At 37.0% G+C, this 72,089-nt stretch overlaps 2 non-coding genes across 2 annotated transcripts; one reads left to right on the forward strand and one right to left on the reverse strand.

The window, feature by feature from the left end:
• Positions 1-13,262: 13,262 nt before the first annotated feature.
• Positions 13,263-13,369, reverse strand: LOC127132946 (small nucleolar RNA R71). The gene has a single exon (XR_007806949.1). It is a non-coding gene; the product is annotated as a small nucleolar RNA R71 (small nucleolar RNA).
• Positions 13,370-45,735: 32,366 nt separating this feature from the next.
• LOC127134222 (small nucleolar RNA R71) lies at positions 45,736-45,841 on the forward strand. The gene has a single exon (XR_007807976.1). It is a non-coding gene; the product is annotated as a small nucleolar RNA R71 (small nucleolar RNA).
• The last annotated feature ends 26,248 nt before the right edge of the window (positions 45,842-72,089 follow it).

Here is a 72,089-nt window from a genome sequence, read left to right on the forward strand (position 1 = left end):
TCTCTCTAGCTTGTTCCTAGATTGACTCATCTTGTTATTTCCCTTGCACTTCCCTGTGGTTCAGATGACCAATTGCTCAGTAAACAGTAATTGTTCATTCTCTCCCTAGTGGATGTTGTGGTTTACTACCTAGTAACCGGTAGTTGTAAACCCCATTTTGTCCCCTTGCGGAGTTAACCCTTGATTTTGTTCATCCTAACCGATGACGGTTACTCTCTTCTGTGGTTTTCTACCAAGTAACCAATAGATGTAATCCCCTCTCTGTTGGTTATCTCTAACTAATATTCAGTATTGATATCCCTTCATTTTTTGGAGTATACCACCCAGTAACCAGTGATATATCTCCTGGATCATTGCTTTTTATCAATGTATCCCCAACGAGTTATCTTTCATTTACCCTTATTTGGTAATGATTGTTTCTCCCCTTGACTGGTCATCATTCTATACTCAGTAGTCGGTATCCCGATGTCCTTTCTTTTCGGTCGGTTTATCCTTTATTAACCCAGTAACCGGTTGTGGATAATCTTCCATGCGAGTATATTATCTATGTTCTGACGGTAATAGATAATATATCTCATGCGCCCTTCTGTCGAAGACTTTTTCTTTCCAAGTTGAGTAAGATTTGTATTTCCTTATGGAATCGAATATCCATCCTATAATCGAGTTGCTTTTCCAACCCTCCTTTCGGATGATGAGTGTCTTGGAAATATTCCCCAATTCACGCCTGGTTGGTCACCTATTATATGCCCAGTAACCGGTATCCCTGGTGTTCCTTCCTTCTGCTCCCTATTATGACTTTTCGTCCCCTGCGGAGTCAGATTTTTCTGAGTGGAAATATACCATTTTAGGTCTTCCTCAGATGTTTTGGATGATTGATATCTCTCACCCTTATATCGGTCTTAGATATTCATTCTCCCCGAGCGTGTTGCTCTCTCACCCTTATACTGGTGTCTTGATCACATGTCTCTTTGAGCTTATTACCCTGTAACCGGTAATACCTCATTTGTTTCTTCCTCAGCTGGGTCCTTTATAGATATCCCCGCCTGAGCCCCTTAGAGGATTTTCCCCATCCGAGGCCGGATTTTTATCCGAGGTATCCTTCGTGGATAGTTTGTTGTATTGGCATATTCCCCAATACACGCATCTTTACGTCAGCTCGAGTCTTTCGATTGATTTATTTTCATGGAATCCCTTCGTGTCTCTCAGCAAGTTTCAAATTATGATCTGCTCACACATTTTATTCCCTTTTATTCCAGTAAAGTCCCTAGAGTCTTTGTTCCATTTATGAGTGTATTGCTCATATGGATTTTCAGTTTCTCCTGATTTCTTTTTCTTTGTGGACATATATCCCCACAGAGTATTAACTTTTGCATACACACATTTGCATCATGAGGTCTCTTAGGGACCAAAATTCATCTCTTTGTTATTATTTAAGCCCATTCTACCTCGTCGAGACGAAGATTTTAACCTTCATATCTCCGGCTAGAATGACCTTAAATAGGGGCATCTTTAAGACCCTAATTTTGACCCTAAGATCCCTCATGGCATCTTGGCTCCTTATCCCTTGGGTTGGGACTTATGTGAATGGTTTGAGACCACCAAGCAAGCTTGAATTGTATATTATTGCTTTTTTTATTTTTGTTTACTAACCAAAAGCACAAAAATATGTCACTAACTTGTTTTGTTTTGAAGCTTGAGCAGTCATGTGATTCAAGGCTCCTAGGAGGCCCCTATGCTCAAAGAAGGGCCAGATGAAAGTGAAAGCAAGAATAACAATGGTTCACAAATATCTCAATCATCATATATGACTCCCAAGTATCTCAATTTGTCAATTTGATCAAGATAAACCAAAGGGCTTGAGGATTGTTTCCCAAGGAAACCCTAATTCAGATGTGCATTGACTGTGCCTTGCTCATGAAGCAACCTCAACCCATGATCAAATACAATCAAGGGAAGTTCTTTCATTCATAATTTTATGCATATATGAACTCATGTGAGTGTCCTAAATCATTAATTCATTAAGATTTGAAGTTTGGACTTGAGAAGTTGATCAGTCAAATCATTTGACTATTTTGAAATCCACTTAGACCTAAATTTTAATTTGTTTGTCATATGAAGATGACCCCAAGAGAAAAACTGTTCTTAGGAACCATATGAACAACTTTCATGTTCATCAAAAATCCATTTGAAACATGGAAAGTCATCACTCATTTCAAAACATTATAGATCATTTTGACTAAAACCCTAATTTTGAGTAAACTTCCCAAGAACCTAACTCTCTCATTTTTCATGATTTTGAGGTGGTACCAAGTTCATTAGAAACTTTAAGATGTCTACTTCAATTGTTATGTTGGACAAAATTTCATAATCCTAAATGAAATACATGTGATAATACAAAACATTATAGGTCACTTTGGACCAAAGTCATTGAAATATGAAAAATTCCAACTTCAAGTGCCCATAAATTTCTCATCAAAACTCCAAATTATGCAAACTTTAAGTCCAAATTGATTTTCTTGAAAGTATCTACAACTTGGATGTTGAAGGTTTTGTCATTTGAGGCTTGCATCACTGAGACAGAAGGGATTGAAGTTGGTCCATTTTGGCAAAATTTCCATGTACATGTTTTGCACATTGAACTTCATGGTCTGTTTTCATTATTTCCCAAAACCAAATGTATTTTTGTTCAACATAACATTTGTTCCTCATGTCAAGACCTTTCCAACCATTACCCACATGCCCATGTTTCAATTTGGAACATGGCACTTTCGAAGAGGTGAAGTTTTGTGTTCATTTAAGGAAACCATGTTGAATCTTTGTGCAACAACTGATTCCATCAAATTTGCACGTCCAACTTCATTTGGCTGATGTTTAGCTTGCATTTTCAATTTCATTTAGGCCTCCCATGCGCCTATACAGGCCCATGCATGGAGGACCCAACTTCACATGCACACGAGTTTCTTCATGCCTTGCATCAGCCTTGCCTGTAAATAGAGTGCTTCATTCTCTTCAAACTTCAACCTAAAGGCGCCTGAAGTTCTGCACAAGTGAAATCCCAACCTCGATTAAAAGGAATTCTGAGTTTTCTTTTTTTCAATTTTCAACTTCATTGGTTGATCTTTGAACTTCAATTCCTGAACCTTGCTTCCTTGCCATCTTAAGAATAAGCTGCATCAAAGAATTGGAGTTGATCAAGTGTTTGAAAGCTGCACTTCAAAGGTTGTTAATCAAACTGTTTTGATTCGAAACTCCATGAATATTAATTATTTCTTGTGTTTTATGGTACCTCTGAAGTCCTCATGTGAGAGGCAATTGGTCTGTGCATTTAATTTTATGAATTGAGCAAACTCAGATTGAACGCCTCATTTTTCTATCTCAGATTTCTCCTTCTATGAGAGTCTAGAGTAGAGACTAAGGTTACAGGGTTGATGTACATCACCCCAGCTTTCTAATGATGTATGGATGGGGCATTATGGTGAACGTTTGAAAACCTGCAATTTTTGGCCGGAACGGTGAGTCTCACCGGAGAAGACGGTGGTTTCCACCACCGTACCCACGTGGACGAGTTCATGGCCATTGGATCTGTTACTTCTAATATAATCTGGACCCTTGAGTGTTATGACTTTTTTAAATGAAACGCGTTTCTCTTTTGATCAGGCCTACCATGAGCGCGCGCTTATCAGCCACTTGATACGCCACGTCAATTAATGAAACAAGATCATACGCTCCCTAATATTTGTTAATTTCTGAATTTCATTTTATTTTCTTTAATTCCTTTTTATTTTAAAAATTCATAACTTCTTTATTTGGAATCACAAAAATATGGGACCAATTGCAAAAAAATTCTCTTAAAATCTAGTTTCTAAAAACGATTTTTAATTATTTTTGTGATTCCGTTTAATATTTTTTTGTGAATTTTCTATTTTCTGGTTATTTTTAATTCATTTTAAATGCTTTCCAATATTCAAAAATGCCAAAAATATTTTCTTAACATCTTTGAATGATGATGAATCTATCAAAAATATTCTCATCAATTTCTTAATTGATTTGAGATTTTAGTTCAATTATGTTATATTTTCTTCATTTTTAATTGTTTAAAATTAGTTTCTGTTTTCAAAAAATGATGAAATTTTTTGTCAAACCTTGTTTGACCATGTTGAACTTATGATGATCCAATTGGGCTTTTCCAAGTTGATTTGAATTGGATTTGAAGTTTGACCTTTATTTGTTTATTTTAATTCAAGTATTATTTTAATTCCAAAAAATACCAAAAATATTTTCATTGTTTCTTGACTTCTAAGCTTCATCTCACTTTTGTTTACCATTGATTGATGTTGATTCCATTCATGTTTGATCAATGTGTGTTGGTTATGTCATTTGAATTTCAATTATGTACATTCCATTTCTTCATCTTTTTCTTCTTTTTTCTTTTTGACCAATGAGTTAATGATTGGTGGTTAGCCTTGACATATGAGAGGCTTAACCTTCTTTGATTCAAGTCAAATTCATCTTGATCAAAGATCAAATGAATTGGTTTGCATTAGAGATAAGTTGCTTCTTGGTCAAGCAAAAAACCTAAATCCATACAAGGTCATTCTTCTTTTCTTTTGGCATGGAAAGTTGTAGGAGCTTGGCTTACTAGTCATGATCTCTAACTTGTGTTTAACTTCCTATAGTTTTATTGACCGACCTCAGATAGGTGTGACTACTACATTAGTCCACTTACGATTGCTTAACATAGCGCTAAATTGCCTTACTTTGTGACTACTTTTCATTTGTAAATACAACTCACTCAATTGTTTTGTGGTTCCAATGACCATGTGTGTTAAAGCTTTTCATAAACATTAGCTATTAGGTTTGAGTTATCCTAGAGGTTGATATAATACTCACCTATATCCTTAGTGATGGATTATAAGTCTTCCATGCTTATTATAGGGTTAACCCCTCACTAGCATGTTGAAGCTCTCCTCACATGGTGGATTTGTGGTTTTAGGTTGAGTTTTCTCCCTTTGATAACAAAAGACCTTAAGGCTTTTGACCAATCAATTCACCAACTTCTTTTGAGATTTTTAGCCCGAACTACGAGGTTTTGATCCTACTTTTTTAAGATGGTACGTAGGCAATGGGTTTATCCATTCAAACACAAAATTGTAAATAATTTGCATATTCTACTCTCATCTCCCCAATCATGTTTGCACAAATATTTTCACAAATACCAACCTACCTTGCAACATTTATAAAAATGGCTCCCTTAGAGTACTAAGGATGTTTAGGGTACTTAAAACCTTCCCATTGCATAATCAACCCCCTTACCCAGATCTCTGACATTTTTATTAGTTTTTGATTTGATAAAACTTCTTGGTTTTTGTTCGCTTTCTAACCTTTCCTTTGGATAAATAGAAGTGCGGTGGCGACTCGAATTGTATGATTTACTTATGATTTAGTCAATAAATTTAAAGGTAACGAATACCCTTCTACCGGGATCCCTCCCAAAACAAACCCAATTAAAGAGGGTTAAGGAGGATGCCAATGTGTGATCCCAATGCTAGTGCATATGATGAAATTGAATGAGGGATCTTAGGGTCAAAATTGGGGTCTTACACAAGGCCAAGGAAATTTGACGTGACCTCTTAAGTATGACCCAACTTTTTGGTAGATACCTAGTATGAGATAGACGCAGTAGATAATGATATTACATGAAGGATGGAAATATTAAAAAGGATTGACTTCCAACGTGTCTCTTAGAACTGCTTCTCAACAAAGATCTCTTGCACAAGTTACCTTCCAACGACTTTTTCCCCTTCTAAATAAAGGAGTTGAATATTTGAAGGAAGGTCACCACTCAACAACCAACGAATTATCACCTAGAACAGGATGGAACATAACTTTGAGCTAAAGTTTTTATGACAGTTTATTGCACAAGTTCATAAGATTTCTTATCTTTGTATATCTTAGAAATCTTAAGTGGTTAAGAATCTTTGTGGTTGTTGTATATACTTATGATTTTACATTAAGTATAGTTGCTATATATTCTCATAAACTATTTGTTTAGAGTATAGGAATTGTCTTTCTAAATTGCTTAAGCAGTTGAAGTCTCTTGCCTGCGTTGTTAAGAAAAATAAGTATATTTATTGTTCACTTGAGTAGAAGTTTCTTTCTAGTGTGATTGAGTAGTTGAAGTCTCTTTCTAGTTGGCTTGAGCAAAGTGTAATCAATTTGATTATAGTGAAAATATCTTGTTGGATAAGGGAACTGGACTACTCTCTGTTTGATTATAGTTCATGACCATTGAGCTATTGGTTAGCTCAACATCAATAAAACTAGAGTCGCCATCGTACTTTTATTGTTTCCAAAGGAAAAGGGAAAATTATGAACAAAACCCAAAGATAAGAAGTTTTCAAATCAAAACTAATAAAATGTCAGAGATTACAAGTAAGGGGGTTGGTTACACAGACAGAATGTATTAGCATCCAAAGTGTCCTAGGTACTCCTAGGGAGCCCCCTTTGTGTGCAACTGTTTTAGTTGAAAAAGATGTTTGCTAAAAAATAGAATGAAAGGATGAGAAAATAATTCATTATTTATATTTTTGTATGTTTGACAAGACCTTTGGTCTTATGCCTACGTACCAACATAAAAATGAGGGATCAAAACCTTATAGTTCGTGGTAAAAATTTCAAAGATGGGTGGATTGGTTTTAACAAAAGCTTAAATATCTTTTGTTATCAAAGGGGGAATACTCAACCAAACATCCACTGATAATGAGGACTTTACACCATTTAAGAGGGAGGGTTCCAACTTGGATTCAATCAATAAGTATGCCACTAACCCCTAATAAATGGAAAGACTTATAATCAATATATCATGAAATGGGAGAATTATATCTCAACCAAAGATAACTCAAATCTAAATGCTCTCTTTTGAAAAGTTTTTAAAAGAAAAAGGCACAAATTGGCCAAAAGGATTAGATGAGGTTGTTAGTTCTTTTTGTGTTTTGAAATTAAAGTCAATGTGATTAGGTTTATTTAAAAGTTTGATTTAAGAAAAATGTTTTGAAAATCAATGGCATAAGGCCAATGTTTCTACTCATTAAAACAAGTCTAAGTTTGAAAATAAGAAACAAAGAAGTTTTTGAAAATGAGGGAGAGAATTTGAAATTAAAGAAGGTGGAGGAGATGAAGGGACTATCCTAGACAAGATTTAAAAGTGTAGAGTTTAAAAGATCTAACAAATGGGAAGCATCCATAAGACAAGAATATCAGATAGAAACCCATTTCCTTTGGACTTTCAAGCAAGCAACAAGCATAATCATCCAAGCAATTAATATGAAGACCAATGTTATCAAATAAAGATAACCAAGACATCCAAGCAAACACTCCAAAGAAATAATTTTTCAATGTCATTTAAATGTATAAGATGAAATATCTATTGAAACAACTCAAAGAGAAAGCAACAGATAAAAACAATAAGATCAAAATAACAACTTAAGCATAGAGACAAATATGTATCAGATAAATAAAGGAGAGTCTCAAGATTGCATTAGATGAATGGTATTGGCCAAGATAAAGTCTCAGATTAATGGCATTGGCCAAGAATATCCAAAGTAGAAGGATGTTGCCTACTCTAAGTCTAAGTATCAATATCAAGTCATAGACAGAGGTCCAATAGTCCACCAACATATTTTTATGGTTTTTATTTTTATTAAGTGTTTTAAGGTCCTAAGACCACAAATAAAACAAAATCACAAGCACAAATATAATACAAGCACAAAATATGGCTCAAGTGAGCAAAGTGAAGATGACTGAACCATAAACAAATTGCATGAATGTAAATGACAACGAATGATAAAGTTCATGAATTTAAATTGCATTAAGGTAAATGACATTAAAAATAAAGAAATATAAAGAAATGTTAGGGAAGAAGAAAAAAAATTTAAGTCATTTTTTCGAGAACACTTAACCATCCACTCATAAGCATGAAGATATGAACCTAGACATCAATCATGAGAAGGGCGCCAACTAGGATAAATCAACAAGTATGCCACTAGCTCTCACAAATGGAAAATAGGTTAGATCTTCACAGAATACCATGAGGAATGAGAGACTTAAAATCTCACTTACAAAAATGTTATGCCTTTTAGGACAAATTTAGCTCTATGTTAAGCAATCGTAATTGGACTTATGTAGAAGTCATAACTATCTGAGGCCGGGAAATAATAATATTGGTGTTAATGCATGCTAGAGACAAAGCGCATGTATGTGCCGCAGTCAAAGCGCATGTACAAAAGGTAATCAAGATCAAAGTCTGGGATTATAACGTGGACATGGGATCAAACGGCTTGAACAATGCCAATGCACCACCGGAGCCCTAGCTCCGGTCGTCTTCTCTGGCCATGTCACCAGACTGGTCAGGATCAAATTGTCACCCAAATTAATGGATGATACACTATTTTGAATAGAATATCACGAGGATCTCGAATATGACCTCCAATTTCTCCAACTCTCACTCTATAAGAAGATATGTGGAGTTGAAAATTGAGGTTCCATGATTGAGTTGCTTCGATTAAACCTCAAAGAAACTCAATCTCAATGCCTACATTGGTAGGACTTCAGCCAACCAAAAATTAAGCAGAAATGTTAAGAAATTAGTGAGAATTGAAGAAGGAAAGTTTGAGAAAATTCACCTTCAGTTGGTGACTTTTGAGCTAGATCTCAATGTAATTACACTTGGCCTTGCTTCCTCTTGCTTGTAGGAGATGATTGAGATGAAAAAGGATGTGAACCCTTGTATTTATAGTTCACAAACATAATTTGAACTAGAAGCTCGATTTTAAAGAAATCTTCAAGGTGTTCTTTCAATGGTGGCTATGGGATTGCTAGGTAAAGCTTGGGCAATGGTCCTTTCCAATTTAGAGGCAATGGAGCTCATTATATAGGCAATGCAAAATTCGTGCACAATTGATGTCAATATCATAACATGAAGCCATGCAAAGGTGTGTGAGAATTGAGTTCAAAAATTGCGAAAACAAACAATCCAAAGGAACTAGGCCCAAGTCCCTCAAATTTAATCCAAATGGAATGATCTTGGATGTTTTGGAAAACTAGCATGAAGGGGAACAACTTTTATGTTGGAACATTTTCCATTTCAAGCTTGGAACTTGATGAATTCTGACCTTGAAGTTTGATGAATTCTGACCTCGAAGTTGAAGTCGAATGACCCTTTTTTCCACCTTGAATAACTATTTCTATGAGCTTCAAATGAATTTGGTTTCTTATAAAAAGTAGTAGCTATTTCAATTATCTTAAATATGGTCACAAATTTGACACCATTTGGATCTATCATGATGGAGTTATGGATTTTAGAAGTTAAGGAAAATTGATTGTTCAATGATGATGGCCAAAATGGACCTATAATGTTTCCTCATGGCACATGACCTTGCAAGTGAAATTTCACCTTTATCAAAGAAGAAAAGTTGGAGAAAACATTGTTAATTTAATTCTGAAACTGGGATCATCTCCATATCGTAAAAAATGAGGAAGTTATGGTTCTTGGAAGTTGACCTTCTACCTAGGGCACAAACAAAATGACCTATAATCTTTCACCATAAAAATTGACTTTACAAGCAAAATTAGCTCTTGATGCCAACATAAAGGTTGTTTGCAGTGTCATAAAGAGTAACATTAACTTGTAATCATTTCATATGACAAAAGTTGTAGGAAATAGGGTCTAGGAAACCCTAGATTTGACCAGTTGACTTTTTTGGTCAACCTCCTTGAACCAACTTGCAAACTTGAAATTCTTTGGCTCTTTGGGGCTCATGGAGAATGATATATGCTTATGATGAAGTTAAATGAAGTTTACGATAATATCTTTGACCAAATTTTGAAGAAACATACTGAGGAAGGCACACAAGATACCTAGATGAATTAGGGCTTCCTTGACAAACAAGCTTCAAACTCTTGATGAATTCTTGATCAAAATGACAAATAAGGAACATAGGGATCCATATATGATGCTTAGAACCAATATCTACCTTTTCTTGCTTGATTCCTTACATAACACACTACAATAGGGATCCATATCCGAGGATGTGAATGTTAAAATATTTGTATCAACACGGTAGAATGGACTTAAATAACAACACCAAGAAACAAATTTTGGTTCCTAAGAGACCTCATGATGCATATGGTATGAATGCAAAAATAATATTTATAGGAAATATATTGCCACAAAGAAAAAGAATTCTGGAGAGACTGAAAGTCCACAGGAGCACAGTGCATTCTATAAGGAAAACTCATTGAGGAGATAAAGAATTTGGGGATGAAAGTTATGCATAGGCCAAGCTACAACTTATAAGACTGCTGGAGACACGAGGGGATTTCAATGAAAATATATTAATGGAAAGACTCAAACTGGGGGGAAAAAGAATCTGCATGCATCCGGATAAAACCAACACAGCAAAAAACACCCATCGGGGAAACATAAATTAGAACGAATCTTAAATACCCCAACCCAAAAGGAAATTTTATTTCACAAAAAAATACGAATCTAGATTCAACGGAGGAAGAATAACTTCAACGCAAGAGTAAAAAGAGGTATATTATCTACCACCTGTTATTGGGTAGGGATATAATACACTCGGGCAGAAGGACATCTGTTACCGGTTAGGGTAAACATATCAAGGATGACTCTTTGAAGAAAAATGAGGAATGTTCAATATCGGTAACTGGGTAAGAATATCCTACTGGGGAAAAATTAAGAACAATAGGATTTACGACTATCTGCAGGGATAGAAGACCGGAGGAAGAATATCCATTACAAGTTAGGGTAAACATATCAAGGACAGACTTGTCGAGAAGAATATTCGTTACGGGTTAAGATAAACATATTGAGGATAAACTCACAAAGAAATAGGTTTTACATCTATCGGTTACTTGGTAGAAGACCAAAGAGACATTATCTGTCACCGGTTAAGGTGAACATTGATAACACTGAAATTTACCGTATTTTCGACTTCGATTTCACATGCATTCTGGTTGTTTTATTGTTATTTTGTTGTGTTATTGCTATGTTTTCCTTTGTTTTCAGGTTTTTACTTTAATCGGAGCCCCGATCGAGAAAAGGAGTGAAAAAGAGCTAAAAACCCTAAAATTCAGCAATTTGTACTTGTGGCCTACCCCATGGCTGGCCCCATAGACCTTGCCATGACGTGTCCAAGCTCAACTACCCTCAATTGCCACGTTCCCCACTACTTCCACTAAGGCGCCTCAGATTGGCCTTGTGGCGGGCGCCACAAGAGGAAAAGTTTTCCCTCCCATTTTCAAGTTGAAGGGCATCCTTGTCATTTTCATCTTTTTACTTGCTTATAAATAGAAACTCGAAATCACTTTTACAATCATCCAAACTTAGAACAAAGGCAAACTCAGAGAAACTTTGTTTCACTTAGGCATATATTCAATATTTTAAAGTGGTAATCGCTTCGCATTGGAGTGTTACCAGAATTGTGTAATCAAGTCTGTGATAGAGTCTGTAATCGAGTTTCGAGCACTTTGGAAGGAAGTTAATCCTGCCGCCATTTTCATTTCCGCTTTGCAATTTATTCAACCCTCCGATTGGAGCAGGTTTTTATTACTTGTCTTTATCTTATTTATTTCCTCGCACTCGCTTTACTTTCGTTTATTTCCTCGCACTCGCTTTAAATTATTTATTTCCTCGCACTCGCTTTACTTTTGTTTATTTCCTCGCACTCGCTTTACTTTTGTTTATTTCCTCGCATCCACTTTAAATTATTTATTTCTTCGCACTCGCTTTAAATTATTTATTTCCTCGCACTCGCTTTACTTTTATTTACTTTCCGCACTCGCACTACTTTTATTTAAATTCCACACTCGCACTACTTTTATTTAAATTAATGCACTTATACTTTACCATGTCTAACTAAATTTATAAGGTTAGAATGTAAGGATCGTAATTGAACCGATAATCCGTACAGTTGTTCGTAGAAACACTTAAGGGCTATTTTAACTTCAACTTAAGTTTTCCCGCACTTAATTTCCGTTGGGTAAGATCGAAAGCCGTCCAACGTCTTTTTAAACTTAATTGTTTTTAACTATTTCAAAAACAGCGAAAGCGCTTTGTTTAGTTCATTAGGAGTTTTTAACTTAAAAAGAAAAGAGATTTTAAAACTATTTTCGGACGCGTTTATAAGTTTAGAGTCTGGTTCGGGAGAACCTCTTTTGGTTAAGAAATCCAGGTTATAATACTTTTCAACTTAGTCAAGATACTATATTTCTTAAAAATAGGTTTACTACTCTAACGCAATGCGCACCTTTTTATAAGTGACAATAAGAGGGTTTGATTAGAGAGTACAACTCGGTTCTGAATACGCGAAAGCGACAGTTTCAATTAGTTATTTTCAAAGTAGGAAACACTGCCCATAAGTAGCTCTATTAGCAAGTACATGGATTATTAATTGATTACGTGAATTAGATTCGACCCTGTCTTTATTAATTAATCTTTATTCAACACTTTACTTTTCATTGCACACTCCAAAAACACCTATTTCGATTGCCTTTGATAAACACCATAACAATAGATAACGATAGATTGACACTTGGTCTCTGTGGATTCGACAATCTTTTATATTACTCTGACGCGTTCGTATACTTGCGAAACACCGCATCAAGTTTTTGGCGCCGTTGCCAGGGACCAATTTCGTCAAATTTCATTTCCCTGTTGTTATATCGTTTAGACTTAGGCTATTTCCCGCCGGTCAATGCGAAGAACTCGTAGCACTGGAAGTTTAAGCTTAGTATACCCTCTGGTGGAACCTGAACGTTACGCTCGCGCACGTTTGTTCTTTCATAGGATTAAGAGAGCTATTGCCAAAGATCAAAACCAAAGACCTCTTAAAGATTTCGCTCAACCATCAAACGAAGAATTTAGTTCTAGTATAGTAAACCCAACCATCCCAGCTAATAATTTTGAACTTAAACCATCCCTGTTGCAACTAGTGCAACAGAGACAATTCGCAGGTCTCGCTACTGAGAACCCAAACCAACATTTAAAAATATTTCTTCAATTAGCAGACACTTTTAAAACCAATGGAGCTTCTCCTGAGGCAATACGTTTAAGATTATTTCCTTTTTCCCTCAGAGATAAAGCCCTATCATGGTTAGATTCCCTTCCACCCAATTCCATTACGACTTGGGATAACCTTAGAAGAGTTTTTCTTGCTAGATATTTTCCCCCAAGTAAAACCGCCGTTCTCCGAAACCATATAACTAGATTTACCCAAAACCAAGGAGAATCGTTGTTCGAAGCTTGGGAGAGATATAAAGAGTTGTTACGAGCATGCCCACATCATGGTTTAGAGAATTGGTTAATCATTCAAACCTTCTATAATGGACTTCACTATAACACGAAGATGACCATCGACGCTGCCGTAGGCGGTGTTCTGATGAACAAACCTTATCCTGAAGCTAGTGCCCTCATCGAAGATATGGCTCAAAACCATCAATCATGGGGAGTCGAACGAGCGACAGTAGAGAAGAAGGAAGCCCAAGGAAGAGTGCATGAACTAAGCTCTATAGACATGATGCAAGCTAAAATGGACGTATTAGCCCTCAAAGTCGAGCATATGTGCATAAACCCGAATACTGTAGCCGCAGTTTCATTGGATTGTGAGATATGTGGAACCAAAGGACACCAATCTGCAAAATGCAGTCTATTAAATGAAACCCACTATGAGCAAGTGAACTACACCCAAGGGAACCCATACTCGAATACCTATAACCCTGGATGGAGGAATCACCCGAACTTCTCCTATAAAAACAATAACCCTATCCAAAATAATACACCTCCGAGACCTAGTTATCAAGCCCCAAGATCAAATCAACCTATGCAACCTGTGCCACCAAAGCCGAGCCTTGAGAAAATTATGGAAAATTTTATCAGCGCTCAAACCCAACAAAACAAGGAGTTCATGAACCAAAACATTCATGTTAACGAATTGATTACTCAGTTAGGAACCAAGGTTGACCATATAGTTACTCATACTAAGATGCTTGAAACCCAGATCTCTCAGGTAGCTTTAAACCAAGCCCCTTAGACTACACCTGGAGGACAATTCCCTGGACAACCTCAACAAAATCCAAGAGGACAAGCCAATGCCATTACCCTACAAAGTGGGAACGCTTATGATGAGCCACCAAACCCTAGATTGAGTGAACCCGAAACTTCTAAGGAATGTATCAAACCCATGAACGAAGTAAAGGAACCAGAGGAACCTGAAAACCAGGAAGGTCGAGAAAAAGGAGGAGAACCTAAAGATAAAACTTACATACCACCCCCGCCATACAAACCACCTATACCATATCCGCATAGACTCAAACAAACCCAGATCAAAAAACAGTATCAAAATTTTATTAAAGTTATAGAAAAACTTCATGTAGAAATCCCTTTCACAGAAGCCATCACCCAAATAACTTCTTATGCAAAGTTTATCAAAGACATCCTTACCAACAAACGTAGACTTGACGATCCGAAGCCTTTGGAATGTAATGCTATTTCCGAGGACAAATTAGCAAAGAAAGATAAAGATCCTGGAAATTTCTCCATTCCTCGCCTTTTGGGTAATCATGTCATCGAAAGAGCTTTTCTAGACTTAGGAGCTAGTGTGAGCTTAATGCCTTTAGCAGTTTGTGAGAGGTTAAACTTAGGAGAATTACAGCCCACTAAGATGTCACTTCAGTTAGCCGATAGATCTGTTAAATATCCGATAGGCATTTTAGAAGATGTTCCTGTTAGGATAGGTCAGTTATTTATCCCTACTGATTTTGTTGTCATGGACATCAAAGAGGACAATGATATACTAATCCTTCTAAGTAGACCATTCTTATCGACTGCATGGGCTATAATAGATGTCAAGAAAGGAAAGTTGACATTTGAGGTAGGTGACGAGAAAATAGAATTTATACTTTCGAAATTTCTTATGGCACCTGTGATGGGAGACTCGTGTTATGCCTTAGATATCATTGATGAATGTGTTAGAGAATTAGAACAAAAAGAAATTATAAAAACAATTAAGTTACCACCAACTCTCATAAGGGAAGATGATGACTTTAAGAAACCCTACATCGATGATAACCTTTACGAATGTTTATCCCTTACTCCAGATCCCATGCCATGCCCTAAGAAACCAACCTTAGAACTTAAGGAACTGCCTAAGAACCTGAGATATGAGTTCCTCGATGAAGAGACGAACCGTCCAGTTATAGTTAGTGCTACCTTGAGCCAAGAGGAAACGAACCAACTTTTAGACGTTTTACGAAGATATCCCTCACCCTTAGGATATATTATCTCTGACCTGAAAGGTATAAGCCCATCCGTATGCATGCATCGGATTTCGCTCGAAGAAGATTCAAAACCCTCCAAAGAACATCAGAGAAGAATAAACCCTATAATGAGTGATGTCGTTAAAAAGGAAGTTCTTAAGTTACTTGAGGCAGGTATCATCTACCAGATCTCGGATAGTAAGTGGGTGAGCCCTATGCATGTAGTACCTAAAAAGGGAGGCATCACAGTCGTGCAAAATGATAAAGCCGAACATGTAGCAAAACGTTTAGAAGGAGGATGGCGGATGTGTATAGATTATAGAAAATTAAATAAAGCAACTAGGAAGGATCATTTCCCTTTACCATTTATAGACCAAATGTTGGAGCGTCTAGCCAGACACTCTTACTTCTGTTATATAGATGGATACTCTGGATTCTTCCAAATACCTATCCACCCAGAAGATCAAGAAAAAACTACCTTTACATGCCCTTATGGAACTTTTGCCTACAGACGAATGCCATTCGGCCTCTGTAATGCCCCAGCTACTTTCCAATGCTGCATGATGTTAATATTTGCAGATTACCTAGATGGTATCATGGAAGTGTTTATGGATGATTTCTCGGTTTGCGGATTTGATTTCCACAATTGTCTTGCTAACCTTGAGAAAATCCTGGAGAGATGCGTGGAGGTGAACCTCGTGCTAAACTGGGAAAAATGTCATTTCATGGTAACCGAAGGGATAGCTTTAGGACATATAGTTTCTGAAAAAGGTATAGAGGTAGATAAAGCTAAAATAGAAGTTATAGAAAACCTAAAACCACCAAAAACCATCAGAGAAGTCTGAAGCTTTCTTGGACACGTTGGATTGTACCGGCGTTTTATTAAGGACTTCTCCAAAATAACCAAACCTTTAACTGGACTTTTAATGAAAGATGCTGAATTCATTTTTGATGAAAAATGTAATGACGTATTTAATCTTTTAAAGCAAGCATTGATCTCAGCACCCATTATGAAACCACCTGATTGGTTAGAACCTTTTGAGATAATGTGCGATGCTAGTGATTATGCAGTTGGAGCCGTTCTAGGACAAAGGAAAGATAAAACATTACATGCCATTTATTATGCCAGTAGAACCCTAGATGCTGCCCAGCTTAACTACGCAACAACTGAAAAAGAATTACTCGCTGTAGTTTTCGCTATAGACAAATTTAGATCTTATCTAGTAGGAGCAAAAATTATAGTTTACACCGATCATGCTGCCACTCGTTACATATTAAGTAAAAAAGATGCCAAGCCCAGGTTACTCCGATGGATTCTATTACTACAAGAGTTTGATTTATATATAAGAGATAAAAAAGGCACTGAAAATGTAGTAGCCGATCACCTTTTTAGGCTAGAACATCTAAAACCAGAACTAGTACCCATAAATGATGATTTCGCCTATGATAGACTGATAGCTAGAGTAGAAACCATTGAAGATAATAAACTAAGCCCTCATGAGCATCCCAAAAATTCCTTAGCAATAAGTAACATACCCTGGTATGCAGACTTCGTTAATTACCTAGCTGCTGATATAGTACCCCCTGATCTTGACTACCGCCGCAAGAAGAAATTCTTCCACGATGTGAGAAACATCTATTGGGACGAACCACTCCTTTTCAAAAGGGGTAAAGATGGAATTTTTCACCGTTGCGTTCCAGAAGAAGAGGTAAATAGTATTATCGAGCATTTTCATTCTGCACCTTATGGTGGATATGCGAGCACCTCTAAGACATATGCCAAGATTCTTCAAGCTGGCCTATTCTGGCCTACCATGTGGCGTGATGTCTATGCTTGCATTGTCAAATGTGATAGATGCCAACGCACTGGAAACATTTCAAGGCGTGATGAAATGCCTCTAAGAAACATTCAGGAAGTAGAACTCTTTGACGTATGGGGTATAGATTTCATGGGACCTTTCCCAACATCCTTAGGAAACAGGTATATCTTAGTAGTTGTAGACTATGTGTCTAAGTGGATTGAAGTTATAGTTGCACCCACAAATGAAACTAGGGTAGTAATCAAACTATTTAAAAACTATATACTCCCTAGATTTGGAACACCACGTTTAGTCATAAGCGATGGAGGATCACACTTCATATCGAGAATATTTGACAAACTTTTAAGAAAATATGGAGTTAGGCCTAGAGTAGCAACACCATACCACCCATAGACTAGTGGCCAAGTAGAAGTATCTAATAGGGAGATAAAACAAATCCTAGAGAAAACTGTTTCTATTTCTAGGAGAGACTGGTCTCATGAGCTTCAAGAAGCATTATGGGCCTACAGAACCGCTTTCAAAACCCCTATAAGAACTACTCCTTATCAACTAGTTTATGGAAAATCCTGTCACTTACCGTTCGAATTAGAGCATAAGGCCTATTGGGCCATTAAAACTTTGAATTTAGACTACCTAGCCGCTGGAGAAAAGCGTACCCTAGACATTCATAAACTAGAAGAACTTAGGCAATCTGCCTATGAGAATGCAAAAATATATAAAGAGAGGACAAAATCCTATCACGACAAAAGAATAGTAAAGAAAAACTTCAATATAGGCGATCCTGTTCTCCTTTTCAACTCTAGGTTAAGACTCTTCCCTGGAAAGCTACGTTCAAGATGGACTGGTCCTTTCGAAGTATCCAAGATTCTAAGATCCGGAGCCGTAGAAATCAAGAATGAAACCTATAGTCTATTCATTGTAAATGGACAAAGACTGAAGCTCTACGAAGGAGGAGACATTCCAGCATACTACTCAAGCTACACCCTGATTGATCCACCAATTCCTACTACTACAGGTGTATAAATTCTAATCGTCAAGCTAATGACGTTAAACAAGCGCTGCGTGGGAGGAAACCCATGGTTTTTCTTTCATTTTACTTTTTCGCATTTATTTAATTTTTATTTTTTTTATTTTATCATATTTTGCATTGAGACTAAAATTTGAATGGTTTGCACTTTCAGGATCACTTTCTTAACTTTTACAGGATGCAGAATTTCAATGATATGCACGTGGCCTATAGAGATAATGCTCAGAGAGAGCGCTACATCGCTCTGTATCAGCGCCCTATGGCACCCACACGTTATCCTGATCAGCACTGTATGGAGGCACTGGGTATCGAGCCGAGTATCCTATTCCTTAGCCACCAGCTTCACTGGGACGAGTTTGCTGATGACTTGACTAACACCTACAGGAACCTGATATTGGAGTTCCTGAGTTCATTTGACAATGACCCATACTCTGGACCAGATGGGTATGCTGCTTTCAGGCTCTTTGGAGTTGAGTACTCTTTCACCCAGAAAGAGTTCGACGACCTACTGGGTTTCCAGACCACTCCTGATGCTATCCCGGGGACACCTATGGGATATTTTCTGGGTAAGGAGGTTGAGAAGTTTTGGAGTGATATCTCAGGTGGCGGAAGCCAGGATCCATCTACGCAGCTATCTCATGTTATACATAACCCCACCTTCAGATACTTTCAGATGATATTGGCACATTCCTTTCTGGGAAGGCCGGATGTAGAGACATTACTGAGTGAAGAGGAGATTTTCCTACTATTTTATGCATCCCAGTCTCGCCCAGTAGCATGTGGGAACTTTTTGTTATATAGTCTCAGCGGTATCTCCAGATCTACTGAAGGAGTCATCCATGTGGGCGGAAACATCACACAGATTGCTGTCGCTTTAGGTTTGTCTCGCAAGCTGTCACATCTTCGGATATACTGTGGGTACACTACCATGGACATCGACTTCTGTTTGACCAGAGGGTTGATGAGGAGAGCCTCTTTCCACTCATGTTAGTTCCGATTGCTGGTCGGCAGCGAGGCTATCCATTATTTCACACTGCCAAATCCTATGATGACCAGTGTGCATGATCCAGCGAATTGGAGTTATGCTCTAGAGGGCCAGGGAGAGACCGTCGAGGAGTCGAGATCACCACCCATTGCTGAATACACGCCTACACCACCATCTCCCAGGATCACTGTTTTCTCTAATAATCTTTCATTGCAGACCCCTAACATCCGCACTCAGATTGCTGAGTGTCGTAGAGAGATCGCAGAGCTTAGACAAGAGGTGGCTGACCTCACTTTACAGATGGGAGTGTCTGATCTCACCCATGCTACTGAAGCCGACTGTCTATATCAGGAGATCGCAGAGCTCAAGCAGGAGGTAGCCATGCTTCGTGGATCCACTCAGGAAGACGACATCCCTACTATATGATCTTACCATTTCATCTTATTTTATCTTCTTTTTTTATATATTTCTCGTATTTACATAACTCATTTTATATTATCGCATTTGGAATATTATATAAACTATGTCTATACATTGATATTTCTACTTTTATCTATATATGTCTTATGTTTGTTTTTTTTGCATTTTTTATTTTATTTTAGTTATTTATTTATTTATTAGTCTAATAATTAATTTTTGTTTCATTTTCTTTTTTATTTTTACTTTTATAAAATTATGCAAGTCAATGATGCTAGGAAAATCACAAGACAAATGCTATCCGGACCCCTCAAAGCCAAAAGACAAGAGAAGCCCAAACCAAAGGACCAAAATCCGGCCCAGCCAGATTTTATCTGATTAACAACGAAAACCGAATCTCCATAGACGTCAAGATATTTGATTTTGAGATTAATGGCCTCTTAGAGCCTTATAATGCGAGCTTCATACTCATCCATATTATTTGTACCTTCGAAGGTCAATCTAGATGTAAATGTAAAATGCATGCCTTGAGGAGTAATAATCACTGCCCCAATTCCATTACCATAAGAATTAACAACTCAATCAAATACCATGCCCCAACGGAACCAGGTTCAGGCCCTTCTTCAAGAAATTGTTCATCACAATCTTTCATCTTCAAATATAAAATCTCTTCGTCAGGGAAATTAAACTGCACTGACTGATAATCTCAATAGGTTGGTGAGCCAAAAGGTCATCCAAGATACTACCTTTAATAGTTTTTTGAGCTCGATATTCAATATCATACTCAGATAACAACATTTGCCAACGGGAAATCCTCCCAGTTAAAGTAGGATTTTCAAATATGTACTTGATTGGATCCATCTTGGATATCAACCAAGTAGTATGATGCAACATATACTGGCGCAAATGCTTAGCAGCCAAAGCCAAAGCACAACATGTCTTCTCAAGCATAGAATACCGAGACTCATAATCAATTAACTTATTACTAAGGTAGTAAATATCACATTCTTTTTTATCATATTCATCTTGCTGACCAAGAACACAACCTATACTCTCTTCAAGCACATTCAAATACATGATCAAAGGTTTTCCTTCAGCGGGAGGAGACAAAATCGGAGGCTCAAGCAGATATTCTTTGATACTTTCAAAATATTTATGGCAATCCTCGGTCCAATCACAAGACCGATCTTTCCGAAGGAGCTTGAATATAGGCGCACATGTGGCAGTCATATGCGATATAAGTCTTGAAATATAGTTCAAGCGACCAAGAAAACCTCTGAATTTCTTCTTAGTTTTGGGCGCATGCATCTCTTGTATTACTTTGACCTTGGTAGGATCAACTTCAATACCCTTTGTAAGACCCCAATTTTGACCCTAAGATCCCTCATGCTATTTCCTCATTTGCATTGGCTTTGGGATTAAATCTTAACATCCTCCTTACCCCTCATTTATTGGGTTTGCATTGGGAGAGATCACCAAGCATATTTGATTCTATCATACTTTGTTTTTATTTGTTTACTAACCAGAATACAAAAAATATGTCCATGTATAGCTTTGTTTCTTTTGTAGGTAGTGTGTGCATCCATCTGGGCCTCATCAAGCTCACAACTAGGGCTTGAGACCCTCTTGACAAGAGATCAATCAAGGAAAGGTTCAAAATGGTTCTAAGAATCATATATGGATTCCCATGTTCTTCATTTATCATTTTGATCAACAATTCATCAAGAGTTTGAAGCTTGTTTGCCTTGGAAGCCTTAATTCATCTAGGTATCTTGTGTGACTTCCTCAGCAAGTTTCTTCAACAATTGGTCAAATTTATCAAGTATAATTCATTATACATCATCTTATGTATATATGATCCTCCATCATCCCTAAAGATCAATAGAACTTCAAGTTTGCAAGTTGGTTCAAAGAGGTTGACCAGAGAAAGTCAACTAGTCAAAACTGGGGTTCCCTAGACCCTATCTCATACAATTTTTGTCATATGAAAATTACTCAAAGATAAAAGTTACTCTTTATGACATTCCAAACTATTTTTATGTTTACATCAAGAGCAACGTTTTCTTGGAAAGTTACTTTTTATGGTGAAAGATTATAGGTCATTTTGTTAGTGCCCTAGTTAGGAGGTCAACTTCAAAGGACCATAACTTGCTCAATTTTTATGATATGAAGGCCATCTAAGTTTCATGATCAATTTCTAGATGTCTTCTCCAACTTTTATTGTTTGGGAAATCTCAAAATTAACTTGCAAGGGCATGTTCCAAGAGGAAACATTATAGATCATTTTGGACAATCATCATTGAACAAGTAATTTCCCTCAATTCTAAAATGCATAACTCCCTCGTGCCAAATCCAAATGATGTCAAATTTATTTACCAATTTGAAGAGGGATGAAAGAGCTACAACTTTGGTGAAGAAACCATTTTTATCTAGAGCTCATAGCAAACGTTATTCAAGGTGGAAGAAGTGGTCATTCGATTTGGTACTTAGAAAATTTTCAATCATGTTTGATTTCTCCAAATTCCACCTCAAAATTTATCATGATCCAAGCTCCAAGTGAAAAATTATTCAACATCAAAGTTTTTCCCCTTGATGTAACCTTTCGATAAAGTCTAGGATCATTGCATTTAGAGCATTTTGCAAGGACTTGCGCATGGTTAATTTTCATGGTCCTATTTGGATGATTTTCATGAACAAACTTCAATTACAATTGCATGGCCTCATGTTAAGCTTTCAACATCATTCTTGCACATTTGTGGACCTTTTCCAATCATTTCATGGGCCTATCACACGCCCATGCAAGCATGCGCCAATAGTTATAAATTTCTTCAAAATTTTCAAGGGTGTGAAAAGCAATGCCAAACCCTATAAATACATTGCCATTGTGATCAGAATGAGGACCCCTTTGCCCAAGCTTTGAACTGCGTCTTCCCTAACCTCCATTGATAGGATAACCTTGAGGATTTCAATTGGAATCGAGATTCAATTCCCATTCTTTTTTGGGATTGAAACTCCAAGGATCCAAGCCTTTTGATCATCCCTTTCATCTCCTGCAAGCAAGTAGAAGCAATCCCAAACCAATTAAGGTCCAAATCGAGTATCATCACTATAAACAGAAGGTGAATTTTGTGAAACTTTCTCTCTTTGATTCTCTCTCAATTCTCCATCATTTCAAGTAATTTTTGGTTGGCTGAAGTCCTACCAAAGTATGCAACAAGATTGAGTTGCTTTGAGGCCAAATCAAAGCAACTCAGATCATGCACCTCAAACTTCAAGTCGAAGTATCTTTCAATATACTTCGAATTGGGTGAAATTGAGGCCAGATTCGAGCCCTTGAGCATTTTTTCTTTAAAATAGTATACTAATTTTTTATTTTAGTGGTGATTGGTGGTGGGCCAGTCCAATGAGGTCCACAGGAGAAGAAGACCGGAGCTAGGGCTTCGGCGGTGTGTTGACATCTTCCCAACGACTTCATCATGTTCAAATGTTTTAATCCTGACTTTCGCTTCTGATTAGCACACGTATACACACGTTGACTGTGGTATACGACGGAAGCGCGCGCTTGGCCATCAGATCTGCAACCTTAATTAATGAAGGAGATCTGATGGCCCTTGTTTTTTTGTCATTTTATTTTGTTTTTTGATTTTTCATTTAATCCTCTTATTTTATTTCATTCATAGAAATTTCATTTTTAATCCAAAAAATATGGGACTTTCACCAAAAATATTTAAATACTTTTCTCTTTCATATTTTGAATTACAATTTTTTATTTATTAATTTTGATATTTTTAAGGAATTAAATGTTTTTGTTCATTTTTTTAATTGTTTTAAAATACTCCTGACTTTCCAAAAATTATGATTTTTTTTGTCTAAGGTCCTTTGACCTTGTTTGACCTAGGATAAGTCCTTTGACCATTTATTTTGTGTTTTGAAGGGATTTGAGGTTTTGTCCATATTAAAATGCATTTTAATTCACTTTTAAATTGATATTCAATAGATTAAATGTTTAGAAATTATGCTGAGACATTTTAATGGTCTTATGATGTTTGACTTTCTGTTTGGGCATTGGTCATAGTTGATTTGACTTTTGTTTAATCAATACCATTGGATTTAGGGGATTGATGAAATGTACATTTTATCTCCCAAATTGAATAGATGGTATTGATCATATGCAATTCCTCCCATGATCAATTTGTGTTTCTATTTCCCCTCCCCTCTTCATATTCATCCCTATTATTTCCCAACCTTCATTTGACCAATGATTTCTCTAATGTATAAATGCTAGTTGGTTCATCAATGACATTGTGTCAGATGAATCCACACAAGTCTGACTGAGATAGGCCATTCCCATTTCTTTTAGTGTGTGGTATATTTTAGGAATTTTGTTGTTTGTACTAAATCTCTAACATGCATTAACACCTATGTTTTTATTGCCCGGCCTCAGATAGCTGTGACTGTTGAATCTAAGTGTTGGCGGCAATTTTGGTAAAACAAAGAGTGTTCACAAGATGTCATGTGTGATGTCTTAACATGAGATATCCTATGTACCTGTTGGAGTTAAAGAACATGTGCAAGCAGGATTGTTTCAGAATGCCATATACAATGACAAGGCTTCTGATATTGGTTGTACCTGCTGGAGCTTAACTGGAAGACATGTTCATGCAGCGTTGTTTCAGATGACATACACAATGTCATGGTATCTGATATGGCTGTACCTGCTATAAAAGGAAATTGGATTATGCAGGATTTTTCCAGATGTCAGACCCGATGTCATGACATCCTGTACACAGAACATTCAGTATGAATGTTTGGTGTTTTATGATTGCACAATTAATGGCAATCATTGGTTGATTGAAGATATGGCTAGCTGGCGCATTCTATCAGGGATTTTAACCAGATTTACTTATTTTCCAGGAAGATCTATATAGCTGTTTTATAAAGATTTGATTGGAAAATATATTTAAGGTTCTCAAGATGTCCGATGTTTCTATAAAAAGGGACTCAAAAAACCTGTTTGTACACATAACCAAGACTGAGAAAAATTTAGAGAGAGATCTAGGGTTTGTGTTTGTAGGTCATTCAAGTCATGCATTTATGATTGAATTGGACTGATTTGGCTTCTTGATCAAAGTTTTGAAGAAAGATCAAGAGTGTGTCTTCTTGATTGAAACTGTGAAGTAAAATCAAGAGTTTGTAATTGAAAAGTATTTTCTTTTCACAAGGGATTGTTGTTTAAAATCACGGGTGTGTGATTGTAAGGGAAGTGAGTGGGTTCTCATATCTAAGAGTGCTTAGGTAGAAGTTGCACGGGTAGAGATTATGTGAGAAAGACTGTAACTTGTTGAAGTGTACGGATAGTCTTTGAACTAATTCTATTATAGTGAATTTCCTTCATGGCTTGGTAGCCCCCAGACGTAGGTGAGTTGCACCGAACTGGGTTAACAATTGCTTGTGTGATTTGCTTTTTAATTCTGTTTAATTATCCATTGTGTATTAACAGATATTAGTGTCGTGACATTTCCTTCGACATCTTATATCTGATACCAGAATTTCAGTGACTTCTACATAAGTCCAATCATGATTGCTTAACATAGAGCTAAATTTGACCCTTAAGGCATATCATTCTAGTAAGTGAGATTGTAAGTCTCCCATTCTTCATGACATTGTGTGGGAACTTGACCTTTTCTCCATTCATGGGAGCTAGTGGCATACTTGTTGGTTTATCCAAGTTTGAGCCCTTCTCATGGATGATGTCTTGGTTCAAGGATTCATACTTTTGAATGATTAGTTGAGTGTTCTTTGAAGAATGACTTAATCAATTAAAAATCACCACTAACATTTGACTAACCATTGACTAATTCTTATTAATGTTGTTTTACTTTCAAGTCATTTACTTTATGCACTTTAAATTTCAAGTACATTTATCATTCATTTCCATTTACATTTCATGCAACTTGTTTAGGTTTCAAGTCCTTTTCACTTGGCTCATTTGAGCCATATCTTGTGATTGTATATATTGTTTGTTTGTCTTTTTTTGTTTGTGGTCTTAGGACCTTAAACCATCTAATAACAACAAAAAACCCTAAAAAAACATTTGGTGGACTATTGAGATTTGATCTGAACTCCTGGACTTAGAACTAGGCAACATTCCCTATGCTAAAGGACTTGGTCAATGCCAAGATTTGAGACTAACCTATCTTTGACTATGCCTTCATCTGGTGCAAGACCTTGGATCCCTTTGATTCATTTTCTACTCATTCTTTGTGCTTAATCGTTATTTTGTTATTATTATGTATGAGTTTTTGTTCTGAGTTGATCAAGGAATATTTCATCTACTACATGGGAAGATAATGAAGACTTCTAGCTATTAGAATGCTTGCTTGGATATTATGTATATCCCTATTTGATGCCTTGATCTTCACATGATGCATGGATATTTCTTATTTCTTATTGCTTATTGCTTGTCAAAGTACAAAGGAAAATGGGTTTCTATATGACATTCTTGTATATTGGATTGCAACTCATTGGTCAGATTTGTTCAACTCTTAAACTTTTAATTTTTGCTTAGGGTAGTCTCTTCATCTCCTCCTACTTCTTTAATTTCAAAATATCTCCCTCTTTTCAAAAACATTCTTTGCTTGTGATGTCAAACTTAGACATGTTTTAATGATTATAAACTTTGGCCTTATGCCATTGAATTTCAAACTTTTTCTTAAATCAAACTTGTAAATAAACTTAACCATATTGACTTAAATTTCAAAAGACAAAAAGAACTAACAACCCCATTCAAATATTTGGCGTTTGGTGCCATTTCACTTAAACTTTTGTTAGAATCAATTCACCAACTTCTTTGAATTTTTTACCACGAACTACATGGTTTTGTTCCCTCATTTTTATGTTGGTACGTAGGCATAAGACCGAAGGTCTTGTCAAAAACAAAAATATAATCAATGAATTCTTTTCTCATCCCCATACACTCTAATTTCATCAAACATCATTTATACCAAAAAAGATATGCACACAAAAATGGCTCCCTATGAGTACCTAGGACACTTTGGGTGCTAGCACCTTCCCTCTGTGTAACCAACCCCCTTATCTATAATCTCTGGCATTTTATTAGTTTTAATTTGAAAACTTCTTATCTCTGGGTTTTGTTCGTACTTTTCCCTTTTACTTTGGAAACAATAAAAACGCGGTGGCGACTCTGGTTTTATTGACATCAAGTTTATCCATAACTTGATGGTGACGAATTTACCGTAACAGAAATTAAGTGGCGACTCTGCTGGGGAGTAGTCCTCAATGGGTTTAGCTTACTTTTTGTGTGTATATTTGTATATTTGATTGTTTGTATACATTGTTTGTATGATATATTCTGTCTATTGTGCTTGGCGATCTCTATGTGGTGAGATAAGTTCTAACCCGGACTTGAGTGCAATTAATATAGGAGGATGGTATAGTCATGTTCAACTTGTGTAGAGTAGCCCTTAACAAGTTGGCTTGAGACCCATCTACTTAGTGGAGATCCCCTTGAAATTGTTGATGTCATATGAGTTAATCATGGATAGGCATTAGTCTTTTCGACCTGGGAGTCCGAGAAGTTGAGTACCTTAGAAAATTTGACCCAACTTGGCCTATTTAGAACGTAGTGCTGAGACTGTTCAAGTGTAGACTTGATAAGAGTTGTTACGCGATACTAAACTCAAACGAGTTTTTCTTGAGAATATTATGGGTTGATGAGTCAGTCATCCTAACCTATAATATTCGATAGATGGGATCAAGACTCTAGGAACTTATTAGAACATGACCTACATGTTTTTATCCTTAGTACACTCCTTTGGGATGGTTCTTAACCTGATTCCATGCTCGTGACTCGCAACAAACCCTTTCATTCTCGGTTAATTCGATCAAGTCTCATCAATATCAATGGAACTTGGGTGTTGATAAGGTGAAAACCATAATCCACCAAAATGGATGATTGATCTTGACGATGACTTGATCCATCCCTTGACCTTTGTTTGTGTTTTCCTTGTGTGTCAACCCTTGTGTGTGATTGTTGCATTCATGCATACATGCGCATCATAACATTCATCATAGAAATACTAAGAAGTACAGTTAAAAATTACCTGATTTGAAGGAATTAAGGAAATTGTGATTCTTTGTATTAGATCCCTTGGACTTCAAGCAACGTCATGGGAAGCTTTTGTCCGTATTATCTACTGATGTGGTTGAAAGCCTTATGAGTGTTTTGGTGCAGTTTTATGACCCTCTCTATCACTGTTTAACTTTTCCTGGTTATCAGCTTGTCTCGATGCTAGAAGAGTATGCCCATCTCATGGGTGTGCCTATGCTAGAGGAGATTCCCAGATCTCACGTCATAACCGAAGCTCTTCATTTGAAGAAATCAGAGATTGGTGTTCATTTGACGAAGAAAGGACGTATTATTGGTTTGACCTCTGAGTTCCTCATTGGTAAAGCTACTATTTTTGCCCAGGCCGGTAGCATGGATGCTTTTGAATCTATTTTTGTTCTTCTCATTTATGGTTTAGCTCTGTTCCCTATAATTATCGATTTTGTTGATGTTAACGCCATTGGAATCTTCCTGATTGGAAATCATGTTCCTACTCTATTGGGTAACATGTATTTCTATCTGCATTTAAGGAATTATAAAGGCGGTGGGACTATTGTGTGTTATGTTCCTCTTTTGTACAAGCGGTTCATTTTGCACTTGCCTCAGACACCTGCTTTTTTGGAGAACAAGCAATGTCTACGGTGGTGTCAGAGACTCATGTCCCTCACTAATGATGATATTGTTTGGTATGATTCTGCATTAGGTAGCTTGGACATTATTGAAAGTTGTGGTGAATTCTCTAATGTGTCTCTCATTGGTACACAAGGAGGAATCAACTACAACCCCGCATTGGCCCGTCGTCAACTTGGATTCCCCTTGAGATCTAAGCCTAATAATGTTCAGTTAGAGGATTTATTCCATCAGGAGGGTAAAGATCCCTAACATTTGAAGAAAAGAATGATGCATTCTTGGCATAATATGCATAGGAATGGAAGATCGCTTGGTCCATGCAAATGTGTAGCTTTGGAAGCTTACACTATTTGGGTAAAAAAGAGAGCTTTGGAGCTGAAGATGTCGGACGCTTGTGAAAGACCTATCTCTTTGGTTGTGGTTGTACCATCAACTCTCCTTAACCAAGATGTAGAGGAGTTGGAAGACACACTCGCCAAGATGGAACAAGAGAAAGACATGTGGGAAGAATGGTTCCATGCTTTAAGCCAAAAGCATGAAGAGTTACAACTTGAGGCGAAAGACAAAGATGCACTTATTGAGATTCTAGAAGAGCGTGCAATGAAGAGACAGAGAGAGCCATAGGATTTATTTTCCTCTAGTATGCCTCAACTCGTCCCTAAGAAGGCTCAGATGAAGACATCCTTTGAGTCCGAGGTTTGACGCATCCGCAGGAAGTATGCTCCCATAGCCAGATCATCTGATGCATTTGCTAGGGATTCTTAAGATGATAGTTTCCTTTTCTCTTGTATTTTGTATTTTTGTTTCTGAAATTGTACTCAGTGTAATCCTTCCAAATTCTATGAATAGAAAAGGATTTTTATGGTCAATTGGATTACTATAGTTGACTATTATTATATCTGGAAATAAGACTTCATATGTTCCTTGAAATTAAAAACAATCAAAAACATTTCATTTCATGCATCATTTGCATAACAGGTTTCTCCCGTTAGGTGTCTTATCAATTCTTCTTCTGTGTAGCAACTAAGTTGACTTATCACTACAACACTCGAGCTACTAGATTGCGAAGAATGGAGCATATAGAGGTGGAAAACAGGGAGCTGAAGGATGAGATCGCCAGACTTATGGCATTGATGGAATCTATGATAGATGCTCAGAACCAACCGTCTATGCCTCCTACAACTCCTCCTCCTCAGAGGACTATATTTCAGATATTACTTTGCTACCTCTACCTATCGTTGTTGCCAGCCAGTCTGTTCCTGCTATGCAAGTTGGGTTCCCGTAGGGAATACCACCAGACATTGTACCTGAAGGTCCAAATGTATATGAAAAGATGGATGAGATGAAGGATCAGTTTCTTGAGTTGCGCAAGGAATTGAAGACTCTGATTGGAGAAGACTCTGATTGGGTTCCCAATGTTAAAAGTCTCGTGAAATTCAAGGTCCCAGACTTTGAAAAATACAAAGGGAATACCTTTCCATTAAGTCATCTTGTTATGTATGCCAGGAAGATGTCTAGTCAAACTAATAATGATCAGCTGCTGATTCACTACTTCTAGGAGAGTCTGACTAGAGCCATGAGATAGTACATGGGCCTGAACAGTGCTAGCATCCATACTTTCAATGACTTGGGAGAGGCCTTTGTCAAGAAGTATATGTAAAACATTGATATGGCGCCAGATAGAGATCAATTAAGGTCGATGTCTAAGAAGGATAACGAGACATTTAAAGAATATGCTCAAAGATGGAGGGAGCTTGCTGCCCAGATCAGTCCGCCTTCGGAAGAAAAAGAGATGACCAAGATTTTCATGAAGACGTTGAGTTCATTTTATTATGAAAGTATGATTGCAAGTGCCCCCAATGATTTTACCGAGATGGTAAACATTGAGATGAGTGTAGCGGTAAATTCATGACCATTAAGCTATGGATAAGCTTAACATCAATAAAACCAGAGTCGCCACCGCACTTTTATTGTTTCCAAAGGAAAAGGGAAAAGTAAGAACAAAATCCAAAGATAAGAAATTTTCAAATCAAAACTCTAATAAAATGCCAAAGATTACAGGTAAGGGGGTTGGCTATACAGAGGGAAAGTGTTAGCACCCAAAGTGTCCTAGGTACTCCTAGGGATCCCTTTTTCATTTGTGCATATGTTTTGGTATAAATGATGTTTGGTAAAAAATAGTGTGGGGATGAGAAAATAATTCATTAATTATATTTTTGGGTTTGACAAGACCTTTGGTCTTATGCCTACGTGCCAACATAAAAATGAGGGATCAAAACCTCATAGTTCGTGGTAAGAATTTCAAATAAGTTTGTGAATTATTTTTAACAAAAAATAATAAGAAAAGGCACAAAGGGCCAAAAATTTGAATGGATTTGTTAGTTCTTTTTGTCTTTTGAAATTTAAGTCAATATGGTTAAGTTTATTTACAAGTTTGATTTAAGAAAGAGTTTGAAAATTAAATGGCATAAGGCAAAAGTTTCTAATCATTAAAACATGTATAAGTTTGAAATCACAAAACAAAGAAGGTTTTTGAAAAGAGTGAGATATTTTGAAATTAAATAAGTGGGAGGAGATGAAGAGACTACCCTAAGCAATTCAACAGACAAGAATGTCATATAGAAACCAATTTTCCTTTGGACTTTAATCAAGAAATAATCAATAAGCAATGAGTAATATCTAGATATCATGAAGATCAAGGCATCAAATAAATATAGCCACATCCAAGCAATCACTCTAATAGCTAATAGTCTTCATTGTCTTTCAATGTATCAGATGCATTATCCCTTGATCAACTTAGAATAAAACATCAAACACAAGATCAAAATAACAATTAAGCACAAAGACAGAGTAGCAGATGAATCCAAGAAATCCCTAAGTCTTGCATCAGATGAAGGCACATTTCAAAATAACTCAGTTTCAAAATGTTGGCATTGACCAAGTCCCATTAGCATAGGGAATGTTACCTAATTCTAAGTCCAGAAAGTTCAGATCAAGTCCAACAGTCCTCCAAATGTTTTTTAGGGTTTTTTTTGCTATTAAATGTTTTAAGGTCCTAAGACCACAAATAAGAACCAAAATAAGATAAACAATATATATAATCACAATATATGGCTCAAATGAGCAAAGTGAAAAGGACTTGAAACATAAACAAGTTATATGAAATGTAAATGTAAATGGATGATAAATGACTGAAATTTAAATTGCATAATAGTAAATAACTTGAAAATAAACCAATATTGACAAGAATTAGTCAATGGTTAGTCAAATGTTAGTGGTGGATTTTAATTGATTAAGTCATTCTTTGGAGAACACTCAACCATTCATTCACAAGTATGAATCCTTGAGCGAACACATCTTCCATGAGAAGGGCTCTAACTTGGATAATTCAACAAGCATGCCTCTAGCTCCAATGAAAGGAAAAAAGGTCAAGTATCCACACAATTCCAGGAAGAATGAGAGACTTACAATATCACTTACTAGAATGTTATGCCTCGAGGGTCAAATTTATCAAATCGAAATCATCCATTCATTTTGGAATATGAAATGTACATTTCATCAATCCCCTAAATCCAATGGTTTTGATCCAACAAAAGTCAAATCAACCATGAACAAGGCCCAAACAGAAAGTCAAACATCACAAGACCATAAAAATGGCTCAACAATAAATTTAAACATTTAATCAATTTAAAAATGAATTAAAATGCATTTTAATTTGGTCAAAACCTAAAATCCCTTTAAAACACCAAATAAATGGCCAAGGGATTTATCCTAGGTCAAACAAGGTCACATGACTTAGACAAAAAAATTCACTATTTTTAAAAAGTCAGAAGTATTTTTAAATAATTAAAAATTTGCACAAAAACATTTAATTCATGAAAAATACAAAAATTTATCCAAAAAAAAAATTTAATTCAAAATATGGAAGGGAAAAATATTTAAAGATTTTTTGTGAAAGTTCCATATTTTTTGGATTAAAAATGAAATTAATATGAATTAAACAAAATAAAGGGATTAAATGAAAAATCAGAAAATATAAATAAATTCAAAAAAACAAGGGCCATCAAACCTCCCTCATTAATTGAGGTGGCAAATCTGATGGCGACGCCGGCGCTATCCACGATAGACCAAGTCAAACCGTCACACCAAGGGTAATCAAAACCAAGGTCGAGGATTAAAACATTTTGAATGTATCAAATGGTTGGGAACACACCAAGACTCCACTGGAGCTAGGGCTTCAGTCATCTTCTCCGGTGAGCCTCACCGGACTGGATGACCACCAACCGTCGCCAAAATAAAAAAAAGGACATGATTTTAAAGAAAAATGCTCAGGAGCTCGAATCTGGCCTCAATTCTCTTCAATTCCAAGTATATTGAAAGATACAAGGATTTGAATTTTGAGGATCATGATCTGAGTTGCTTTGATTTGACCTCAAAGCAACTCAATCTTGTTGCCTACATTGGTAGGACTTCAGCAAACCAACAATTAATCAAAATGGATGAGAAATGAGGGGGAATCGAAGAAGAAAAGTTTCTAAAATCTCACCTTCTAAGTGCTTCAAATTAGCTGATCTTGCTTCACTTTTGGCTTGGCTTGACTCTAGAAGTTTGTAGAAGATGATATTGATGATTAAAAAGCTTGGGCTCTTGGAGTTTCAATTCTAAAACAGAATGAAAATTGAAACTCGATTATTCAAGAATTATTCAAGAAATATTCAAGATTATCCTTTCAATGGGGTTTGGGAGAGAATGGGGACAAAGCTTGGGAAAAAGGATCTCAATTCTGATCACCAAAGGCATGTATTTACAGCCATGTTCATTGGTTTTCACACCTTTTGAATTTTGGCCAAAAATAGAAATTGAAGGTGCATGCTTGCATGGGCGTGTGATAGGTCCATGAGATAATGTAATCAGGTCCAAAAAGGACAATGAGTGATGCTGAAAGTATAACATGAATCCATACATTTGAAATTGGGAAATGATCATGTGATTCATCCAAATGGAACCATGAAGAGTAACCATGAGCAAATTATTCAAATATTATAAAAATGAGGTGATCTTGGACTTTTGGGAAACGTGACATCAAGGGGAACAACTTTCATGATGAACATGTTTCCATTTGAAGTTTGGATCATGGTGAAATTTGAGGTGGAAGTTTGAGAAATCAAACATAATTGAAATTTATCTATGTACCAAGTCAAATATCCACTTCTTCCACCTTGAATAACTTTTTTTATGAGATTAAAATGGAAAATGTTTCTTCATAAAAGTTGTATTTATTTCAATCTCATTAAATTTGGTCACAAATTTGACCTCATTTTGATTTTGCATGAAGAAGTTATGCATTTTAGAAGTTGAGGAAATTTGCTTGTTCAATGGTAATGGCCCAAAATGACCTATAATATTTCCTCTTAGAACATGCCCTTGAAAGTTAAATTTGCAGTTTCTCAAAGCATAAAGGTTGGAGAAGACATCTTAAGTTTTATCATGGAACTTGGATGGACTTCATCTCATGCAAATTGAGAAAGTTATGGTCCTTGAAAGTTGACCTCCTGACTAGGGCACAAATAACATGACCTATAATCTTTCACCATAAAAAATGACTTTCCAAGAAAAAATAGCTCTTGATGTCAACATGAAAGTTGTTTGGAATGTCATAAAGAGTAATGTTTCTCTTGGAATAATTTGCATATGACAAAACGTGTAGGAGATAGGGTCTAGGGAACCTCAGTTTTGACTAGTTGAATTTCTATGGTCAACTACCTTGAACCAACTTGCAAACTTGAAGTTCTCTTGATATTTGGGACTCATGGAGGACCATATATGTGAAATATGATGTAATGTGAAGTATCCCTGGAAATATTTGATCAAATGTTGAAGAAACTTGCTGAGGAAGTCACACAAGAATCCCAAATGAATTAGGTCTTCCAAGGCAAATAAGCTTCAAACTCTTGATGATTTCTTGATCAAAATGATAAGTGAAGATTACGGGGACCCATATATGATGTTTAGAACCAATATGAACCATTCCATTATTGATATCCTTGTACTGAGGGTCTTAAACCCTAGATATGAGCTTGATGAGGCATTGGTGAATGCACACACTACCTACAAAAGAAACAAAGCTATACATGGACATATTTTTGGTATTTTGGTTAATAAATAATGAAAAACAAATAATGATACAATCAAATGTGTTTGGTGTTCTCTCCTAATGCAAACCCAATGAATAAGGAGTAAGTAGGATGCCAAGGTGTGATCCCGAAGCCAATGCAAATGATGGGATAACATGAGGGATCTTAGGGTCAAAATTGGGATCTTACATTGAGATTAGAGGAAGGAGTCCGTGAAGGATGCTTGTCCAAAGATAAGGCATCAACAAGCAAAAAGTATGGTGGTACCTTCTCTAAGAAGAAGGAAGGAGAAACTAATGCAGTATCAGCTAGGAGGAAGATTAAGCCTCATGTGAGGAAAAGTTCTCAATCCCGCCAACAACAGCACCAAGTATCATCAATTATTCCAGTTTTTTCGAACAATTCAACCAATCATTCAGTTCCAATTCAGCAACAACATCAACAACAACCACAACAATGAACCAACTATGACAATAATAACCATCATCGGCAAAATTTCGAGAGGAAAAAGGTGTCTTTTGACCCAATTCCAATGACATATGCAGAGCTGTATCCGTCCTTGGTACTCAAGAATCTTATCCAGTGAAGAAACCCTCTGTAAATTCCTGAGCCACTGGCATTGTGGTTCAAGCCTGATCTTTATTGTGCTTTTCACTAGGGAGCCCGTGGTCATGATATAGAAAAATTCTATCCACTAAAATATGAAGTTCAGAAGCTGGTAAATAGTGGTATGGTGTCCTTTGAGGATAGAGCAACAAATGTCAAAGCAAATATGTTGCCTCCTCATGGTAACACCTTAGTGAATATGGTGGACGTTTATCCCGGTGAATTCAAAATTTATGAAACCCTCCGCAAATTCGTGAGCCACTACCATGGTGGTTTAAGCCTGATCTTCATTGTGCTTTTCACCAGGGAGCCCTTAGTCATGATATAGAAAATTGCTATCCACTAAAATATGAAGGTCAGAAGCTGGTAAAGAGTGGTATGGTGTTCTTTGAGGACAGAGTGCCAAATGTCAAAGAAAATTTGTTTCCTCCTCATGGTAACATCTTAGTGAATATGGTGGACGATTGTCCCAATGAATTTAAAATTTATGATGTCCTCTATATTAAAAGATCTTTAGTGATAGTGCATAAGGATATTTGCTTGGTATGTGATTGTGAACATGAACATGATGGTTGTGTGATTTGTAGTGTGAACCCTCGCGGATGTATAGTTGTCAAGAGGGGTATTCAGAGATTGAGGGATGAAGGTATTATTCAAATCTTCCATTCCCGACATTTTGGTAATGTAGCAGTAAATTCATGATCATCAAGGTATGGATAAGCAAAACATCAAATAACAAGAGTCGCCACCGCGCTTTTATTGTTTCCAAGGGAAAAGGGAAAAAGTACGAACAAAACCTAAAAGTAAGAAGTTTTTAAATCAAAACTAATAAAATGTTAGAGATTATAGGTAAGGGGGTTGGTTACACAGAGGGAAGGTGCTAGCACCCAAAGTGTCATAGGTACTCCTAGGGAGCCCTTTTTTGTTTGCATATGTATTTTGTGCAAAGTGATGTTTACAAACAAATAGAATGGGGGGATGAGAAAAGAATTCATTAATTATATTTTTGTTTTTGACAAGACCTTCGGACTTGTGCCTACGTACCAACATAAAAATGAGGGATCAACTAAAATGCATGCGAAAACGGAGTCGAAAATACGGTGAATTTCAATGTCATCAAATTATCCCACACTTAGACCCTTGCTTGTCCTCAATCAAAATACTTAAAAGCTCAAAGAAGAAAAACTGGTGTCAATGAGTGATTCGGGCTAAAATGGCTTCTAAGTTCAAGTCAGGATGCAGTGATAGGTATTAACTGAGTGAACCAAGGGTATCGTGATGACACTTATCTGCAAACACGGACATAAACTCCATTCCTATATTAACTAACCCATATTATCCCACAGTACCTAGGCCTACCTCTTCATCTCTTTTTGGGTCCTTTTCATTCAGGCGCAATCACATTAAGCCCGTTATCCGTACATGTTTCATAGTAGAGTGATTCTGATCCTAAACATGGGGTTTCTGGCACATAAATTTGTGTAAACCCTTTTATTTGACCCAAATGCAGTTATGGGGGATCAGATCGTAATCCTCCCTACCGAGTTCAGAGCCAGATACCTCTGAACCAACTAATAGTGGGTGAGCCTTTTTTTCTTTTTCTTTTGCAACAATTTTTTTTTACAACTTTTTGGTTTAAATGATCTTGCGAGGGTCACCTATCCCAGAGTTGCCTTTTTCTTTATTTATTGCACTTGATCATTCACTTATGTTTATCGGTCCCCTACGTAGAACATGCTTAAGCCGGAGCTGACTGCTAGAGTAAACTACTGAGGACTATACTGAAATGATAATTAAGGCCATGGTATATGGGGTTTCGGGAGTGATTCCTATATTCATGAAGTCTATGGTGCTAAAACGATACTGATGTTTCAAAAAGTTCTCCCAAGTCACCACATCCTACCTCAAACCTGTCTTAAAGCCCAAAAAACATTCAGAACAACATTGTTTTCTTTTGCAAAAATTGTTGGTAGGGCTAAAGGAATGGGGAGATGAGGATGTACTAAAGATACACTATACTGGTGACTCGTCAGACACATGTATTTTCTAAAATACACTAACTAAAAACAAAATAAAACAAAGTAAACAACTAAAAAGCAATAAAAAGAAACAATCTAACTAAAAACAGCAAAGGAAAATAGAAAGCGATAAAATCTCCTCCCACACTTAAATCCAACATTGTCCCCACTATTTCGAAATAAGATAAGGGGAGAGTAACCTGTCACACTACTGCTGACCACTGGTCCCTTCTCCATCCTGAGGTAGACGACGGGATCTGCTGCGACAACGGTCTCTCTGGTCCATCCTGGCCGATAAGGCAGCCTGAGCAGTCCTCACCTCTCGAAGGTTGCCTAAAATGGAACCCTGAGTGGCCTCCATCAGCGCAAAATGCTCACGGTGGTAGTTCCGCTGACGGGATTGCTCGTTTGTGATTGCAAGCAGGGTCTGTGCAACAGTCGTATAGGATCGATCTGTCCTCCGTTGCGATTCTTGCATGAAGCTCATGTTATCCGCCAGTTGTTGCTGAATGGTAGAGAGTGGGCCATCATGCCTTTGTTCGCTAACCATGTGGTCGCGCCACATCTCCTCAGTAATATAGAATCCAGGAGCAAAACCTACAAAAGAAGAAGATGGTGCGGTGTGTGGTGGTGAAGGGTGATGGGGGACACATGAGGTACGGGAGATTGCTCTCTCCGATCAAGCTCTTCATCAGTGTTGTGTCCCTCCTCATCAGGAACATTAGGAGGAAGTGGACCTAAAACAGGTGGAGCATCTAAATCATAGGTCCAATTCCTTTCATTACGTACATCAGTACGTCTAGTGCATGGTAAGGCAACAGATGGGAAAGCTACACCATGAATCACAAGCACATAACCTCCCTCTCTTCTCACTCGGCACAATTTCATATCTTTTAGAAATTTAAGGTTGATTGTGCGAGGAGCTAAGGGAACCAAGGTAGCTATCTCATTATTCAGGTTAAGAGCCCGAGCAATAGACGTAATGAGTCCTCCAAAAAGAATAGGTCCCGCTTTATTAAGAGTTAAAGCCATATGAGCAATCATAAACGGGACCGAATTAATCCTCCTATTTGTGAGGCTTCCTTGTAAAAATAGAAGCTCCCGAGCATTAACCTTGTTTAGATTCTCCTGGCCAAAAATAGTACATGCCAACAGATATCTAAAAACTCCGGGTTATGGATGGTCGAGGCAAGAATTCCTTCAAAAGAATTTATTGAAGTATTAGACAATCTCTGCCAGAAGGAAAACACCTCGACTGACCAGTCTGAATCCAAAGGGGCCTCACAAATAGCACCTTACCCATGAGGAATTCCTAACAGACCTGCTAATTCATTGCTACTAAACTCATACTCAACAGCAAACATTCAAAATATAATAGTACCAACTGTACTAGCAGTGTTAGGACTGACAATATAAATTAAAGAACTTCTAAACTTGACTGTCAGTCGCTCAAAGGTAGGCTCTCTGTTTGAAAAGATAATGTGCAAGCCTAAAAAATCTAACAAATGAAAAACATTGTGGTAGATACCCAAAGTATACAGACAGTTATCATCCACGTACCTCGTCCGGAGAATTTCCCGATTTTGCAACCTTTCAATAATCCTTCTCTGCCTATCCCTGGGTTTCCCTTCGCAAAGAATATATTCGTTGAACTCCATTGTTTTGCTCTTTGAATGTGTTGAAGAAGATGAAAATGGTTATATATATATAGTATGGTAAAGGTGGGATTTTTATGGATATTGATGGATGAAAGTTAAAATGGAAGTTGGAAAGGTAAATTGTATGGTGGGAATATGAGAAATCTAGGAGCTTTTATGGGGTTTAAGGGAGTTTTTGGAAGAGGAAAAAATGGGTTTTGGAAGTTTAAAGGACCAAAAATGGTGAATTCTTTGAATCTTCCCCGTATATACCAGACGCCGTGGCGGGCTCCATAGCGTCTATGGCGGGCGCCACAAGAGCAAATCGAAGTTAGGCCGAAATTTGAGGATTTTGGTTTGGGCTTCTCCATGTTTTCTTTTTTGTCTAGGGGTCTGGATAGCATTTTCATTATTTTTCCTAATAAAATAAGGCTTGCACAATTTATGAAAATAAAATTTAAACATTAGACAAATAAATAAATAATACTATTAGAATATAATATGAATATAAAGGAAATAAACACACATATATATATATATATATATATATATATATATATATATATATATATATATATATATATATATATATATATATATATATATATATATATATATATATATATATATATATATATATATATATATATATATATATATATATATATATATATGGAAATATCAAAGTGCTAATATAATTTTAAAATGTAGCAAATGCGATAATATAAAATAAGTTTGGGAAATGCAAAAAATAATATAAGCATAAATAAGAAAAGGTAAACGAGACGGTAAACTCAAACAGCATGGGGCTCCTCTTCCTGACTGGATCCACGAAGTACGGCTATCTCCTGATGAAGCTCTGATATCTCTTGGTACAAACAATCAGCCTCAGTAACATGTGTAACATCGCATACCGCAATCTATAAAGTAAGGTCAGCCACCTCCTGCCTAAGCTCGACAGTCTCTCTACCACACTCGACAATCTACGTGTGGAAATCTGGGGGATGCAAAGATAAATTATTAGAGAGCATAGTAATCCTGGGTGAAAATGGTGTAGGAGTATAATCAGGAACAGGAGGGGATTTATGCTCCTCAACAGTCTCTCCATGACCTTCCAAAGCATAACTCTAGTTAGCTGGGTCATGAACACTGGTCATCATCGGGTCTGGCAGTGTAAAGTAGTGTATCGTCTCGCTATCAATCAACAATCTGAATTGTCTGGAATTGAAAGAGGATCTCCTCATCAATCCTCTGGTCAAGCAGAAATCGATATCCATAGTAGTATAGCCACAAAAAATCCTGAGATTGAGCAGTTTCCGGGGCAGACCTAAGGCAATGGCAATCTGCGTGACAATCCCTCCTACATGAATAACTCCTTCGGATGATCTGGCAACATTGCTAAGGCCACACAGTAGAAAGTTCCCACATGCCACAAGGCGTGACTGGGATGCACAGAATAACAAAAATATCTCCTCCTCACTCAGCAGAGTCTCAGTATCTGGTCTTCCAAGAAAGAAGTGCGCCAGTATCATTTGGAAATACCTCATAGCAGGGTTGTGGATAACCTGGGACAACTGAGTGGAAGGATCCTGACTCCCTCCACCAGAGATATCGCTCCAGAATTTCTCCACTTCCTTACTTAGAAAGTATCCCATCGGCGTCTAAGGGATAGCGCCGGGGGTAGTCTGAAAACCTAATAAGTCACCGAACTCCTTCTGGATGAAAGAGTACTCAGTTCTGAATAGCCTGAAAACAGCATGTCCATCTGGTCCGAAGTAAGGATCATAAGCAAACGAGCTAAGGAACTCCAAAGTCAGGTTCCTGTAGGTGTTGTTCATGTCATCAGCGAATTCATCCCATTGGAGTTGGTGGCATAAGAATCTGATGCTCGGCTCAATGCCTAGGGCATCCATGCAATCCTGGTCCAGATAGCGTGTAGGTTCCATAGGGTGCTGGTAAAGAACTATGTAACGCTCCCTCTGGGTGTCATCTCTGAAGGCCACGTGCATGTCATCAAAGTTCTACATCCTGCAAAGGATAGGGAAAAGGATCCTGAAAACATAAACATTGCAAATGATATTTAGTTCTGACGAGAATATGATTAAAAATAAAATAAAGTAAATAAATGCAGAAAAAGTAAAATAAGATAAGAAAACCGTGGGTTGCCTCCCAAGCAGCGCTTATTTAACGTCGTTAGCTCGACGATTAGAACTTATACATCTGTGTAGGAATTGGTGGATCTATCAGAGTGTGGCTGGAGTAATCTGGTGGAATGTCTCCTCCTTCATAGAGCTTCAGTCTTTGCCCATTTACAATGAATGGACTACAGGTTTCGTTCTTGATTTCTACAGCTCCAGATCTCAGAATCTTAGATACTTTGAAAGGGGCAATCCATCTTGAATGCAGCTTCCCAGGGAAAAGTCGTAACCTAGAATTGAACAGGAGAACAGGGTCGCCTATATTGAAATCTTTTTTCACAATTCTTTTGTCATGCCAAGCTTTGGTTCTCTCTTTGTATATTATGGCATTCTCGTAGGCAGATTTCCTGACTGTTTCCAGTTTGTGGATGCCAAGGGTACATTTTTCACCAGCGGTCAGGTAATCCAAATTCAAAGTTTTAATGGCCCAATAGGCCTTATGCTCTAATTCAAAAGGTAAATGACAGGATTTTCCATAGACTAGTTGGTAGGGAGTTGTTCCTATAGGGGTTTTGAAAGCGGTTATGTAGGCCCATAATGTTTCTTGGAGCTTCTGAGACCAGTCTTTTCTAGATATAGAGATAGTTTTTTCTAGAATTTGTTTTATCTCCCTATTGGATCCTTCTACTTGGCCACTAGTCTGTGGGTGGTATAGTGTCGCTACTCTATGCCTAACTCCATATTTGCTTATAAGTTTATCAAATATTCTCGATATGAAGTGCGATCCTCCATCGCTTATGACTAAACGGGGTGTTCCAAATATAGGGAATATATAGTTTTTAAATAACTTGATCACCACTCTAGTGTCATTTGTGGGTGCAGCTATAGCTTCAATCCACTTAGACACATAGTCCACAGCTACTAAGATATACTTGTTTCCTAAAGATGGTGGGAAAGGTCCCATGAAATCTATACCCCAAACGTCGAAGAGTTCTACTTCTTGAATGTTTCTTAGAGGCATTTCGTTACATCTTCAAATATTTCCCATGCGTTGGCATCTATCACATTTGACAATGCAAGCATGGACATCACGCCACATGGTAGGCCAGAACAGGCTAGCTTGAAGAATCTTGGCGTATGTCTTAGAGGTGCTCGCATGTCCACCGTAGGGTGCAGAGTGACAATGCTCACTTATACTTTTTACCTCCTTTTCTGGAACGCAACAGCGAAAAATGTCGTCTTTACCCTTTTTGAAAAGGAGTGGTTCGTCCCAATAAAAGTTTCTTACATCGTTAAAGAACTTCTTCTTCCGGTGGTAGTCAAGATCAGGGGGTATGATATCAGCAGCTAGATAATTAACAAAGTTTGCATACCATGGCACGTTACATACAGCTAAGGATTTTTGGAAGTGCTCATGAGGGCCTAGGCTATCGTCTTCAATGGCTCTTAGTTTAGCTATCAGTCTATCATAGGCAAAATCATCATTTATGGGTATGAAGTCTGGTTTCAGGTGTTCTAGCCGAGAAAGGTGATCATCTACTACATTTTCAGTGCCTTTTTTTATCTCGGATATCTAAATCAAACTGTTGTAGTAATAGAATCCATCGGAGTAACCTGGGCTTGGCATCTTTTTTACTTAATAGGTAACGAATGGCAGCATGGTCAATGTAAACTATAATTTTGGCTCCTACTAGATAAGATCTGAACTTGTCTATAGGAAAAACTATAACTAGTAGTTCCTTTTCAGTTGTTGCATAGTTAAGTTGGGCGGCGTCTAGGGTTCTACTGGCATAATAAATCACATGTAATTTTTTATCTTTCCTTTGTCCTAGAACGGCTCCAATCGCACATTATCTCAAAAGGTTCTGACCAATCAGGGGGTTGCATAATGGGTGTTGAAATCAACGCTTGCTTTAAAAGATTAAATGCTTCATTACATTTTTCATCGAAAATGAATTCAGCGTCTTTCATTAAAAGGCCAATTAAAGTTTTAGTTATTCTAGAAATGTCTTTGATAAAACGCCGATAGCATCCAGCATGTCCAAGGAAACTTCGGACTTCTCTGATAGTTTTGGGTGGTTTTAGACTCTCTATAACTTCTATCTTAGCTCTATCTACCTCAATACCTTTTTCGGAAACTATATGTCCTAAAACAATCCCTTCGGTGACCATGAAATGACACTTTTCCCAGTTCAGCACAAGGTTCACTTCCACGCATGTCTCTAGGACTTTCTCAAGGTTAGCAAGACAATTTTGGAAATCAAATCCACAAACCGAGAAGTCATCCATAAACATTTCCATGATAGTATCTAGGTAATCGACAAAGATTGACATCATGCAGCGTTGGAAAGTAGCTGAGGCATTACAGAGTCCGAATGGCATTCGTTTGTAGGCAAAAGTTCCACAAGGGCATGTAAAGGTAGTTTTTTCTTGATCTTCGGGGTGGATAGGTATTTGGAAGAATCTAGAGTATCCATCTAGATAGTAGAAGTACGAGTTTCTGGCTAGAGGCTCCAACATATGGTCTATAAATGGTAAAGGGAAATGATCCTTCCTGGTTGCTTTATTTAACTTTTTGTAGTCTATGCACATCCGCCATCCTCCTTCTATCTGTTTTGCTACATGTTCGCCTTTTCCGTTTTGCACTACTGTGATGCCTCCCTGTTTAGATACTACATGTACAGGGCTCACCCACTTACTATCCGAGATCTGATAGATTATACATGCCTCAAGTAACTTAAGAACTTATTTTTTAACAACATCACTCATTATAGGGTTTATTCTTCTCTGATGTTCTCTGGAGGGCTTTGAATCTTCTTCGAACGAAATCCGATGCATGCATACGGATAGGCTTATACATTTCAGATCAGAGATATTATATCCTAAGGCTGAGGGATATCTTCGTAAAACATCTAAGAGTTGGTCTGTTTCCTCTTGGCTCAAGGTAGCACTGACTATAATTGGACGATTCATCTCTTCATCGAGGAACTCATATCTCAGGTTCTTAGGCAGTTCCTTAAGTTCTAAGGTTGGTTTCTCAGGGAATGGCATAGGATCTGGGGTAAGGGATAAACATTCGTAAAGGTTATCATCGATGTAGGGCTTCCTAAAGCTATCATCTTCCAGTATGAGAGTTGATGGCAACTTAATTGTTTTTATGATTTCTTCTTGTTCTATATGCCTAACGCATTCATCAATGATATCTATGGCATAATATGCGTCTCCCATCACAGGTGCCATAAGAAATTTTGAAAGTATAAATTCTATCTTCTCGTCACCTACCTCAAAGGTCAACTTTCCTCTCTTTACATCTATTATGGCTTCTGTAGTTGATAAGAACGGTCTACCTAGAATGATTGGTATATCATTATCCTCTTTAATGTCCATGACAACAAAATCAGTAGGGATAAATAGCTGACCTATCCTAACAGGGACGTCTTCTAATATGCCTATCGGATACTTAACAGATCTATCGGCTAATTGAAGTGACACCTTAGTAGGCTGTAATTCTCCTAAGTTTAACCTCTCACAAACTGCTAAAGGCATTAAGCTCACACTAGCACCTAAGTCTAGACAAGCTTTTTCGATGACATGACTTCCCAAAAGAAAAGGAATGGAGAAATTTCGAGGATCTTTATCTTTTTTGGCTAACTTATTCTCGGAAATAGCATTGCATTCCAAGGGCTTCAGATCGTCAAGTCTACGTTTGTTGGTAAGGATGTCTTTGAGAAACTTTGCATAAGAAGGTATTTGGTTGATGGCTTCTATGAAAGGGTTTTCTAAGTGAAGTTTTTCTATAACCTTAATGAATTTCTGATACTGGTTATTGATCTGGCTCTGTTTGAGTCTTTGCGGATATGGCATCGATGGTTTGTATGGCGGGGGTGGTACATAAGTTTTGTCTTTAGGTTCTTCTCCTTTTTCTTCACCTTCCTGTTTTTTAGATTCCTCTGGTTCCTCACTTCGTCCGTGGGTTCGGTATATTCCTTAGAAGTTTTGGGTTCACTCATTCTTGGGTTAAATGGCTCATCATAAGCGGTCCCACTTCGTAGGGTAATGGCATTGGCTTTTCCTCTTAGATTCTGTTAAGGTTGTCTAGGGAATTGTCCTCCAGGTGTAGTCTAGGGGGCTTGGTTTAAGGCTACCTGAGAGATCTGGGTTTCAGGCATCTTATTATGAGTAATTATTTGGTCAACTTGGTTCCTAACTGGGTAATCAGTTCGTTAACCTGAATGTTCTAGTTCATGAACTCTTTGTTTTGTTGGGTTTGAGCAGTGATAAAATTTTCCATAATTTTATCAAGGCTCGGCTTTGGTGGCACAGGTTGCATAGGTTGATTTGGTCTTGGGGCTTAGTAACCTGGTTGTCTCAGAGGTGCAGTATTTTGGATAGGGTTATTGTTCTTATAGGAGAAGTTCGGGTGTTTCCTCCATCAAGGGGTATAGGTATTTGAATACGGGTTCCCTTGGGCGTAGTTCACTTGCTCATAGTTGGTTTTGTTTATGAGACTGCATTCTGCAGATTTGTGTCCTTTGGTTCCACATATCTCACAATCCGACGAAACTGCAGCTGCAGTATTCAGGTTTATACACATATGCTCAACCTTGAGGGCTAACACGTCCATTTTAGCTTGCATCATGTCTATAGAGCTTAACTCATGTACTCCTCCTTGGGCTTCCTTCTTCTCAACTGTCGCTCGTTCAACTCCCCATGATTGATGGTTTTGAGCCATATCTTCGATAAGGGCACTAGCTTTAGGATAAGGTTTGTTTATCAGTGCGTCACCTGCGGCAGCGTCGATGGTTATCTTAGTGTTATAGTGAAGTCCATTATAGAAGGTCTGAATGATTAACCAATTTTCTTAACCATGATGTGGGCATGCTCTTAACAGCTCTTTATATCTCTCCCAAGCTTCGAACAACGATTCTCCTTGGTTCTAGGTAAATCTGGTTATTTGGTTTCGAAAAACGGCGGTCTTACTTGGGGGAAAGTATCTAGCAAGGAATACTTTTCTAAGGTTTTCCCAAGTTGTTATGGAATTGGGTGGAAGGGAATCTAACCATGATATGGCTTTATCTCTGAGGGAGAAAGGGAATAATCTTGAACGGATTGCCTCAGGAAAAGCTCCATTGGTTTTAAAAGTGTCTGCTAACTGGAGAAAGATTTTTAAACGTTGGTTTGGGTTCTCAGTAGGAAAACCTGCGAAATGTCTCTATTGCACTAGTTGCAACAGGGAGGGTTTAAGTTCGAAATTATTTGCTGGGATGGTTGGGTTTACTATACTAGAACTAGGTTCTTCATTGGATGGTTAGTTCAAATCCTTAAGAGGTCTTTGACTTTGATCTTCGGCCATAGCTCTTCTAATTCTATGGAAAAATAAACGTGCGCGAGTGTGACGTTCAGGTTCCGCCAGAGGATCTACTAAGCTTCCGGTACTACGAGTAATTCGTATTGACCGGCAGGTAACAACCTAAGTCTAAACGATATAACAACAGGGTATGAATTTTGACGAAATTGGTCCCCGGAAACGGCGCGAAAAACTTGATGCGTGTTTTTCGCAAGTATACGAACGCGTCAGAGTAATATAAAAGATTGTCGAATCAACAGAGACCAAATTTCAATCTATCGTTATCTATTGTTACGGTGTTTATCTAAGGTAATCGAAACAGTCTTTTCAAGAGTGCACAATGAAAAATAAAGTATTAAATTCAATTCAATTAATAAAGACATGGTCGAATGTAATTCACATAATCAATTAATAATCCAAGTACTTGCTAATAGAATTACTTATGGGCAGTGTTTCCTACCTTGAAAAGAACCAATTTAACGGGAACTGTCGCTTTCGCGTATTCAGAACAAAGTTGTACTCCCTAATCAAACTCTCTTATTGTCACTTATAAAAAGGCGCGCATTGCATTAGAGTGGTAAACCTATTTTTAAGAAATATAGTTTCTTGGCTAAGTTGAAAATTATTTTGACCTGGATTTCTTAACCAAAAGAGCTTCTCACGAACCAGACTCTAAACTTATAAACGCGTCCAAAAATAGTTTTAAAATCACTTTTCTTTTTACGTTAAAAACTCCTAATGAACTAAACAAAGCGCTTTCGCTGTATTTCAAATAGTTAAAAACAACTAAGTTTAAACAGACGTCGGACGACTTTCGATCTTACCCAACGGAAATTAAGTGCGGGAAAACTTAAGTTGAAAGTCAAAATAGCCCTTAAGTGTTCCTACGGACAATTGTACGAATTATCGGTTCAATTACGATCCTTACATTCTAGCCTTTATAGGTTTAGCCAGACATGGTAAAGTAAAAATGCATTTTAATTTTTATCATAAAAAAGGTAATAAGTGTGAGTGTAGGAAAGTAAATAAAAGTAGTGCGGGTGCAGGAAAGTAAATAAAAGTAGTGATGTGTGAGAAATAAACAAAGTAAAGTGCGAGTGCGGGAAAGTAAACAAAGTAAAGGCAGTGCAGGAAAGTAAACAAAATAAAGGCAGTGCGGGAAAGTAAACAAAAATAGAGGCAGTGCGGGAAAGTAAACAAAAATAAAGGCAGTGCGGGAAAGTAAACAAAAATAAAGGCAGTGCGGGAAAATATAGTAGACAAAGGTAAAGCAATAAAACCTGCTCCAATCAGAGGGTCAAATAAAGTGAGTAACAGAAATGAAAATGGCGGAAGGATTAAACTTCCTTCCAAAGTGCTCCAAACTCGACTACAGACTCGATTACATTGTGTGGCAACACTCCGATGTGAAGCGATTACCATTTTTACACTATACTGATATATGCCTAGTTGTAACTAAGTTTGGATGATCAAACAAATGAAATCAAGGTTCTATTTATAGGCAAGGATAAAAATGGAAATTACAAGGATGCCCCTAAGTTTGAAAATGGGAGGGAACCATTTTGTTCTTGTGGCGCCCGCCACAACATCATGGCGCCCGCCACAGGAGGAAATTGTGGCGCCCAAGTGGAGATAGTGGGAGATGTGGAAGTTGAGGAGAGGTTGAAATTGGCACACGTCATGGCTGGACCCATGGCGCCCGCCACAGTGGGAGCCACAAGTGTAAAATGCTGATTTTTTGGCTTTTTAGCCTATTTTCGCTCCTTTTCTCAATCGGGGCTCCGATTAGACTGAAAACCTAAAAACAAAGAAAATAACAAAATAACAATAAAACAACTAAAATGCATGCGAAATCAAAGTCGAAAATACGGTGAATTTCAGTGTCATCATTAGGCATAGGAGAAGGAATTTTGAAAACATATAAAAGCAATTACTTAGATCGGTGCAAAATAACAGAAATATCAACAGCAGTCCAATTATTGCATGTCTTTCCATGCTTCACAAAATTGGTGCAGTCTCCCTCTTCATCATCCTCTAGCACAACAACTAGGTGTTGTTGATTGCCATGAATGAACCCTCCGCTACGGAAAATTAAGTTGCATATCCACATACCTTGAAGTTGATGAACCTTGCTGAAAGCCCAGACCGGTTCTACCTTTGTTGTCGGAGACCTCTACCATGCGCCCCCACTGATCAACATTGCCTTCTTCAACAATCTTCTTTGCATCTTTCAATGAGGAAATGGGGCCCCAACTCTCTTTTCAACAACAATAGATAAGGCTTGGAACGGAGTTCCAACCTCATCCTCAACTTCAACATAAGAGAAAGATAACAGATGACTAACCAACAACGCCTTCTCCACACCAACAATGACAAGCTTCCCATTCTTTACAAATTTGAGCTTCTGATGCAATATGGAGGTAACAACCCCTGCCTCACGGATCCATGGCCTTCCCAACAGACAACTGTAGGCCGGGTGGATATCCATTACTTGAAAAGTAATATGAAAGTCAGGCGGACCTATCTTTACTGGAAGGTCCACTTCACCAATAACTGTTTTGCGTGATCCGTCAAAAGCTTTAATGATTATGCCACTATACCTCATGGGTGCTCCTTGATATGATAAATTTGATAGAGTTTACTTCGGTAACATATTCAATAACGACCCGGTGTCAATACGCACATTTGACAAAGCATCATCTTTGCAATTCATAGAGATATGCAAAGCCAGATTATGATTCCTACCCTCCTCAGGGAGTTCCTCATCACAAAAACTGAGATTGTTGTAGGAAGTGATGTTAGCCACAATATGATCGAATTGATCCATCGTAACATCATGCTCCACAAACGCTTACTCAAGAACTCTTTGCACTGCTTCTATGTGCGCTTCTGAATTCATAAGCAGAGACAGTACTGAAATATTTGAGGGGGTTTGGAGCAACTGCTCCACCATATTAAACTCACTCTTCTTTATCAGACGAAGTACCTCATCATCATCATTAGCCTTCAAATTACTGGATTCACCAGACTTATCCTTTGAAGCACTAAGCGGATCTACAACAGGCACTTCCTCTTCCTTACTGACAACTAAATCTTCTTTGTCTTTTCGGAACACCGACCCAAACACACGACCACTGCGGGTCACCTTGGTAACATCAGCAATGCTCACTACAAAACTGGTTGTAGGAAACGAGACCTCTTGACCATCCTTGATCATTGTTGCATTGTAATGATACGGAATATCTTTATCAGATGAATACGGGACTAGACCCACAAACCGTATAACCAACGGTGATACTGATCTGTTGCTGACCCTGTTACTGTTACTGTTGTCATATTGAACTACCAATCTCTCTGGTTGCTTAAAAATGGGCACTATGACATTGACATCGTCATCTATATGACGGGATTGAACAATTTGGATCATGCCTTCATCCATCAGCCGCTGGATGTCCTTTTTCATAACCATACATCCTCGGGGATTAACACTGCAAATAGCACAACATCATGGTAATGCTCACAATCACTCACCATACAAATGTCCTTATGCATCTGTACCAAGGACCTTCGGATGATACGAACATCAAACACATTAAACTCTCTAGGACAATCGTCCACCATATTGATTGAAGGATTCCCATGAGCGGGTAGTGGATTTGCTGTCACGTTTGGCGCACGGTCCTCAAAGGACACCATTCCACTATCCTCATACTTGAGCGGATAGTAGTTTTCTATGTCATGTCCGGGTGCTCCTTGGTGAAAAGCACAACGGAGTTCAGGTTTGTACCACCATGGAAGTGGTTCTGGAATTTGTGGAGGGTTTCTCGATTGGAGTAGGTTCTTAATAACCAAAGACGGATACATCTCTATATAAGTCATATGATTCGGGTCGAAAGAGACCTTCTTCCTCTCAAAGTTTTGTGGCTGATGATTGTTGCTATTGTTATTGTTGTAGGTGTTCGTTCGTTGTTGCAGTTGTTGCTGTTGACGTTGTTGTTGTTGCTGAATTGGTGTTGTTTGATTATTCGAAAATATAGGAATGATTGAAGATACTTGATGATGGTGTTGACTGGGTGGTTGATTCCTTCTGATCTGAGGCCTCCTCTGCCTCCCACTGGTCATTTCATTAGCTTCACTATCATTCTTCTTCCCAAAGCTACTACCATATCTCTTACTTGATGATACCTCCTCCTTTGACACTTCACGGACACCTTCCTCAAGCCTCATCCCCATGTTTACCATTTCGGTAAAGTCATTGGGGGGACTAGCAATCATGCGTTCATAATAAAATGAACTCAGGGTCTTCAAAAAGATTTTTGTCATTTCCTTCTCCTCTAAAGGAGAAGTGATCTGGGCAGCTAATTCTCTCCACCTCTACGCATACTCTTTGAATGTCTCTTTATCCTTCTGAGACATAGACCTCAATTGGTCTATATCAGGAGCCATATCCAAGTTGTACTTATACTCTTTAACAAAAGCTTCTCCCAAGTTTTTGAAAGTGTGAATGCTTGCACTGTCCAACCCCATATACCAACGGAGCGCAACACTGGAAAACTGTCTTGGAAATAGTGAATCAACAGTTGATCATTGTCAGTTTGGGTAGATATCTTGCGGGCATACGTCACTAGATGACTGAGCGGACATGTGTTCCCTTTATACTTTTCAAAGTCAGGAACTTTGAATTTCAACGGAATCTTCACATTCGGCACCAAACATAACTCATCAGTACTTCTCCCAAACAAGTCCTTACCTCTCAACGTCTTCAATTCCTTGCGCATCTCAAGAAACTGATCCTTCATCTCGTCCATTTTCTCATAAACATGAGGACCCTCAGACGGCTTTGGATGATAAGTGGTGTCCTCTACACGAGGTAAGGTGTGCACAATGGGAGGTGGCACAGACATGACCGGGCTAGATGTCGGCATGGAAGCAAAAGTAGGCGCAAAGCCTTCAGGCGTGAAGTTAGATGGCATTCCCCACAGGAATCTTGCAGGCATGAAAGGCGCAAAATGAGCGGTAGCAACAGGTCTGGTAGAAGTAGCCACTTCTAAAATGATAGTCCTCTGAGGAGGATGGGTTGCGGGCGTTGGAAGAACACATGCTCTGGGCAGCTAACACTGACTCCATCATGGAAGTCAGTCGAGGGATCTTGTCCTTCAACTCTCTGTTCTCTTGCTCAAGATGTTCCATTATTCTCATATGATTGGCGTGAGTGTGGTACCGATGAGTCAGCTTGGCTGAAGCACAGAAGAAACACCAATGAGACATCTGGCGAAAGAGAAACTTACTATATCATTTACAAATATATATATATATATACTTAACAACAATTGTAACAATTTGATATGACCATAAAAATCTCTTTTCATTTATATATTTGGAAGGATTACACAGAGTATAATTTCAGAAACCAAATGAAAAATACAAGAGAAAAGGAGACTAGTCATCCTAAGGATCCCTAACAATGTCAGAAGATCTGGCTGTAGGCGCGTACTTCCTTTGAATGCGTCGAATCTCGGTCTCAAAAGAAGTCTTCATCTGAGTCTTCTCGAGGACAAGCTCATCAACAATCTTCTTCCAAGCAAAGGAAGGTTGAGGCATGCTAGAAGATGAAACCTCTGGCTCTCTCTGTCTCTTCGTCATTCGGTCTTCAAGTAGCTCAAGAAGTGCATCCTTGTCCTTAGACTCCAACTACAACTCCACATGCTTCTTCCTCAAAGCACGAAAACGCTCTTCCCATATATCTTTCTCTTGCTTCATCTTGGAGAGTGCATCTTCCAACTCCTCTATATCTTGGTTAGGGAGAGTTAATGGCTCAACCATAGACATAGGTCTTTGACAAGGATAAGACTTCTTCAGCTCCAAAGCTCTCTTCTTCACCAAAAGAGTGTAAGCTTCCAAAGCTACACAGTTGCTCAGACCAAGCTCGGATCTTCCCTTCCTATGCACATTATGCTAAGCATTCACAATCTTCTGCTTCAAATGTTAGGGATCTTTATCCTCATGATAGAAAAAACCTTCTAATAACATGTTATTTAGTTTGTCTCTCAAGGGGAACCCAAGTTGACGACGAGCCAAAGCAGGGTTGTAGTTAATTCCTCCTTGTGTACCAATGAGAGGCACATTAGAGAATTCACCACAATAATCAATAATCTCCAAACTGCTCAAAGAAGGATCATACCAAACTATATCATCATTAGTGAGATACATAAGTCTCTGAGACCATCATAGAGATTGTTTGTTCTCCACAAAAGCAGGTGTCTGAGGCAAGTGCGAAATAAGCCACTTGTACAGAAGAGGAATGCAACAAACAATAGTTCCACCACCTTTAGAATTCCCTAGATGCAAAGAGAAATACATATCACCCAACAAAGTAGGCACAAGATTCCCAATCAAGAAGAGTCTAATGGCGTTAGCATCAACAAAACCGTCAATGTTAGGGAACAATGCTAATCCATAAATGAGCAACACAAAGATAGCTTCAAAAGCGTCTACACTACCGATTTGAGAAAAAGCAATAGCTTCCTTGATGAGGAAATCAGATGGAAACCCAAATAAACCTCCTTTCTTCACCCAATGAGCCTCTATCTCAGACTTCTTTATGTGAAGAGCTTCAACAATAAGATGAGATCTGGGAATCTCTTCCAACCCACTAAATGACACTCTACTAGAAACGGGTAACCCCAAGAGATGGGCATACTCCTCCAATGTAGGAACAAGCTGATAATTAGGAAAAGTGAAGCAATGGTAGAGAGGATCATAGAACTGCACTAACACACTCCCTAGTCCTTCAACCACATCAGCAGACAAGATAAACAATAACTTCCCATGACGTTGTTTGAAGTCCAAGGGATCTAATACAAACAATGCTAGCTTCCTTAACTCTTTCAAGTCCGGACATCTGAAAATGTACTTCTTAGTGTTCCTTCGTCCATAATCCATGGTCTGAAAATATTTGCAAATAATACCTCAGTTCCTTGAAATTTTCATGTGATGAATGTTATGATGTGCATGAATGCATGAGTGCAACAATCACAAATAAGGGATCATACACAAGGCAAACAATCCAAGGTCAAGGGATGAATCAAGTCATTGTTAAGATCAATCATCCATTTTAGTGGATTATGGTTTTCACCTTATCAACACCCAAGTTCCATTGATATTGACAATACTTGATTGGATCAACCAAGAATCAAGGGTTTGTTGTATGTCACGAGCATGAAGTTTGGGTAAGAACCATCCCAAAGGAGTGAACTAAGGATAAAAACCTGTAGATCATGTTCTGAAAAGTTCCCAAAGTCTTAATTTCATCTATCGGATATTACAAGTTAAGATGACTGACTCATCGACCCATAATATTCTCAAGAGAAACTCGTCCGAGTGTAGTATCGCGTAACAACTGTTATCAAGTCTACACCTGAACAGTCTCCACACTACATCCTAAATAGGCCAAGAGGGGGTAAATGTTCTACGGTCCTCAGCTTCTTGGACCCAAATTATAGATAGTAATGCCTAACCACAAATCATTGTGTGACATTTCCAAATCCAAAAGAGACTCCATTGAGCAGATGGATCTCAATCCAACTTGTAAAGGACTACTCCGCACAAGTCGAACATGACCATACCATCCTCCTATCTTAATTGCACTCAAGTTCGGGTTAGAACTTATCTCACCACTAAGAGATCACCAAGCACAACAAGTAGATTATATCACATAAACAAATATACATACATCACATATATACAATTATATACACACAAAAAAGTAGGCTAAACCCAATGGAGACCACTCCCCGGCAGAATCACCATATAATTTCTGCAGCGGTAAATTCATGATCATCAAGCTATGGATAAGCAAGACCTCAAATAACAAGGGTCGCCACCGCGCTTTTATTGTTTCCAAGGGAAAAGGGAAAAAGTACGAACAAAACCCAAAAGTAAGAAGTTTTCAAATCAAAACTAATAAAATGTCAGAGATTATAGGTAAGGGGGTCGGTTACACAGAGGGAAGGTGTTAGCACCCAAAGTGTCCTAGGTACTCCTAGGGAGCCCCTTTTTGTGTGCATATGTATTTTGTACAAAGTGATGTTTACAAACAAATAGAATGGGGGGATGAGAAAAGAATTCATTAATTATATTTTTGTGTTTGACAAGACCTTCAGATTTGTGCCTACGTACCAACATAAAAATGAGGGATCAAAGGCCTAAAAATTAAGTTTAAAGTAGGTGCATTTCTTTTAACAAAAATTAAGTTTAAAAGGCACAAAGGCCTAAAAATGGTTTGAATGAGTTAGTTCTTTTTTGGCTTTTGAAAGTTTAGGTCAAGTATATTTAAGTCTATTTACAAGTTTGATTAAGAAAAGAAGTTTTTAGTTTGCAAAGTGGTCAAAATTTAGAAAATAACAAGTTCTAGTTTGCAAAGTGGTCAAAAATTTAGAAAATAACAAGTTCAAACAAAGAAGTTTTTAAAAGAAGGAAGAGATTTTGAAATTAAAGAAATGGGGAGGAGATGAAGAGACTAATTCTATGCATAAAATTAAAAGTTAAGAGTTGAAAAGATCTAACCGATGGGTAGCAATCCAATAGGCAAGAAGGCCATATAGAAATCCCAAATTCCCTTGGATATTAGAATCAACCAAGAAACGATGCATACAATATTAACTTGAAGAGAAAAGAATCAAATAGAGATAGCCCCATTCAAGGCTTAGCCACTCAATGATGTCTTTTCAAATTTGCCCATGTAGCAGATGAATTCCACAAGCCACATGTTCAAAATAACAGCTTCACAATGGTCATGTTGCAAATGAACTCAAAGGGATCTTGAATTATGTATTAGATTAAGTTTCAAATTGCAAGCACTGGGTTTCACAACAGTTGGCATTGGCCAAGTCTTTTAGCATAGGAATGTTGCCTAAATTCTAAGTCCAATTGTTCAAGATCAAACCAACAATCCACACAATAGTCTTTTAGGGTTTTTTGTTTCTTATTATATACATTAATGGTCAAAGACCATACAAACAAACAAAATATACACAAACAAGATATATCACACAATATGGTCTAAATTGACAAATTGAAAATGACACTAACATAAAAAATTAGAATGGTAGGAATAATGGCAAATGAATAGAAATTTAAAGATTAAAGTGCATTAAAATAAAGGACTTGAAATTAAATGTTAGTTGTTAATAAGTTAGAAGTTAGTATTGTTTTGTTTTTGCTTTAAGTCATTCTTTGGAGAACACTCAACCAACTTATCACAAGCATGGATCCTTGAACCAAGACATCTTCCAAAGGAAGGAAAAAAGGCCAAGTTTCCACACAATACCATGAAAGAGGGGACACTTACAATCTCACTAATTAGAATTCTATGCCTTTTTGTATCAAAAATTTAGCGTTATGTTAAGCAATCATAATTGGACTTATATAGAACTCACAACTATTTGAGGTCGGGCAATAGAATTTTGGTGTTAATGCATGTTAGAGACATAGTATAATGGACTATGCTCATGAAACATATCACACACAAAAAGAATATGCAAAAGAGGTGGCCTAATCTCATCCATACTTATGTTGATTTTGCAATCAACTAGCCTTAGTATTTAGAGACATCATAGCCAAATGAAATGGATGCATAAAAAGGGGAATTATATGAAGAGGGAGGGGAATGGATCATAACTCAAATTGATCAAAGTAGGACTTTTACCAAATTAATATCATTCATTCATTTTGGGAGATGAAATGTACATTCCATCAATCCCCTAAAATCAATGATATTAACCTAGAAAAGTCAAATAAACCTTGACCAAAGCCCAACAATACAAGTCAAACTTACACAAACCATCACAAGAGGTCAACACAATTATTTGGAATTTATTCAATTTAAAATTACTAAAATAATGCATTTAAATGAAATATGGTTTGTCAAATTCCTAAAACTTATCAAAATACCAAAGAAATGACCATGAGATTTATCATAGGTTAAACAAGGTCAAAGGACCTTGGAGAAAAAATTTCAGAATTTTTAAAGACTTAAAAGTATTTTTAAACAATTAAAAATAAAGATAAAATCAATAAAATCATGAAAAATATTAATAACGAACCAAAAAATAATTTTAATTCAGAATATGAAAGAGGAATTTATTTAAATTTTTTTGGTGAAGCTCTCATATTTTTTGGATCAATATTAAAATTAATATGAATTAATGAAAATCAAATGAATTAAAACAAAAATCAAAAAATCAGAAAAACGTGAGCCACTTGATCTCCCTCATTAATTGAGGTGGCAGATCAAGTGGACGCAAACGCGCGTTCCATGATGCGCTGCAGTCAATGCGGCATAGGCTTCGTATTCAGAAGCAACGCATGAGATTAAAACATTTTAAAAGAGATCAATGGCTCAGAACCTGTCCAACACACCACCGGCGCTGGACCTCCTGTCACCTTCTCAGGCGAGGTCCACCGGACTGGTTCAGTCATCACCATCAAGAAAATGAAGAAGGAGGACATGATCTGAAAGAAAAAATGGCGCAGAGCATGAACCTGAACTCAATTTCAACTAACTCCAAATAAATAAAAAGATATGAGGAGGTAAATTTTGAGGTATGACAACTGAGTTGCTTCGATTTGACCTCAAAGCAACTTAATCTTCTTGCTTACATTAGTAGGACTTCAGACAACCAAAGATCCAAGAAAATTGATGAGAATTGAGAGAGAATCGAAGAGAAGAAGTTTTCTGAAATTTACCTTCAATATTATGCAGAACTTGATGTTGCTTGCTTCAAACTTGATCTGATCACGCTTGGTAATGGTACAAAGCTTTGGATCCTGGAGTTCTTGAATCTCCAAACAGTAAGATTCAAACTCAAATTTCAAGTTTAAAATTATCAGGTTTTCCTTTGAAATCTGAGGGTTTCAATTGGGGGGAAAAGTTGGCGCGCAAGGTCTGTTTTAATTGAGCTCCAAGGATCTGTATTTATAGCAATTGGGATTGATATTTTCACACTTGAAAAATTGCTAAATTTGGACATTTCATGCACAAGCTTGCATGGGCGTGTACAGGACCATATAGCAATCCAATTTGATCCACTTGCATCTGCTCTGAAGTTCAAATGAGGCTTGGATGTCAAGGCAATGTGAAATGTGATTTTTGGCAATTCATTTCTTCCAATCATGCAGCTCTTTTAAAGCCATGTGCTGACCGAGAAAATCTCATCCAAAATGCATGAACTTGGGTTCTTTGGAAATCTTAGATCAAGGGGAACAACTTTTATGTTGAACAATTTTCCATTTGGAGCTTGGATAGTGGTGAATTTTGAGGTGGAAGTTTGGAAATTTCAACATGTTTAAAATGTTTCTAAGTGTCAAGTCATATATCTCAAAATTCCACCTTGCTTAAGTTTTTATGTGAGCTTCAAATGAGAAAAGTGTCTTCATCAAAGTTGTATCTCTTTCAAAGACCTTCAAAATTGTCACCAATTTAATGTCATTTGGATTTAGAATGATAGAGTTATGCATTCTTTAAGTTTGGAAAAATCACATGTTCAATGGTATAGGTCACAAGTGACCTACGATGTATCCTCATATCACATGCTCATAAAAGTTGAATTAGCCCTCACTCCAAACATCAAAGTTGATGTACACTTCTTGAATTTGATTGTGCAACTTGTAAATCGTTCATCTCATAAGAATTGAGCAAGTTACGGCCTTGGGTAGTTGACTTTCAAATTAGGGTTTAGACAAAATGACCTATAATGTTTCAACATAGAAAATGATTTTCCAAGCAAAAATTGTTGGTGTAAGCCTTAGAGGCTAATACTTTTGGTACTTGTATCGAATTATTTATTAATAATAAAAGGCATTTTCTTTATTATGGTTGATTAATAAAGTCCCTAGAATAGATAGTCCGTTTAATGTATTAAGTGTGACTTAGTCATGAGAACACATTAAACATAAGGGCACTGTTCTTAAAGTATCCGTAGTCGAGCTTTAATGTGAAGTGGGATAACATTAAAGCATTAAGACTATTATGTTTGTAGACTGATGATCACATCTCATGGATCATGGATAAAGAGTTATCAAGTCTTAAACATAGGTATGAATATTAGGAGTAATATTTATACCGGATTGACCCGCTATGAGAATACTATATAGAAAGTTATGCAAAGTGTCATAAGTTATTCTCATGGTGATAATAGTGTATACCACTCTTCGACCTGAAACCACTATGGATCCTAGATGTAGAGTCGAGTGCTTTATTGCTGATCCAACGTTATCCGTAACTGGATAACCATAAAGACAGTTGATGGGTACTCCACGAAGCATGCTGAGGGACATGAGTGTCCTAGATGGAATTTGCCCATCCTGCGTAACAGGATAAATGTCTATGGGCCCAATATTGAACTGGACAAGGGTGACACGGTCTATACCTTGTGTTCAATATAGACATAAGGGCAAAGGGGTAATTATACACATAATTATTATCACAAGAGGTTTTGTCAGATCACATGACATTTTCGTGACTTGGGTAACAGTGATGTGTTGCTAGATACCGCTCATTGTTTATTATGTTAAATGCGTGATTTAATATAATTGCCAACGCCGCGAAAACCTATAGGGTCACACACAAAGGACGGATTGATGAGAGATAGAATAATTAAGGAACATCGTAAGGTACGGTGTACTTAAGCAGAATACGAAATATGGTAAGGTACCAAATACTTAGGTGATTTTGGCATATTATGAGATATGGGCCAAAATGCAGACTATGTGGTAAATATTATGGATGTAACGAAAGTGTCCCGTTGTCATCGTTCAACGTTCGTGATAGCCCCGTGGATCTGTATCAAAGGTTTTGATCATTATCAGAGATCTGCACCAAAGGTTTGAATCGCCACAAGAGGTAACGATTCTATCACTGATCATGCCCATTCGTAAGGATCACTAAATGGAGAAATTTTTAAATTCCGCTGCGCCTTGGATGGCAATTCTCCTTCAAAAATAGCTCTAGGTATCAACATGAAAGTTGTTTGGAATGTAATTTAGAGTAAAGTTTCTCTTGTAATCATTTCCATATGGTGAAAATTGTAGGAGATAGGGTGTAGGGAGACCCAGTTTTGATCAGATGAATTCATCTGGCCAACCACCATCAACCAACTTGCTAACCTTCAATTATCTTGACTTTATAGGATCATGGTAGATCATATATGCATAAGATGATGAATTTTAAAGTGTCCCTTGGGAAATTTGATCAATTGGTGAGATAGCTTGTTGGAGAAGTTACTTAAGATACCTAGTCAAACTATGGTTTCCAAGGCAAATCACCTCCAAACTCTTGAAGAAAACTTGATCAATATAACTTGTAGAGATCAATGGGACTCATATATTATGCTTTGAGACATTGTGGATCAATCTTTGATTGTTCTCTTAGCCATGAGGGTCTTAAACCCTAGATATGAACTTGAAAGATCAATGAAGATCATGCCCTACCTACAAAAAGTTAGGCACATACAAAGACATATTTTTGGTATTTTGGTTAATAAAATGATAATATATAAGTATGATACAAATCACATGGTGCTTGAAGATATCTCTAAAAAAAACCCAATGAAAGAGGGGTAAGGAGGATGCCATGGTGTGATCCCAATGCTAATGCATATGATGAGATTGCATGAGGGATCTTAGGGTCAAAATTGGGGTCTTACAAGTAATGATGTGAATGTGATAGTTCTAGTGTTCAAGACCCCTTAGTGGGTAGTCATTCAATTTGATAGTAGCAACAACAATAATGTCGACAACTTGGTATCGCTGTTAGTAATAAGATAAGCGGGCCTTGTCCCCTATTCATCCGATAAAGCTGTGCCATACCAATATAACGGCACCATGATAGAGAATGGTCAATAGGTCCCTCTTCTAGTTGCAGACTATGTTGTAAATATTGTGGATGTAACGAAAGTGACTCGTAGTGGTCAAGTATTCAGTCCAGTGTTTCTGAAAGTTGTGGAAGTTTTGTCAATGGGTAAAAAGGAAGAGATTCCTGCAGTTGATCCAATTAGTGCTCCAATGTATCAGTCTGGTGAATCTAGCAAATTGAAGGATAATGATGATGATGAGGTGTTATGCCTAATCAAAAGGAGTGAATTTAACATTGTAGAGCAGATGCTCCAAACATCGTCAAAGAGTTTTGTGCTGTCATTATTGATGAATTCCGAGGCACATAGAGAAGCATTGCAGAAAGTGTTGGAACAAGCTTATGTGGAACACAATGTTACTGTGGATCAGTTTGACCACATTATTGCCAACATAACCTCTTGTAATAATCTGAGCTTTTGTGATGAAGAACTTCTAGAGGAAGGTAGGAATCACAACTTGGCATTCCATATTTCGACGAATTGCAAGGAGGACGCTCTGTCCAATGTTTTGGTTGATACTAGGTCATCATTAAATGTGTTGCAAAAGTCAACTCTATTAAGACTCTCCTATCAGGGCACCCCGGTGAAGTTTAATGGCGTGGTTGTTAAAGTGTTCGACGATCCTCGTAAAACTGTCATTGGAGAAGTGAACCTTCCAGTAAAGATAGGTCCGAGTGATTTCCAAATTACTTTTTAAGTGATGGATATCCGCCCGCCCTATAACTTCTTGTTGGGAAGGCCACGGATTCATGAAGCTGGAGTTGTGACATCTACTCTACACCAAAAGCTGGAACTTATGAAGAACGACAAGCTTGTCATTGTGGTGGAGAGAAGGCATTATTGGTGAGCCATTTGTCATCCTTTACTTATGTTGATGCCAAGGAGGAGTTTGGAACTCCATTCCAAGCTTTGTCCATTACTGATAAATTAAAAAAAGCCGGGGCACCCATGTCTTCTTTAAAGGACGCACAAGAGGCTATTTAGGATGGCAGTATTGATAAGTGCGATCGTGTTGTAGAAGTCGTTGAGAATAAGAATAGAGCAGGGTTTAGATTTCAACCAAGGCCTTTCAACGCCAATGTCAAGCTTATGTGTTGTACACATGTCTTATTTAAAGGATGCACAAGAGGCTATTATGTTTTATCATCATATACATTCATGCATACCATTAGTTCTATGGTTATGAGATCAAGGCATCTCTCTTGTGACCTTCTTCAAGCTTTAGAAGGGAGCACAGTGACAATCAATGCAAGGAGAGTGGGATATCCGCAACTTCATGATCATTGAAGCTACAAGGGTTTCCTCATGCCCCAAGACATCTTAAATGGTCCATTACTTCATCTGTTGAATTAGAATTGCAAGAAAATGGAAGTGGATCACACTCTCCTATCTCTTGATCTCGGAGCTAGAAGTGTTGATTATATCAGTATGTGGCATACTTATGGACCAATTTTTGATCATATTCATCATATTATCATATTATCATAGAAGACATCTTTGTTCAAAAGTCTATCCACGCATATGAGCAGTACGAAATCATAATTCCTCTTGTATAACACATCACCATTTAAGAAAAACTTGGAAGAAAGTCTTCTCAAGACCTTCTTATCAGTAATAAATATACCTTCAGGATATTGTTGTTTCTCCAGAAATGTCTTTATGTTATAGAACCAAGGCTTATCATCAGGATCTGCCTCAATTGCAAAATAATGTGATGGTTCATCTATGTGATCAATATGGATAGCTGGTGCTTCGTTCTTCCATTTGAATTTAAAAATAGATGCCAACGTATTTAGAGCATCTGCTAAATGATATTCTTCCCTAGGAATATGATGAAAATAGATTTCATTAAAGTAGGGTATCCGTTTTCTACTATGCTCTTTATAAGGAATCAATTTGCTATCCCAAATTTCCCAATCACCTTTTACCTGACTGATTACTAGAGCCGGATCTCCATACACCTCAAGAATCTTGATCCTTAAGTCAATTGCTGCCTCCATACCGTATATACATGCCTCATACTTTTCCATATTGTTGGTGCAGTCAAAGCATAATCTAGAGGTAAATGGAAGGTGGAAACCAGTTGGAGAAGTAACAATTGTGCCTATTCCCTGACCACGAGCATTAGAAGCACCTTCCAACACGAGCATCCATTGTGATCCTGGTTCGGGGCCTGGAGTAGCGAAATCTATGATAAACATGATGTCTTCATCTGGAAAGTCGAACCTTAACAGTTGATAACCTTCCTATAGCGGTAAAAACCAGAGGTGCCACCGCACTTTTATTGTTTCCAAAGGAAAATGAAAAAGTACGAAAAAACCCAAAGATAAGAAATTTTCAAATCAAAATTAATAAAATGCCAGAGATTACTGTTAAGGGGGTTGGTTACACAGAGGGGATGAGAAATGAAATCATTAATTATATTTTTGTGTTTGATAAGACCTTCGGACTTATGCCTATGTACCAACATAAAAATGAGGGATCAAAACCTTGTAGTTCGTGGTACCAATTTCAAAATGAGTGAATTGCTTTTAATCAAAAGTTTTAATAAAAGTGGCACAAAGGGTCCAAAAGTTTGAATGAGTGTTAATTTTTTTTTTCTTTTGAAATTTTAAGTCAATATTGGTTTAGTTCCTTTACAAGTTTTATTTAAGAAAAGTGTTTGTAAAATTCAATGGCATAAGGCCAAAGTTTTTATTTGAAATAAGTTCTAAGTTTGAAATCACAAGCAAAGAAAGTTTTTTTTTTGGAAAATGGGGAGATATTTTTAAATTTAAGAAGTGGGAGGAGATGAAGAGACTAATCCTAAACATAAAATTAAAAGTTAAGAGTTGAAAAGATCTGACTAATGGGATGCAATCCAACAGACAAGAATGTCAGATAGAAAACCCATTTTCCCTTTGGACATAGAATCAAGAAAATACCAACAAAGCAATTAGCAATATCAGACATCATGAAGTCAAGGCATCAAACAAAGATAGCCACATCCAAGCAAGCAAATCCCATAGCTAACAGTCTTCTTTGTCTTCTTATGTACCAGATGAAGTACTCCTTAATCAACTCAGAGAAAATCATAAGACACAAGATCATAGTAACAATTTGCATCAAGATAATGTAGCAGATGAGTTCAAAAAAATCCAAAGACTTGCATCAGATGAAGGCTCAATTCACAATAGCATGGTCTCAAAATGTTGGCATTGTCCAAGTCCTTTTTGCATAGAGAATGTTGCCTAATCCTAAGTCTAAAAGTTCAGATCAAGATCAACAATCCACCAAACATGTTTTAGGGTTTTTGTTGTTATTAGGTATTTTATAGTCCTAATACTACAAACAAAACAAAAGCAAGAAAATAATATATACAATCACAAGATATGGCTCAAATGAGCAAAGTGAAAATAACTTGAAACATAAACAAGTTGAATGAAATGTAAATGGCAATGAATGATAAATCACTAAAAATTAAATTGCACAAAGTAAATGACTTGAAAGTAAAGAAATATTAATAAGAGTTAGTCAAATATTAGTCAAGGTTAATTGAATGTTAGTGGAGTTTTTCTCTTTAATTGATTAAGTCATTCTTTGGAGAACACTCAACCATCCATTCACAAGCATGGATCCTTGAACCAAGTCATCTTTCATATGAAGGAAAAAAGGTCAAGTTTCAACACAATACCATGAAGGATGGGAGACTTACAATCTCACTTACTAGAATGCTATGCCATTAGGGTCAAATTTAGCTATATGTTAAGCAATCGTAATTGGACTTATGTAGAAGTCACAACTATCTGAGGTCGGGCAATAAAAATTTAGGTGTTAATGCATGTTAGAGATTTGGTATAATGGACCTATCTCATCCATACTTGTATTGGTTCATCTGACACAAGGCCATTGATGAACCAATTAGCCTTAGGATATTGAGACTTCATTGGCCAATGAAAGGAATGGGAAAGAATATGGATGCAGATGAAGTGGGGAAGGGAGTCAGAGAAACACAAATTGGTCATGGGAGGAATTTTATCAAATTAAAATCATTCATTCATTTTGGGAGATGAAATGTACATTTCATCAATCCCCTAAATCCAATGATTTTAATCTAACAAAAGTCAAATCAACCTTGACCAAGGCCCAAACAGATAGTCAAACATCACAAGACCATAAAAATGGCTCAATAAAATAGTTAAATAATTAATCAATTAAAAATCAAATTAAAAATCCATTGAAATTTAATTTAATTTGGTCAAAACCTAAAATCTCTTCAAAACACCAAATAAATGGCCAAGAGATTTATTCTAGGTCAAACAAGGTCAAAGGACCTTAGACAAAAAATTCATGATTTTTACAAAGTCAGAAGTATTTTTAAACAATTAATAATATGCACAAAAACATTTAATTAATAAAAAATATCAAAATTATTCCAAAAACTAATTTTAATTCAGAAAATGAAAGATAAAAATATTTAAATATTTTTGGTGAAAGTCTCATATTTTTTGGATTAAAAATGAAATTAATATGAATTAATAAAAATAAAGCAATTAAATGAAAAATCAGAAAATACAAAAAAAATAAGGGCCATCAGATCTCCCTCATTAATTGAGGTGGCATATCTGATGGTCACGCGCGCACTATCTATGGTGGACCTGAGTCAAAGCGCCACACGCGTGGTAATTAAAACCAACGGCCAAGATTAGAATGCTGGACCAAGATCAAATGGTTGGAACCCGGCCAACACATTACTGGAGCTCTATCTCTGGTCATCTTCTCTAGTGATCACCACCGGACTGGTCTAACCTCAACTTAATGAAAAATTAAAAACAAGGACAATATTTCAAATAGAAAATTCTCAGGACCTCGAATATGACCTCAATTTTCTCCAATCCCAAGTATATAAAAAGATACAGGGATTTGAATTTTAAGGATCATGAACTGAGTTGCTTCAATTTGACCTCAAAGCAACTCAATCTTGTTGCATACATTGGTAGGACTTCATGCAACAGAAAATCACAAAGAATAGTGAATAATTGAGAGAGAATCGAAGAGATGGAGTTTATGAATTTTAACCTTCGAGTAGCTTTAAATCAGCTTGATCTTGACCTGGATTTGCTTGATTCTTCCTCCTCTTGGTTGCAGTGATCAATTGTGATGGAAAGGGCAATGAATTCTTGGAGTTTGAACTTCAAAACAAAAGGTGAAATTTAAACTCGATTTCAATGAAATCCTCAAGAAATTCTATGGTGTGAGGGATTTGATTTCTCTTGGCAAATCTTGGGCAAGGTGTTGATGCATTTCTGAGCTCAGGGCACTTGTATTTATAGGCTTACTCAATGCTCTTTGCACACTTCAATTCAAAAATCCAAAAATAGCAATGATCTCATTCATGCTTGCATGGGCGTGTACAAAGCCCAATCAATGATGTCAAAGGGTCCAAACTTTATTCCAAATGATGCTGAAACGAAATCAAGGGACAATGCAATGCTAAAATGAAAATTGGTCACAAAACTTTCCAAATGGGGCCATGCAGTACACCCATGCGCAAGTCCCTCAATTTTAATCCAAATGAGTTGATATTGAAATTTTTGGAAAGGTGAAATCAAGGGGAATAACTTTCATGTCGAACATGTTTCCATTTGAGGCTTGGACCATGATGAATTTTGAGGTGGAAGTTTGGAAAACCCAACATATTTGAAAATTTTCTAAGTACCAAGTCAAATGTTCACTTCTTCCATGTTGAATAACTTTTTCTATGGGCTTCAAATGGAAAACATTTCTTCATCAAAGTTGTATCTCTTTCAAACATCTTCAATTTGGTTACCAATTTGACCTAATTTGGATTTGGCATGAAGGAGTTATTCATTTTAGAAGTTGTGGAAAATCACTTGTTCAATGGTAATGGCCCAAAGTGACCTATATCTTTCCTCTTGGCACATGCATTTGCAGATTGCAATTGAACTTACTCCAAACATAAAAGTTTAATAGGACATATTGAATTTGATAATTAAACTTGAATGGATTTAATCTAATAAAAAAGGAGCAAGTTATGGTCCTTGTAAGTTGACCTCCTAACTAGGGTTCAGACAAAATGACCTATAATCTTTCACCATAAAAAATGACCTTCCAAGCAAAACTAGCTCTTGAATTCAACATAAAATTTGTTTGGAATGTGATTATGAGTAACGTTTTTCTTGGAATAATTTTCATATGACAAAAATTGTAGGAGATAGGGTCTAGGAAACCTCAGTTTTGACCAGTTGACTTTCTCTCGTCAACCACCATGAACCAACTTTCTAGCTTGATATTCTCTTGATTTTTGGGACTCATTGTAGTGGGGTATTCGTTACCTTTAGATTTATTGACTAAATCAAAAGTAAATCATACAATTCGAGTCGCCACCGCACTTCTATTTATCCAAAGGAAAGGTTAGAAAGCGAACAAAAATCGAGAAGTTTTATCAAATCAAAAACTAATAAAAATGTCAGAGATCTGGGTAAGGGGGTTGGTTATGCAATGGGAAGGTTTTAAGCACCCAAAACATCCTTATTACTCTAAGGGAGCCCTTTTTGCAAATGTTGTATGGTAGGTTGGTATTTGTGAAAATATTTGTGCAAACATGATTGGGGAGATGAGAAAAGAATATACATATTATTTACAATTGTGTTGTTTGAATGGATAAACCCATTGCCTAGTATCATCACAAAGGTAGGATCAAAACCTCGTAGTTCGGATAAAAACCTCAAAATAAGTTGGTGAATTGATTTGGACAAAAGCCTTAAGGTCTTTTGTTATCAAAGAGAGAAAACTCAACCTAAACCACAATCCACCATGTGAGGAGAGCTTCAACATACTAGTGAGGGATCCACCCTATAATAATTATGGAAGACTTATAGTCCAATCACTAAGGATAAGGTGAGGTTTATATCAACCACTATGATAAATCAAACCTAATAGCTAATGTTTATGAAAAGCTTTGGCAAAGGTGGCCATTGGAACCACATAAATAATATGACTGAGTTGTATTTACAAATTAGGAGTATTCACAAAATAAAGTCAAAGTTGACTTAAGATTCAATTCAGAATAAGTATTAGGAAAAGAGTTTGAAAAAATCAAAGGCATAATGCCTAGGTTTCTAATTTTGAAAACAATGTCAATGTTTGAACAAAAAGAGTTTGGCTTGGGTTAGAGTGGAGAGAAGAAGAGAATGGCTAGTCCTAAACATGCAAAGATGAGAGAAGAGAGTAAAACCCTTGGAGTTCCTTTCTTGAGATCATAAAGATGATCCAAGTTGCTCCTTTCCTTTGGACTTAGCAATTAACTCAAGCAATCAATCAAATAATCAATCAAGCTCCTAGCATCCTCCAATTTGGCTTGTCTTTCTCTTAACTTGGATGCTTATGACAATGGTCCTTCTAATTAGCTCAACTTTGGAATCCCTATCACAAGAACACACAATCAAAAAGTTCCACAATGCAATAACAGAAATGGACAAAGAGAGAGTTTAAATTAGGGGTCCTTTCAATTCATCTTCAATATTAAGCATTCTAAAGGCATGAGGCCTAGTTGCTCTTCCACAATTTTAGCATTCTAAAGGCATGAGGCCTAGTTGCTCTTGAAACTCCATTTAGCATAGGTAAGGTCCTAATTCTAAGTCCTTTCTCCTTTTGCATTAGGTTCACACAAATAAAAACAAAACAAGCACAAGGCAATAGTATATTTACACAATAATGTGCTCAAGTGAGCAAAAGGCAAATGGCATAAACATAAACATGAGCTCAAGTGAGCAAAGGGCAAAGACAATATGAATAAATGAGCAAGAAATTAAATTGAATTAAAGTAAATTGCAAGAATTAAATGCTTGAATTAAAAGTTAGTAATTAGTAGTTAGTGTTAGTGTGCCATAAGGCAATTTAGCGCTATGTTAAGCAATCGTAAGTGGACTAATGTAGTAGTCACACCTATCTGAGGCCGGTCAATAAAACTATAGGCAACTAAACACAAGTTAGAGATCGTGACTAGTAAGCCAAGCTCCTACAACTTGCCATGCCAAAAGAAAAGAATAATGACCTTGTATGGGTTTTAGGTTCTTTGCTTGACCAAGAAGCAACCTATCTTGGACACAAAGCAATTCACTTGATCTTTGATCAAGATGAATTTGATTTGGATCAAAGAAGGTTAATCCTCTCATATGTCAAGGCTAACCACAAACCATTAACTCATTGGTCAAAAGAAAAAGAAGAAGATGAAGATGGAAATGGAATGTACAAAATGAGAATTCAAATGACATAAACAAAACACATTGATCAAACATGAATGGAATCAACATCAATCAATGGTAAACAGAAGTGAAATGAAGCTTAGAAGTCAAGAAAGGTTAAACATATTTTTGGTATTTTTTGGAATCAAAATAATGCATAAAATAAAATGAACAAATAAAGGCCAAACTTCTAATCAACTTGGATAAGTCCAATTGGATCATCATAAGTCTAACATGGTCAAACAAGGTTTGATAAATTTTCTCAACATTTTTTGAAAACAGAAACTATTTTTAAACAATTAAAAATGAAGAAAAATAACATAATTGGACTAACATCTCAAATAAATATCAAATCAATTAAGAAATTAATGAGATCATTTTTCATAGATTCATCATCATCCAAAGATGTTAAGAAAATATTTTTGGCATTTTTGAATATCAAATGGTATTTTAAATGAATTAAAAACAATCAGAAAAGAAATAATTCACAAAAAATATTAAATGGAATCACAAAAATAATTAAAAATCATTTTATGAAACTAGAATTTAAAAGAAATTTGTTGCAATTGGTCTCATATTTTTGTGATTCCAAATAAAGAAGTTATGAATTTTTGAAAATAATTGGAATAAAAGAAAATAAAACAGAAATTGATAAAAGAGAAAAATCCAGAGGCGTCAGATCCAACCGCATTAATTGACATGGACCATCAAAAGGCCAGGAAGCGCGCACTCACCATGGATTCGAGTCAAATGCGTAACACACATAATTAATAAAAGTCAAGTAAGGCAAGGACTGAGATTAGATCACAAAGACTGGATCCAAAGGCCAAGATTCAAACGCGTGGGGACGGTGGTGGAAACCACCGTCTTCTCCGGTGAGAAGGCTAAGTCCGGCCACGAGTTGCAGGTTTTGCAACCTCAACTAAAACACGCTATCCATACACCAAATTAAAGCTGGGGTGTTGTACATCACCCTTGTAGCCTTAGTTTTTGCTCAAGATCCTTATGGAAGAAGAAATCTGAGATTGAAAAACTAGGTGTTCAATCTGAAGTTCACCAATTCACAAAATTAAAGCCACCATTGGCTTGCCTCTCACATGAGGACTTCAGAAATGCAAACCAACACAAGCAATGCACAAAATATAAGGAGATTTGAAGCAAAACAGGTGAGGTATAAACCTTTGTAGAGCAGCTTTTGTGAGCACAATTCAACCAATCCTTTGCTTGCAGCTTGATCCTGATGCTTGGTATGAGAGCTAGGCTTAGGAATTAGTGATGATAATCAACTGATGTTGTTGAAAATCACACTTGAAAAATGAAAGTGAAAACTCAAATTCCTGTGGTGAGAGGTTGGGGAATGAATTTAGCAGAGATTCAGGCGCCTTCAGGTTGAGATTGAGGTGAGGTAATGCATTCTATTTATAGATGGAGTTGATGTAAAGAGGTGGAAAACTCGTGTGCATGTGAAGTTCGGTCCTCCATGCATGGGCCTGTACAGGTGCATGTGTGACCCAAAACCAATTGCAAATGAGTGCTCATCATCAACCAAATTGATTTTGACGTGCAATTTGCAAAGCAATGGATTGTGCATGAAGATTTAACATGAAATGCATAATTGATCATAAAGCTTCACCTCTTTGAAAGTCCCAATTGGAAAATTCAAAAATAAGCATGTGGGTAATGGTTGGAAAGGTCTTGACATAAGGAACAAAAGCTATGTTGAACAAAAATCTATTTGGAGTTTGGAAAATATTGAAAACTGGCCATGAGGTGACTAACTTCAAGTCCTTCTGTTTCAATTATGAAAGTCTCAAATGACAAAACTTTAAATATAAAAGTTGTGGATATTTTCAAGACAATCAATTTGGAATTAAATTTTTCTTCATTTGGATTTTTGATAAGAAAGGTTTGGGCACTTGAAGTTGGACTTTTTCACATTTCAATGGCTTTGGTCCAAAGTGACCTATAATGTTTTGTATTATCACATGTACTTATTTTAGGATTATTAAATTTTGTCCAACATAAAATTTGAATTATACATCTTAAAATTTCCAATGCACTTGGTATCACCTCAAAATCATAAAAAATGAAGAAGTTATGTCCTTGGGAAGTTGACCCAAAATTAGGGTTTCAGTCAAAATGACCTTAAATATTTTGAAATGAATGATGACCTTAAAAGTTTCAAATGAATTTTGTATGAACATGAAAGTTGTTCATATTGTTCTTAAGAACATTTTGTCTCTTGGGGTCATCTTCATTTGACAAACACATCAAAAGTTAGTTCTCAGTGGATTTCAAAATAGTCAGATGATTTGACTGATCAATTTCTAAAGTCCAAACCTCAAAACTTGACGAATGAATGATTTAGGATACTCACATAGGCTCATATAATCATAAAATGATGAATTAAAGAACTTCCCTTGATTGTATTTGATCATAGGTTGAGGTTGCTTCATGAGCAAGGCATAGTCAATGCACAGATGAACTAGGGTTTCCTTGGGAAACAATCCTCAAGCCCTTTGGTTTATCTTGATAAAATTGACAAATTGAGATACTTGGGAGACATATATGATTATTGAGAGCTTTGGGAACCATTTTCATGCTTGCTTTCCTCTTCATCTGGCCATTTCATTGAGTATGGGGCCTCCTAGGAGCCTTGGATCACATGACTACTTGAGCTTCAAAACAAAACAAGTTAGTGACATATTTTTGTTCTTTTGGTTAGTAAACAAAATAAGAAAAGCAATAATATACAATTCAAGCATGCTTGGTGGTCTCAAACCAACTCACAAGTCCCAACCTGGGGTAAAGAGCCAAGATGCTAGATCCTTGAGGCAAATGCAAATGAGCAATGTTATGATACCATGAGGGATCTTAGGGTCAAAATTGGGGTCTTACAGATGCCCCTGTTTAAGTTCATTCTAGCCGAAGATATGAAGGTTAAAATCTTCGTCTCGACGAGGTAGAATGGGCTTAAATAATAACAAAAAGACGAATTTTGGTCCCTAAGAGACCTCATGATGCAAATGTATATATGAAAAAGTTAATACTCTGTGGGGATATGTGTCCACACAGAAAAAGAAATCAGGAGAAACTGAAAATCCATAAGAGTAATACACTCATAAATGGGACAGAAACTCTGAGGGGAATAAAGGGAATGAAATGCGTGAGCAGGTCATGCTTTTGATAACTTGCTGGGAGACACGAAGGGATTCCATGAAAATAAATCAATGGAAAGATTCGAGCTGACGCAAAGATGTCTGTATTGGGGAATATGCCAATACAAAAATACTAACCACAAAGGATACTTCGGATAAAAATCTAGACTCAGATGAGGATATCCACAAAGGACACAACTAAGGAAGATGCATGTATTGGGGAAAATGTCAATACAGTGAAACTGTCCACAAAGGATACTTCAGATAAAAATCCGGACTCGGATGGGGAATATCCAATAAGGGATTCAGCCGAGGAAGAAAAAATGAGATATTACCAACATCTAGGTAATAAACTCAAAACGAGACATGTCATCAAAACACCAGTATAAGGGTGAGAAAACAACACGCTCAGGGAGAAAGAATATCTAAGGCCTGTAAAAGGGTGAGAGATATCAATCATCCAAATCATCTGAGGAAGACCTAAAAAGGAAAATTTCAACTCAGGAAAATCTGACTCCATAGGGGACAAAAAGTCATAATAGGGAGTAGAAGGAA

Source organism: Lathyrus oleraceus, chromosome 3 (genome assembly GCF_024323335.1).
Source record: "Lathyrus oleraceus cultivar Zhongwan6 chromosome 3, CAAS_Psat_ZW6_1.0, whole genome shotgun sequence".
NCBI classification, from domain to species: domain Eukaryota; kingdom Viridiplantae; phylum Streptophyta; class Magnoliopsida; order Fabales; family Fabaceae; genus Lathyrus; species Lathyrus oleraceus.